The sequence below is a fragment of the Indicator indicator genome, chromosome 1 (assembly GCF_027791375.1).
Source record: "Indicator indicator isolate 239-I01 chromosome 1, UM_Iind_1.1, whole genome shotgun sequence".
Classification (NCBI taxonomy): Eukaryota; Metazoa; Chordata; class Aves; order Piciformes; family Indicatoridae; genus Indicator; species Indicator indicator.
Window position 1 is genome coordinate 23,378,212 of NC_072010.1, and position 72,089 is coordinate 23,450,300.

Below are 72,089 nucleotides of genomic sequence, written 5' to 3' on the forward strand. Positions count from 1 at the left end.
CAGTGTGCACAAGGCTAATAGAAGCAGTGCAACAAACAGCAGCTCCTTCCTCCATCTGTGTGCCAGAGCTGGTCTGTCTGGAGGACACGTCCACATCCTGCGTGGTTTGTTCAGAAGCACTTGGCTGTAAGGCTCTTTTCTGCTCAAATGTCTCCCTACTTACCTGCTGGTCAGGTGTATAACTCACAGCCTGCCTCTGCCAGCGTGCATTAGTGCCACAGAGTCTGCTGGGAAAGAGACTGCAGCCTACCCTACCTCTAGCAAGCAGCACTGAACTCCAGTGCAAAGGAGGCTGATAGCTACTGACAAGCTGTGGGCTGCACTTGTTGGCTGCCCAAACAGTGCCTTTAAGCAGAGGAAGGAGCTGAGCCTTCAGTGTGCTCTGCAGTCTGTGCTGGTGTGACTGGCCTGTTCCCAGTATCCAGATGAGCTTTGCCAGCCTGTCACACCTTAAAAGCCGTGCAAAGGCTGGGGAAGATACGTGCTTTGTTTTTTTCCCTCAGCAAATGCTGCCTGGAAAAAGGATATAGTGGGACTCTGTGTATAACTTTTATGGCCGGTCTTGTGGACTTTCTTGTGCCTGTTAGACCACGAGCTCATGCCACAGCTGGCTCCCCAGTGGGACCATGAATAGGATCTATGTCCTCTACAAGGCAAGCAGCTTTCTGAAAACTTCTGCCAACTTGTGTCTTTTAAAAAATCTTTCCACTCCACTAACTACTGTTTCATGGTTCAAAACTTCAGAGAGTGGGAGAAGAACAGATATATTCTTGGTGAGCTCAGCTCTATTTCTGTAGGAACCCAGGCTAAAAAACTCAAAACATTATTTAATTTTTCTTATATACATACAAAATCAGAAATGCCAGCATCACCCTCTCAGAAACTTTTGATGATGCAGGGTTTGAACAAGCAGTCCATGACTTCTGCTATGGGCTTCATTCTATACCCAGAAAGAGTTGTGGAGAATTTCATATGTGCATCCAAAATCCACACCCAGCTGCTGCTGAACCCTGGAAATATCTGGCAGGGAAGTTAGGTGCCTCTCTGTTTATTTCTATAAAATCCTAAGTTGCCTGTAAATCAGATTAGGTACATGCCCAGAGCTGCCTCAGGCTGATCACATCAGCACCTGGCTCCTGCCCAAGCGTAATGGGGCTGCAGGGCTACAGAAGCCAGGTGTTCCTGCATGCATCCTCCAGGATGGTGAAGTTGCCAGCACATGCCCGAAACATACCTCCATCAGGTCCCACAATCGGCCTGCACTGCCCCATTTCTTTCAAAGCAAATCACCTGGTTAGATGAGAGCAGACTCCTTGATGTTGTGGTGCCCATAGGAGATTTCCAAGCCCCACTTCCCAAAAAGCCACCAGGTTATAGGGGGAAACACCTCCCTGGGTCTGTGCTGGTGAAGTTTCCCATTTAAGGCACTCGGGAATAGAGAGTTCATTAGAACCAAGGAAGAAGAAGTTGGAGAAGGACACATAGCCTCATGAATATTTACAGAGGAGGGAGAAGGCCTTGAAACTGAGCTGCATCCTTCATCAGGACATCAGCTAAAACAAGGAGCGCAGAGAACGCAGACTCCTTTCCCTTTGCATGAAGTAGAAGCTGCTTGGAAAAGCCAGGGATGCAACTGCCCTTTCTCACCCCTTTGCTCTTTCTCTGACACTCCACAAATGCTCTCTTGCTCATGGCACAGCTCTGGTGGCATGCTTGAGAAAAGAAAGTCAGACTTACAGTTGTCCACAGGGTTGGAACTTTGGCATTTAATCCCCATCAGCCAGAAGTAAGCCTAAACCCCAAGGCTATCCCCCTCTGTAGACTGCTCTAGCTGCTGTGCTGCTCTGGAAAAAATGGAGCAGCACTGCAAGAACCTCTGAGTTGTGAAATGCCATCAGACAAAGGTAGCTGCAGCCAGACATTGAAAGTGGGGAGAATGCAGGATTTAAGGAGCCCACATGCACTTCATACTGCTTGTTGGTTATCTGCAGGGGTGCCAATGCTGGGGCAGGCTATGTTGTGTTGATAACTGAAGCCCCTTGTCTTCGTGGTGCAAAAACAGAATCCTGGGTGTGATGGAGAGGTTATTGATTATGAATTATGCAATTTGAAATATGAATTTTTAAAAATTATTAGTAATCAATTAATCACTATTTTATATACTGATTCTAGTCACGATTGTGAGATATATCCCATAACTAGTATCATGTAACAATTTTTGATCCAATTATAATATTTACAGAATTGATGTCGATTAAAGCATGAAGGTGCAATTTCGCCGGTTGTCCACCAGATGGCGACTCGAAAAGACGCTTGGCGGCTGCTTTAACTCTATCCAGAGAGGTGTTCCAGTGCCAGAGGCTTAAGCTAGGAAGTGTCCCGCGGCTGGGCGCGGGAGGCTTTGAACTGAACGTTAGAGGGTGATGCACAGGTGAAGATACACTGTGTCTTTTGTTTGTAGCCAAGCAGGGTGCTAGACTACTGCGAGCTGCTGGCTGCCTGCCAGGGCCTGGCTCCTAGGCTGGTCCGTTCAGGGAAGGGGCTAACCGGGGCAGTGGCTGCTGGCGGGCCAACGGCGGGGTTCCCTCCAGACGGTGATAGTGGAGGCAGCTTTCTCCTCCCGCGGCGGCGTGCGGGATGAACGTAAACTTTTGCCGGTCGACAGGTTCCCTTGCAAAGCTCGGGCAGTCCCACGGTGCGGCCGGGGCTGCCGGGGGCTGGTCCGTGCCGGAGGCTCGGGGCTTGCAGGGCCGGTGCTGGCTCCCTGGGGAGCGGCCCCGGCAGGGTCGGGCCCTTTGGGGTTGGCCCTCACGGAGTCGGCCCGCACGGCGGGGCAGGGCGTCGGTTGCCGGTAGACGGCTTCGGACGTCTCCGATCCTGCGCTGGCAGGCGGGGCCGGGGTCAGCCCTCGCGCGGTGAGCTGGCCGGGGCCGGCCCACGCTGTAGGCGGCCAGGGCTGTGGCCAGGGCTGCGGCCAGGGCTGGCGGGAGCAGCTCCGGGTCGGGGCGTGGCTGTGCGAAGCGGCGGCGGCATACCCTAGCTTGGCTCAAAGGAGCTGGCGGGACTTTCGCGACTCAATCACAGGCACGGACGGTGCTCTGAATTTCCCTAGCACATACAGGGCTGCGGAGCGCCGAGCGGGCAGCTCCCTTTCTCTCCCGCGAACGGGGCGGGGTCACGCAGGGTGCGGCTGCGCGCTGCCCTTGCTTTAGCGCACGCTGCTGTGGCTCATCGTCTGCTGCTCTATGGCTGTGGCAGACATTTGGGCTGACAAAACTCGGGCTAGTCCTCCCCTGTTAATTAGGCAGTCTTACCCTCGGGGGTGCAGTCCTCTTTAAGACACAACCGGCTCTCTTCCGAGCCGGTGGGACTGTCAATACAGCGCTGGCTGGCTGTAGCTTCAGCGACGGACTCTCCCTTGTGGGCCCTCGGGGTTGCTAGCTTCGCTCCGTATAGCAGAGGCTGCTAGTTTGCTTGCGTGTGGAATGAGAAGACCTACTGGCAATAGCCGTGGAGCTCGGTAGCAAAGAGAGACTTATTTACAAGTTGGGGTAATAGTTATTAGTTTCTCGAGGTTGGATTTGGCCAATGGGCAATATTGTAAACACACAGCTTTAGCCTACAGGAAGCACGGAGCTAGAATTATGCCCTCACTTGGCAGGAGCACGAGCATCCCGTAGGGTGGGTGCATGTTGCTGTTTACCCCTTAGAAGGCAAGTTGGGGTTGTTTATGCTGCCTGGCTGGCACCCAGGTGTTTGTCCACCTCAACTCTGGGCTGAGTACCCACTCTGGGAAGGAGGGTGGAAGGGGTAACTGTGTCCACACATGTTGGGACAAGTTTCATGGTATTTTGGGCATAATTCTGGGCATATGATGCCTTCACTACACTGGGCCAAAGGGTCACTTGTGCAAGGAGCACAAGTGCCTGCTGGCCCAGAGCTCTGGGCTCCATCTGGGGGTATGTTTGGCTACACAGAGGTTTGTGGGCACATTCCCAGGCAGAAACTGCTGTGCCAGTAAAGAGGTTGTCCAAACAGAGGCCACAGCCTCATGTTGGACACCTGCTTCCTCTATGTGCTGAGCCAGGGAAGATAATCAGCTTCATTGCATGGTAGCTCTCAGGGGCACAAAACCAACTGAGTCACAAGCAGATACTGATGAGAAAGAACATCTGTACTTACCTACATCCCCAAGCTAAGTACCCAGTGTCCAGATACCAGCAGTCAAGGCTGGGTGTGAGTGTGGGACTGGCATGGAGTTGGTGTGCTCTGCAGTCCTAGTTGCCCACCATGGGGACCAATGGGGCTTACTTCAGCTCCCACCCTGCTCACAAACTGGGGGGAGGCTGAGCATGCACATGCACTTTATCTCAGCCTAAATTTCCAGTTGTCATCTCTACTTTCCCTGTCCAGGAGTGGGGAATCCTGTTCTTGCAGTGCACTTCAGCCTTGCATTTTCCCACTTTCAAATATACAAATAAACAAATAGGCTAAATTTTTCTTTGGAGAATTTCCAGTTTTCACTCTCTTATCTGTACAGGAAAATGACCATTTGTAAAGTGTCTTGTGTGTGGTGAATGCACAAAACCCTTGGCACCTTTGCACGTCCATGATTGGTGCTGAAAGTTGCACAAGGCCATGGAAGAAGGCTGGGGCTCATCCCATCTAAGCTTTGGTAGCTGTGCTGCCTCAGAGAGCTTTACAGCAGAAACACAGGTGCATCTGGAGGCAGTCAGATGCTGGGTACCTGCTGTGTCTTGTGGAGATGCCTTTTTTGCCTGACAGTGACGAGAGCCAGGGAAAGCTGAGCCCCAGCTTGGGCAGCTCAGCTGCAGCCCTAAGGGCAGGAGGATGGGATGGGATGGGATGGGATGGGATGAAGGAGGAGGGGGAGATGCTTGGGATCTTACCTGTCTCTGCCTGTTGTGCAGCACTGGGTGCATTAATGTCACCATCTTCACCCTGGTGTGCCTTACATGTTGTCCTGCTTCCCTCTCCAGGCAATTGTCAAAGGAAAATGCTAACCTTCAAGAATATGTTGAGAAAGAAATGGAGGAGAAGAAGAAGTTGAGCAAGACTAATGAAGAGCTCCTCTGGAAGCTACAGGAGGAAGATGCTACAAGCCCTGTAAAACTCCAGTCCTCACCGTCCACTTCTTTTCATCGGTGCCCGTCAAGAAACTCCTCTCCAGCAAAAGTCAGAACCTTGCAGCACTGACTCGGCACCTGCATGCTGAAGGTCCCCTGCCTTTTATGCATCTCCGGTCTGCTACATGTTAGCATCCAAGGAAGTATTCCCATCAGTAGGCACCCAGGGTTCACAGCTGCAAGCATGTGGCAGCTGCATAGCATTACTCTAGGCAGGGTACTCTTACAGTCCCCAGAGAGGAGCTCTTGGTTCTGACCTGGTGATTAGAGTAGCAAAAAACCTAGCAAGAAGCTAGGAGAGTAGAAAGTTAGGATAGCAAAACATTCTGTTTGATGTGTTAACATTTTAACGATGGTAGGAGCCAAAAGCTGCAAAATACTATATTAATGGTTCATCAGAATGAACTTTTGCTGCAGTTTTTCAGGTTAGTTAAAAGAAAAAACAAAACCACAAAACAAACAAAACAAAAACAGTTGCAGTTGTGAATATTTCTGTATATGTGTCTGTGTTTATATACCTGCACCTACCTTCATACCTATATATAGGCACACACACATATATAGGTAGCTGAAGAGGTTCTGAATTGCATTTTTTTATATTATTGGATACTACTAAGTGCTGATATATTTTCATTACAGTCAGCAGTTTTCTAACTTGTGCCTAAGACTTATATCTAAACAAAATGCATTTCTGTTTAGTCTCCCAGGAATATTTATACCCAACCTATAAAGAAAGTTACACAGACGTAGAAGCGCCTTCCAAATGACCACCAAGTGGTACTCTATGTAACATGAACACCAGCGACTTTGAAATTCTGAGACAGTACTGCCTTTGAAACCACTACCTTTGCATTAAACACCAGATAAGGGACACATACCATTCACTACTTTTTAACTCTTAGCATCAGTATTGTAAGTGGAGCTAGGCTAGAGCTCAGAAACCTGAGGGCTTTAGCAAATTTGATAGAGGTTACTGGTTAACACAGTTCAATTTTAGTGTCTCTGAGTCCTAGTTAGCTCTTACCTTGTTTTACCTTGTCCTGATTTGGATACACTCAAAATCTCTGGTTGTAGGTTCTTGTGTATTTTTATTTATTTCAAATTCCATAAACAAGAAGGAGAAAATAAATTCTTCATCTTTGACCTTTGCTGGCCAAGAGGTTTTCAGTATTAGGATGAGATACTGGATGCCTTAGCACTAGGGCTCTAACCTCTTCCCATCTAAAACACCAAACAGAGCAAGCAGACTACATAGGTACAAATGAGGTCAGAGTTTCTTTCCTTTCACATATACATATATTATTTCACATTGCTAAAGTTTACCCAAAGCTACAGAGCACTTTTAAATTCATGGAAAAGAGTGGCTGAACTACCTTTAACTTCCCTGCCTAGAAGCAAAAAAAATCCCCCAGGTATGGGGTGACTTCCAGCCTAGGGGATGGCAAGACCAAGGAGCAGCTGGGGTGGAAAAAGGCTGCAGAACCTGCTTGTGGCCCACTGCTAGCAAGAAAAAAAAATATATCCTTGAGTATAATTAAAAAAAAACAAACAACAAAACAACAAAGATCTATGGGATGCTTTTTCTATCCAGCTTGGGGCAAAGAACCTACACGCACTGCTGCTCTGAGCACTGAGGTCAAAGCAAGCAGGAGATGTAGGTGCAGCAAACCCCTGCCATGTAAGAGCACTGCAGGGTAAGCAGCTCTCCTGTCCTCTGTCTCTGCATGAGCAGAGGTGGGACTGCACAGCCCTGCCATACTGCTCGGGTGGGAGCTGTGCTACAGCTTTCCTGGGAAGAACTCAGGAGTCACAGACTGCAGCTTAGATACAGCTTCAATCACCATCAAAGCACCTGTGGCCTGTTCCACAGTGTTAAAAAAAAGAAAAAAAGAAAAAAAAAGCTGTTTTTTTTTCTCCTTTTTAGAGAAATTTATTTTTGTAGCAGCTTTTGCATGATACTGTGATACTGAGTACATTGAGCATCTTGTTAGAATAGATCACGCCACACTAACTACTACTGTTGAAATGCATTACTAGATTTTAGTGTGTCCAGCAAGTGCTACCTGAAAGATAGATACCCAGCACACAGATGCACACAAAGCCCCTCTTGCCAACTACAATTTTAACCACCTTCATACTTGCTAAATGTACAGACACCTCCAATACCTACTGCAGTGGCATGTTTCATCCTGATTCATAGCTTAATCTGCATTGGAAAGGACCTTTAAAAGTCATCCAGTCCAAGCCCCCTGCAATGAGCAGGGACACCTTTAATCAGATGAAGTTGCTCAGAGCCCTGACCAAGCAGGCCTTGAATATTTCCAGGGATAAGGCATCCAAAACATCTCTGCATAACCTGTTCCAGGATCTCCACCACCCTCATCCTAATGATGTTTTTCTTTAATCTAAATATACCCTCTTTTAGTTTAAAACCACTGGCCCTTGTCCTGTCCCTCCCTGCTCTGGTAAAAGTCTCTCTCTGTCTTTCTTACAAGCCCCCTTTAAGTATTGAAAAGCCACAATAAGGTCTCCTAGGAGCCAGCTCTTCTCCGGGCCAAAGAACCTTACCTCTCTCAGCTTTTCTTCATAGGAGAGGTACTCCAGCCCTGGAGGTGAACCCTCCCCTGTACCTGCTCCAATAGGTCCCTGTCCTTCCCATGCTGAGAACTCCAGAGGTGAACACAGTACTCCAACTCGGATTTCACCAGAGCAGAGGGGAGAATCAGCTCCCTTGACCTGCTGTCCACATTTCTTTTGATGCAGCCCAAGATGTGGTTGGCTTTCTGGGCTGTGAGTGCACACTGCTGGCTTGTGTTCAGTTTTTCATCCACCAGGACCCTCAAGTTCTTGCCTGCGGGTTTGCTCTCAATCTCTTCATCACGCAGCCTGTATTCGTGCTTGGGATTGCCACGACCTAGGTGCAGGACCTTGCATTTAGCCTTACTGAACCTCGCGAGATTCACAAGTCCACCTTTCCAGCCTATCAAGGTCCCTCTGGATGACTTCCCTTTCCTCGAGCATATTAGCTACACTACTCATCTTGCTGTCACCCACAAACTCGCTGAGGGTGCACCTGATCCCACTGTCCATGTCACTGATGAAGGTACTAAACAGTACCAGTCCCAATATGGACCTTGGAGAGACAGGAGTGATTTACTGATCTCCATTTGGCCACTGAGCTGTTTACTGCAACTCTTTGGATGCAGCCAACTCCATGTCTCATGGCCACCCATCAAACTCCAATCTCCCCACCTTAGTCACAAGGATGATGTGTGGGACTGTGTCAAAGACCTTAGAGAAGCCTGGGTAGATGATAATCAGTTACTCATCTCTCATCCATCCCCCAATGGCGTAACACCACTGCAGAAGGCCATCAAAGTAGTCAGGCTGACTTGTCAGTAGTTTCTAGGGTCCTCTCTTTTTTACCCTTTTTAAAAATGAGTGAGATGATACAACCAGAGTTGTTACCATGATGCTTATCTAAACTCTTCCATGCTAAACACACTAGAGCATATTACTGACCCAGGATGAGCTGGCTGGGCCTGTTCTTCTTTAATTTATTGATTCTTTCCTCTATTGGTGCTTTCCTTATCACTTTGTACAGTTTAAATTCATATGCAAGAGATGCTTCCAGCAGTGAATTGGGAGTGGGGTTTTTATGATGGGAAAACTGGGACTTATCCTGGCTCTACTAGCATTTGATATCATTGCCAATCCCTTTTTCCATCTAATTTTTGCCTCCCAATCCTGCCTCTCACTGGATTCTTCCTTGGCACGGCCTCTGGGGCCTGCCCAGTCACTAGCAAAGCTGCAGGAAGTTTTGCCTCACCAGAAGGGGCACAGGAACTCATCCCTGCAGGATTGTGAAAGGTGGTTCCTTCTGGTGCAAGCCCAGAAACACAGATGTTTTCTCCCCCAGAAGAAGTTATTCCTTTCTCCTTCTCTTCCTCTGCCCTCTCCCTCCTTGCCTTTGTGTGCTGGAGTAATGTGAAGCAAAATCCCAGGTCACTTGGGCCCCAATGGGGCAGCCATGCCTGGGTGCTCAAGATCTCTGAGTGTGTGTGTCAAAGCCCACAGGCAAGGTGAGCTTGACTTTCCCAGCTGCGTGGGGCCAGCATCTGTAGTCCTTGCTCCATGGCCATCCTGGCTCAAAGGCAAGCAAGGGAAAACTTTTGCTTTCAAGGAGCTAGAGGCTTCCTAAACACCATGGCCACTGCAGGGGCTTTGCCATTTGGCGGAGTAAGGTGGCATTTGGCAGGGGAGGGAATGCAGCCAGTGCTAAGCAAAGAGTTTATTGCCCCAATGACTTTAGAAAAGCAATTTGGTTTGGTTAATCTTTATTCAATGCAGAAGGTTGCAGCAGCAATAAAACCAGAGTACAGATGCTCTGAATGGGCTCCAGATACTGGCACCAGGCGCAGTTTACAGTCATGGGATGGCAGAAGAGCCATGCCCCAGGTGAGGTGCTGGGAGAACTGGGAGAAGTGGAGAAAAACTCTGTGTTTCTGCTTGAAAGCACCATTTGGCCCTGTTGGGACAGCATTTCCTGCAGCTGCTGGCACAGAGAGGCCACCTTGGCACAGCAGCAAAGACTTGCAGTGGTGGCAGGTGGAGGGGAAGAAAGGAAAACTATCGAGTGCAAAAATCAGGTATTTTATGTCTCTGCACTGATGGTGGTTGTGTCCCATGGACACGCTGAGGAGCCTCTGGAGTTTCCCACGCAGCAGGAGATCGCTGGTCCCGGTTACCATGTGGCTAATGATTACAGGAAGAGTTTGTATTGTTTCAGTGATGCTGTACAGATAAGTGTAAAATATTCCTGATAATAAACACTTGCGCCAGCGCACGCAGGGGCTGACGCATGCAACCAGCATGTCCTGCCGTGCTCTCTGTCTGTCTGTCTGTCTGTGCACACAGAAACTGGAATAAGTAGAAAACCAAGCAAAAACCCATGGGAGGCTTATACTGTGATGGTAAAGGCAGAAACCTGCCAGCCCCTTAGCCTCCTGGCAGTGGGGTTGGTGGGTTGGTAGGGTTACCAGTCTGTGGTTCTCATGCTATAAATTACATTAAAACTCCATGGATTCTTTTTCTAAGGATGCTTCCCATATAACTGAGGCTTCCAGGAGACTAAGGATCGAGGGCTGCAATGTTTTAAGGTGTTCAAGCAGCACGTGGACCTGGTGCTTATGTTGGCCCTTCAGTGCTCAGTTGAAGGTTGGACTGGATGATCTTTGAGGTCTCTTCCAACCAGATACATTGTGTGATTCAGTGTCATGCTTCAGCACACTGTAAGAACGTTTCTGCTGGTATGGGAGCAGAGAAGCACACTCTGTAACATGCCAGTCACCATTTCAACACCCCCTCCCTTCACCCCATCCTCCCACTGAGAGCGCCAAGTTCCTCTGGCTTTGCCACAAGGATTAAAAAAGGGCTGGGCATGTCCTACCTCAGGAATGTGCCTGGAAACACCCTCGTTAAAGATTTCCCTCCAAGCCCCTGGCTTGCTTAGCACAGGTGAAGCCATGACAACCAGGACTGAGGGAAGGAAAACAGGCCACTGCCTCGTCTATCACAGGACACACAGGCAGGATATAAATGATGCAGGCAGTGGCAGAGAGCAGACAAGAACCCTCCCACCTGGTGATTTCAGTGTTGTCCTGCAGAGCCTAGCCTGGAAAACTAGAAAAAAATTCCTCGTTCATTCCACAGGCAAAGACAACCAAATTTTGCAACACATGCAAAATTTACACCACCTAGGTAAATTTTACTCTAACACTGCAGGTTCCTGAAGTCCCACCGTGTACCTGAACAGGGAGACTCACACAGGATGTTAGGGGATGGAAGGGACCTCTGCAGATCATTGAGTCCAACCCCCCTACCAGAGCAGGACCATAGAATCTAGCAGAGGTCGCACAGGAATGCATCTAGATGGGTCTTCAAAGTCTCCAGAGAAGGACCTTGACTTCATGTCAGCAGCAACAAGCAATTTAGTGCCAAGGACACATCCCAGCCCACAGCACATTCCTCCAATCATGTGTTGTCCCACTTGTCTCAGCAAACCCAGGAGATGGGGCAGAGCTAACATGAGCAGGTCTCAGAGCAGGCGCTCTCCTGCAGAGACTGGAACAGCCAGCAGACCTTGGAACAAGCTGGAAGACAGAGGTGGGCTTGCAAAAAATGAGGGTAAAGAACCGGTACCACTGATCCGGGTATCAAAAAAAATGTTTTAATGCTGTACCACATCATTACAGGTGAATTTCCAAGTTCCCACAGCATCATCCAGGGGAGAAGTATTTATAGTGTTGCCAGGATAAAAAGTAGCTGCACGCCTATGCTGTGTTCTGGGGGCAAGGTTCACATTTTAAAACTCAACACTTTAATCTCTACAGGAACACTAAAAACACCACACCCCCCAAAATAAAACCAAGATAAAAACCAAAACAAACCAAAAAGATAAATATAGATTTGTTTGCAGAACAAGCATTAAAACTATTTATCATGCCCGTAAGAAATTCTGAGAAATCATTAGGAAAATAGACCAACAGATAACAGAAAGTTCTTTACATTTTGCTTAATAATTAAAAAATACAGATATAGACTCTTCCATGGCTTCAGTCAGCAAAAACTCCTTTACTGACATGACCCAAACTCACACTGGGTTTGCTAGCAGATCACCTGGAGGCTGCCAGCCACTCCTCCTGCTCCTTGCAGCTGGCACAGCTGGAAGGCACAACATTCCCTGCAAGGGAACCCTTTTCTTCCCACTGTTGTCCCAACAACATGAGTCACTCCCTCCCCAGCCACCACCCCATTGCAGTGTTGAGGGAGAGGTGCCTCTCACTGACTGGAGCCTGCCAGGTCTCAGATGACCCTCACGTCTCGGAGCATGAGCCAGAAGAAATTACCCTGAGAAAAAAATCGAGGTCTGGCTCTTGCTAGCAGAGACATTCCTGGACCATCTGGTTTCCAACTGGGTGTCAGACACCCCATGGGACCCCTGCTGCAACCATAACATAGAGCATAAGGCAGTCTAGGGGGGGTTATGGTGGAGGCATCACTGCTGGAGTGGGAAATGAAGGATAAACCATGAGGCAGGCGACAGCAGGCAGCAACCAATGGCATCAGTGGGACAGCTTTGTTTTCAGCTCATTTCTGGGATGCCAGCTGCCTGCAGGCTGACAGCCTCACAGGAAGGGAGGTGGCTGTGAGGGCAGCAAGTGTAGGTTCACTGCCCACGTGCAGATTTAGCCTTGAACGAGTGCAATTTTTTGGTAAGGGGAAGTTAAAAGTGGAGCTTGCCCATGAAGTCAGGCCCAGTGGATATCGCGAGGTTATCCAAGGAGTTAGAGAGAGAGATGCTTTTTCTGCCACAGGGAAGAGGCTGCCTTTGAAAGGGGAGGGTGTGGAGATATGTAGGGACTGCAGGGGAGCCTGCTGCCTGAAAACCAGCAGTGCTCTGCTCCTGCTTGTCCTCTTTAAAGCACGCCCCTCCAGGCTGGGAGTTGACCTTCGTTCCCTCAAGCAGATAACAGCTATGCTCACTTGTATGTGGCCTTCTGAGGGCAGGAATTCAAGACATGCCACTGGAATTCATTAGTATATAAAATGCAACACTAAAGGAGCAGATTTTACAAATACAAACAGAATATCCTATCATAATGCTTTCTGATCTATCTCTGAGGCAGCAGGCAGTGACAGGCACCCTCTGTACACTATGAGCAGGAGTTTGCTTTCACCTGGGATGGATAAAGGGTGAGAGTCTCCACAGCAAGCACTGCAAGACGAAACTTTATCCTTCTAAAACTCTGGTAATAAACAGCAATGTGTGGCATCAGTACCAGCAGTGTTTTCACCCTGCAGTGACCAAGCACAAATGTCTTAGAATGGTTCCAAACCAGCAGCACTTCACCTACAGCACATCTCAGCCTCTAAGATGCTGAGAGGGGCTGGTGGGCAGGAGGCAGCACTGCACCCCCCCTTCATGCTGTAGAGCTGCCCAATACTCAGCACAGTTGCTCGCTACCCCAACCAGTGGCAAACTTCACACTAAATCATGGAAAAAGGGCCAAATTAAAGCTTAAATGCAGCCAGAAATGCTTTTAAGTGACCAAAGAATGAAAGTGGTAAGCAAATAAGTAAAAGCTAGTTATTTTTCCACAACACAGTTCATTTTGGGTGGGGGAAGAAAGCTGTTTTGACAGCAGTTTCCCAATAAGGAAGGCTGGCTGGCTATGTATCTGGATTTGCTATGTAACTGCAAACTGCAGCCTGACCGTGCTGGCAGTCAAGCAGGACCCTTAAGACAGCTTCCCTGGAGGGCTCCTCTCAAGCGAGCAAACAGGCAGCAACCAAATACACTGAAACAAAGTCAGCCCTCCAGGCCAGAGCCTGCCCCAAAAGATCAGACAGGCCACTCCTCTTACGTCTCTTGGCTTTGGCAGGTAAGTATCTGTTCTCACGCCAGGCGAAGGCACTGCTTCTCCATTCCCACCTCTTCATACAGCGAAATGCTCTGCATCTGTACAAAAAACCATTCTTGTAGTAACAACTGAACTATTTACAAGGAAAAGCTCAAATGAATGAAAGCGTATTGTCCATAAAAGCAAGGTCTTAGCAGCAGTTGCATGTCTTCAAAGATACTTGGCTTGATCTCTGTTACATGCGGATATCAGCAGGGAAGCAGAGAAAAAAATTAAAAAGTAAAAAAATAAAATTATTAAAAAAACACCTAGTCAACAAAGTCCTTGATGTTGTCCTAGAAAAAGGCAGTCAAATTTTCACTTTCAGCTCACAAAACATAGGAGAATGGGGTGGATGCAGACAGGAAGGGTTTGGGCAGGGGTATGCAACTGTGTCAAACTCATCACCTTCCAACGGGTGCACTCCCTGGGTCATGTCACAGCAAGAGAAGGTCAGGAGGCTCCCAGGTCCAGCTGGACACAGAGGAAACAAGGAACCAGAGAGCTAGGGAGACAGATACACTTCCCTGCCACTGTGCAGGGCTGCAGGCTCCCTCTTTCTATCTGGGGAGTAACCACCAACAGCACAACAGACAGCATCACCCAGCACCACGGAACAGATGGGTTGAAGAAGCCATGAGGGAGGAGGGGGGAGGAGAGCTAAGGCTCCTCACCTCCACTAGCACATTTGCAGCAGTTGGCTCCGGGGCTATTCAAAAACCAATGGCACATTCAGAAACCAAATCTGGTGAAACCAGAAGGTTTTTCTGTGAACCTTCTCAGTGAAAAGAAAACTGAAGAAAAATCACACCACCACCACCCCCCCCCACCCCCTTCAAGACCTTCCCATTCTTCTATATGCTATTATATGCCACAAAAGCTGAAATGAAGTTATGGAATATAAATACCAGAACAGACCCCTAAGCAGACAACAAAAATAAGTTAACATTTATACATATATTAAAAAAAAATTACATACAGCAAGAAATCTGCATATTTTTAAATAATTTTCTTTGGAAATACACTTCCAGTAAGAATTCACCTCCAAATAGTCATTGCTGAATGTCTTAATTGCTCAGAAGCTGGTACCCAAGGTAGGGAAAAACTTCCTTACTTTTTTGGTACAATGGGAAACTGCTTCTCTTTGAGTTTCCATCTTCTCCTACCACCACACCTTCAGTGCTTTTGAGGAGACCATGGAGTGTGTAGAGCTTGCCTGTGTTTGAATACAGCAGACCTCAAGCCCAGTGGCTCATGATTTGCATATGCATGAGGAGGAAAGGCTTGGCAGACGGTCAAGACCTAGTGAATGGAGCAGACCCTGACTTAATTTTGTGGGGGGAACTGCACTCAAAATTCACCCTGAAATGCACCCAGGAGGCAATGCACACATTACTCCTGTACTTGTCATTACTCCCTCCAATTCTAACCCTGGCAAGAAGGGCCTCCCAGTGTACTAGGAGGCCAAGACTGATACTCTTCCGTGGGCAGAAAAGCTATAAAGTCTCTCTTAGAAACTTGTGAGAGATGCTCCAGGGTCCAACCATGTAATGTGGGAGGTGATGCTCTGGTTCCCCGTTCTGCTGCACCAGATGTCGGGTGAGGCCCTGATCAAGTCATGCAGGGATCTGCTCTTCAATTTTCCATCTGAATGAGGGGGCCAAGAGCCCATCCGTTTGCTAGCAAGAACCATGCTGACAAACAGATTAAAGATTGTCCAGTGTTCAGAGGCAGTACTGTGGAGGACACCTAGGACAGTGTCCACTCAGGTTGGAAGAAGGTATTTCTGCAATATCTTTTTGGGATGCTTCATCCTTTGAAGTGTTGAAGGCCAGGTTGGATGGGGCTTTGAGAGAAAGATGTCCCTGCCCATGGCAGGGAGGCTGGACTTTTCAAAGGTCCCTTCCAACCCAAACCACTGTGATTCTATGACTGTTTTTCAATACAGGCTGGAGCATGAATTTAAATCAGTGGTATTACATGGGCACAGCCCACCTTCAGAATGCTTTAACAAGCCTTTCTTAGGGGACTGAATTTGGCTGAGGAAAGCTATTACAGAGAATTTTTCAAAAAATTCACCTTAAAGCAAAACCAAAGCATTGCCAACCAAACACAGACCCTGGTCTCAATTCTAAATTTTCCACCTTTCACAACAGCCAGGCTTTGGAGGTGATCTCCACCCCAAAAGGGGAAGTTTCTGTTCTCACGAATTTGGACTCTAGAGCTTAGCAGTGTTTTCTGGGCTGCCCTCTCCACTCAGACTAGTGAGCCCCTACACACTCTCACAGCCCTCCCCTGGGCAGGGGTCAGATGCCAGACACTGTTGCTCTTAGTTCAAGACCCTAAGGATCCTCCTGTGTGTCCCCTTCTCAGGGCAGAAATGTGCTCCATGTGTCCATGCCAAACCAAATTCTCAGGGCCAAATTCTTTGCTAATGCCATGTATCTGGCACAAAAACCAGATGTGGGGAGGGGAAAATAGGGCCTCACTTGATGTCAGAGCTGAGCTCACTTCTGTTAGCCACCCCACCACTGCAGCCACACTGCTGGTGATTTCCAAGGCAAAGAGGTAGGATGGCTCTTTGGAGACACCTGTTCTTTTCAAGCCATTCAAGTACTTGCACCAAACAGTTTTATGGCTAAACCTGGCAACCCCTCTGCTGAGCGTGCAGTCAGCAGAAGCATCTGCTGGCAATAGCTGTGTGCTGGCAAATGACCACTCACCCAACAGGCACTCACCCCAAACTCTCCCAATGTTTCACAGCAGCTGTGTGCTTCGAAGTACATGAGTGTGCACTTAAAAAGATTAAACACAACAGAAACTATGAGGGCTGACACTTTAAAGAGCACAAGTTTTGCAGGTGATTCTGCAACCAGGTGAAAGCTGGTGTTCAGCGAGAGCCTTTCTTTGTGTGCGTACACGTGGGGCACAGCTCACCTCGGGTGAAGGACGGACCTGGGCTAAGCCTGACAGTAGCACTACAAATTCTGCTCCGTATATAACCAGGTAGAGTATCTGTGGGGAGGTAATTCCTGGGGCTACTGAAAGACAGACCTCTCTGAGGCCTGGTTTCATAGCAGCATTTAAGGTTAACTGGCACACAGAAGCAGTTTTCTTTCTACACACTGGAAACAAACAAACAAACAAAAAAACAGGAGGAGTAGGAAGGAAAGCACATAGCCCCAGAGTAGCTGACAGTGTTGCCGAGAGTATGCCAGGAGGTTTGGCTTTTTTCCTTGTGATCCCTTTTAACTGGGTAAACTGCAAGCTGCAGCAGCGGGCCGAGGAGTCCCACATTACACTTCCTGTTCCTGCGTTACTGATTGACCAGATGTAGCCCAGCTCGGGATCCCACCAGAAAGCTTTCTTCACTGCAGCCACTCCTCAGTTGCCCATAAGCCAAGCAGGCTGTCATTTACAGCTGTCCGCACCAGCGTCCGTGTTTCTCTCCGCCTCTCCTGAGGCCGCATAGGTGGCTTCCACGCTGTGCCATATCCCATAGGTGAAGTAGATGACAAAGCCTGTGGAAGACAAGGGGAGAGGGCACTGTAAGGAAATGGAAACCATTACTAACACCCACTGACACAGGTCACACCAAGGGGAAGTGCAGCCATCCTGATAGCTAGCTTCTGACAGCCATGGCCTTCCTTAGAGAAGACCTGCTAACACGGTCACCAGTCTCTAAGAGCCAACCCATCCAGGCCCTGGTTAGAAAATGAACTTCTCATGCTTTTCAGTGAGTTTATTGCAGCCCATTCTGCAGGGAGCTTTCTCTCTCCATTTGTGTGCCCACAGCCTCCGGACTATATATCTGCAACTAATGCCAATCTTACTTGTTTTCATTGTAACAAATTCCCTGGACATTTCAGGCAATTCAGCCTTCTCCACATGGCTACTGGCAGCACCTTGAGAAGCAGCTCAGCTCCAGAAGCATAAGTCCTGCCACCTGGGTGGTCAGCCAATAAGAAACACTGCATAGTTTCTTGCTGGCAACAAGACCTGCAATATGGTCCATGGGTTGTTGCTTTGTCCTCACAAAGGCTTCATGGTTCTTGAGTTTAAAACAGGGCTTGAGATGCACTCCCTAAATGGCTTAAGTCACCAAGGTTGCCCAAGGATGATCAAAGTGCAGAATCCCTTCCTGGAGTGCTACAACACTTTTATGGTTAGCAAATTGTAGTAACTTTGAACAAGTTTCTACTCTCTGAAACTCACCTATGAGCATCCAGACTGCAAACCGTATCCATGTGCCTAGGTCTAGCTGCATCATGAGGTAAACATTCACAAAAATACTCACAACAGGAAGAAGGGGCAAAAGAGGTACCTGAAAAAGAAAGAGGGGTACATTACATCCCCGGGAATGATTAATGGACAGGCAAGAATATCATAGCCCTTGTTAACAGGAAATGATGTCTGTTAGCAACTCGTCAGCTGTCAGATCTGAGAAAAGGCAAGGTCAGACCAAAATGGAAGACATCAATCCACTGTGGGAGAAGGAAGCAAACAATGTTGTTCAACTGTTTTGAGAATGGTTATCCTTGTCTTGTGGTCTGGAAGGAAGCAAGAGGCAAATTTTAGCACTAATAGTAAATACCTGTGGGATGAAAGAGAGAAAAGGCAAACCAAGGACTGCATCAGGATAGGCACCTACTGAAGACCAGGTAAGGGAATGTCAGAGGAACTTCATCCAGCAGGTACCAAGGTAATTGAGAATTATAGAGCAAATTATCCCACAGCAGAAGAAAACCAGGAAATAATGTAAGAGGAGAGTGTAGCTATACCAAGAATGCCTCAGTGACCTAAGATACGAAGAAGAAGAAGACAGTGAAGCCAAAACGCAGAAAAGCAGAATATAAAGAAATAGCACAGGTATGTAAAGACAAAATCAGAAAGGACAAATTGTTACAACAGAAAGGTTTGTGAATATGGTGAAATCAAGAGGAAAATGAACTTGACTCCTAAGGCTAAAGGAGGGTTGCGAAATGAACGAGGCTCAAATACTGTAGGCCTTTCTTGATTTAAGCTTCACCAAAAAAAAAAACAACATTTGTGGTGAGCAGCTGTTCACACCATTAGAGAAAGGGCAGAACACGGAAGAAGAACATTTTTCTAAACTGGGCTTTGTGAACTCACTAGGGACAAATGAAATTTCCCTAGGTGGGTGAGTTCCATACCTAGAGATTGCAGAAGTGATCTCTGAACCATTAATGCAAACCTCTGAGAGCTCTCGGTAGACCAGTAAGGACTGTAAAGACTGGGGAAGGCAGAAAAATTACCTCTTAAAAAGAGAAGCAGAAAAAAACTGGGGAACAAACCAGTCAGCCTAGAATTCCCAGAAACTTTGGAGAAAAATCACTAGGCAGTCAGCTTGTAAACATCTAAAGGGCAGAAGGGAGATAAGAAACAGCCATTATGGATTTAGCAGTGACTGGTCTAAGTTTTTTTTCCTCAGGCAGGCTAATGGTTGAGGGGGAAAAAAGGAAGTAAAATACTCTTGAGTGTAAGGGAAAGATCTCAGAACCAAATTCAGAAATTACAGTCTAGACAACAGTTCCCAAGTTTTCTGCTCCCAGACATTTTTATTTCCACTTTTGGGACTATAACCCCAAGATGAGTTGCAAATGCTATTGTGGGCATCTCTGGTTGGATTAAATTATTAAAACCAGAGCATTTACTGAAAAACTGTAATTGAAATCAAAATGAGAGCAGGTTAGAGTATGGAACTAGAATCCAAAACTACTAAAATAAACTGGGGAAACAGTCTGAAATCATTATGATAAAACATGACTCCCAGGACTATTTGTTGGGGTAAAACCCTATCTCCGTGTTTGTTTAATGTAGGAGGACAGCGTGCTTGGGCAGAGCAGGCAAATGACAGAGTTCTTCATACCTGAAGCTGCTAAGGACAGAATGGTCATCCCATGAATATGCACTTTCTCAGAGCCTTTTAGTGAATACCCCTTTCATCCTCACACACAAGCTTGCTAGTTGGGTTCTCTCTCTCCTTCTGTACCCATGATCTGACTTGGCCCTTCAAAATTCCCTTTTCCTCTGGTCTCTCTTCTATATCCTATAACCATCAGCGTTCAAAAGCATTGTCCTGCCCTTCCCTTCTGGCCACACCTCTGCACCAGGTTCTGCCCTCGCAGCTTCTGGACTTGAGCAGCATTTACATTTCTTTTGAAGTCCTCTGCTGTCCCCTGTGATCTGACCATGTGGCTTCCCCTCCTGATTCCCTCCTCCAACCTCTCAGCTAACCCCTTCAGCCCCTCTTTCTGTGCCAAATCTGTTTCTACTCATGGGGCAGTGCTGGGCAGCAGGCTTACCACAACACTGCTTCTGCTGTTCTGCAACTTGCAGCAGAGCAACTACACTGACACTTGAGTTTAAACTCTAAGAGGAAACCATGCTCAGAGGCTGAGCTCAGCTCTGGTAGGACAGCCCTTTATGCAAAGAGTGCAGACTACAAGAGGTTACAGCCACACTAGCTGGAGAGCTCAGAGCATCAGCTCCTTTCATGGCAGCCTTTCATGGAAAAGTTCGCATCATGCCTGTATTCCCTGCATGTCTGTATGGCCAAGCCCTGCCTTCTGATAAAGGCCATGAACCTCCTTGCCCAACCACCTCCCAGACAACTCTTTTTTAACTTGCAGGACCTTGCAGGTCACTCACCTTAAAGGAGAGCTTGGTTTTGCTTTCAGGCTGTTTCCATATAATGAAGCTGACAACAAGAACAAGGATGGTAGCAATAATCCATACAGCCTTTATCAGAATGCTTGGCTCAAGGGCAGTGAGGATACAACTACCCACAATTAGAAAACCTGTGAAGGGACACCAAAAACTTATTGATTATTTTAAGAACAAGAAGAAAAAAACCCAAACAAACAACAGAAAAAAACCCCAAACCACCAAAACCACAAGCGGACAAAACAGGATCTGAAAGTTTGGCAAAGAAAACAGCAACACACAAAAAAATTCTGTCGGAGACACGCCCTTCCCTCTACACAGCCCCCCACCTGTGGATTCCATTTCAAGCAATAGATGTAATCTGTAGATCTTCAGTTATTTTAGCCATAACAAGAGCTCATCAAAATTAGAGACAGGAGATGGGCTTTCCCACAGCGGTGAGTCCAAGGACCTACCAGCTGGCTCACTGTCTCTGAGCTGCACTGCCCAGTGCTTACCAATCATGAAGGTCGAGAGATTCACCACTGAGCCAGAGAATTTGGAAGGGTCTGAATTTGGGGGACACAGTATGGCTTTGAGGGAACACTTCTCCTCCTCTGGCAGAAATCCAGCCTGTGACTCACTGGTGCTCACAGACTCATTGTTATCTGTCTCCTCTGTCGTCCTAGCCATCTGGTATGCCAAATTAGGCTGCTCTGGCTGATACCTAGCAAAAGGGAAACAAAATAAAGACCACAGTGGTTTGGTTCAGGGTTTGTTTAAAAGCCACACAGACAGCCATCGCTGCACCCCAGATCACTGCAGCACCAGGACAGGCACACACAACATCTACACCCTTCTGTGTTTGGGGGAAATCTGAGAAATAACATTGTCATAACATGAGCAAATATGGTCAGCTATTATCACCTACAGCTTGGCTGTAACATCCGTGTCTTAAACTGGACGGTGCATTTTCATAAGCCCTATCATCTGTGTCACCAAACATAATCAAGTGACAGCAGTCAGGGAGACAGACAGACAGTCAGAAGCAGGCCTCTGGCTTACGTGTGGCAGTTCTGCTCTTGCATTTTGGCAGGGAGGTGGCCTTGCTCAGCAGATATCACACCCTGGCAGCTCCCCATCGTACTCCACAGTGACACCTCTGCCCCATCCTCCTCCACCCCTGACCTTTCTGCCAGTTTGTCTGCTGCAACACAGTGAAGGGAGGGGTGAACAAAGAGCAGTATTTCTTTGTTGTTGCCCATATGGATGGCACTTCACTCACCAGGGCCTTGATGCACAACTATGTGTGTCTGTAAAATAAAAACATTTTCAGCCTCAGCTCCCTTTTACAGGAGGTTTTGCCTAGGCCAGAAGCCTGATTGAGGGAAGGAACCATTTAGAAAGACACCTTAAAATTGCTCCTGTGGGGATGTGTTTGCAATATGGGCATTTATGAAACACAGCAAACAGAGAAATGTTGTGAAATTCCTGGCTCCAAGCTTTGGAAGCAATTCAGCTGCAAATTCATTGGGAAGTCAGTGGGGCAGCCCAAACACTGCCCAGGCTGCTACAAGACAGGCTGTCAACTCTGCAAATCTGTGATGGGGAAAACAGCAAACAGTGGGTACAGCTGCTTGCAAAAATAAATTAAACAGCCATTTAGAGCTGTATGGAGAAGATGGGACTAGGAAATCAAAGGAAAAGTAAGAAGGGCCAAGAAAATCATCAAGGATTTTCAAGGGGCAGGGTGGACAGCACAGGCACTGGCAACAGTATCACACATTGGCTTCAGTGCATTTGCTGTGGGCTTATAAAAGGTCTCCACCTGACTCTGAATATGTCACTGAATACATAAAGGTATTTTTCAGGTTTAGTCCTGTTGTCTGTGAGGTGCCAAGCACTGAAGATGCTCAATTTTCAGCTTAGGTTAGGGAAGCTAAGGAAGCTCAGCACTTTTACAAGACATGCACCAAGGCATGGATCCTGCAAACACATGCCAGCTACATTTTATCATGAATCCTCTTTCAAAAGTAAAAAGACCTGAAACTGTATCCCCAGTGGGAACAAGAGTGATGACAACACAGGCAGCCAGGATCATGCATCTCTCATCCCTACCCGTTGGCATATCTCCCGGGGCATTCGGGATTGACTGCAGGACCACGGGCTAATCAAGTTTAGAGGACACCTGTGCAGATCCAACCAGCATGATCTCCCGTGAGCTTAAAGAAACAAGTTCTTCAAATGCTTATAGCTGGAGATAGTCACAGAGTTCTTGGGTCCATGGAAACTGTAAGGGCATCTGATCACTGTGTGGATTTCTGTCTGTGTGGTACCAAGATAGGCTCTTTCTACATCCATACCTCAGTACCAACACGCAGGCTGCCACCAAGGAGTAAGCCAGGAGAGTTCCAATGGACATGAGATCCACAAGATCTTTCAAGTCGAAGAGAAAGGCCATAACAGCTGTAGGAGGAGAGATAGGTGAGAGAGGGAAGAAAAATCAGCAACAAGGCAGAACAGGTCAATCTCAGGAGTACTAGCAACAACACAGCACATGTGTGACTGCTGCTCAGGAGTTGGTTGGGGAGCTCGAGCTGTCCTGAGACCGGCAGAGGCAGGACTAGGCACATGAATGCTCCAAGCCTCACTGGCTGTGCAAGCACAGCCTCACTAGCTGGAACCAGAGGAACCATTTACTGCAGTAAACACCAGCTTATTTGGCTCGTATGTGCACTCAGATACCAGCAATGAGCAGGTGTTTAAGCCATAGCCTCATTGCTGGAGTCCCCACTAAGACCACAGTTATCTCCTAGAGGTAGCTAGAAGGCATGGAGGACAGGCAGCACCCTCACATTGGTCTCTCGTTTCAGATGGAGCAAAAGCAGGCTTCTGTACACAATGAGTCCAAGCATCAAGGAGAGTATCTTGAGCTAGTGTGCCTCATCATGGGTGTCTCCAGAAAAAGGTACAGGCTACCATATCCTAGCACATACCCTCACCAGGCAAATCCTGGTTGACCAGACTTTGTATACAAAGACTCTCAGAAAGAGAAGCAAGTAAGCAGAGGACAGAGCATAATCAGACATTCAGGTGATGCTACCAGCCGTATGAGAACACAGGGATGTCAGAGCTGAGCCCAGCCCCACCTGTCCTCAAGGCACCACCAGGAGCCCAACAACCAATCCAACCTTCAAGCTCAGCTGGCAAGTGCTGCCCCTGCAGCAACTAGGCACTACAGACTACTCTGAGAAGACCTGGAGGGAAGGCAAAGCATGTTTTTTTTTTTTTTTACTTTATCTGGACTCTTTTTTACCCTGGTCTGGACCTAAGGAAGCCTGAAGAGGAAGATGTGAGAGAAGAGGCTGTGAGCAGGTTCTGCAGGTTCCAGCAGCAGTAGCTGAGCCCTTTAACAGGAGCTCCAAGCCCACGGTGGCAGTCCAGCAGCACCTCTCCACCAAAGGTGGCACGTGCTGACAGCTCATCTTGCATTTCCAGCAGAAGGTGAAGAGGAAGCAGGAAGGCTCTCCTCTTTGCGGGGCATTGCAAGGAAAAGGGGATGCCTTCAAGAAGAGGGTATGCCTGGTCCTTGCCATCTGGGAGGTTTCATCTCTCTTCCTGGGGGTTAGGAGAGGGATGGGGAGAACAGGACAGCTGCCAGCTGTGACTAACTGATTCACAAATGCCAGTGACACAGGGACCATCTGCCCATCTCCTGCCGCTCTGGTGCCTTCTGCCAAGCTACCACCCACAGGTGGTGCAGCATCTTCAGCCAAGCCAGGCCAATAGCCACAAGAATGCTGAGGCACTGCTGGCTGCCACCCTGCAGGGGGTGCTAATTATTTTTAAGGCCAGCAGAACACCCTGGGAGCAGATAAAGGCAATTCTTGGCATGAGACAGGATGGCAGGAAGGAGCTCTGAGAAAGAGGGATGAGCACACAGCTCAATCACCCCTCCAGGGCATGCCCAGGAAAGCCAAGGCATGCTCAGGGATGTCACACTGTGCAAAATATCAGATTAATCAGTAAGCTAGAGACAGGTGGACTTATCTGCCCTAGCATGAGCTCCTTTTTCCACGCATTGGTACAAGTCTTTGGATCTTACCTGCAACAGCCCCTGATGTCACTGTTGCAATTATTGGAGTTTTTCTCTTCTCGTTGACTTTAGCCAAAAATTTAAAGAGAAGTCCATCTTCTGCCATAGCATAAATTATTCGAGGCATCGGAAACATGGAGCCAAGGAGACTAAGGACATAAAAGGGGGAAATAATCTACTTATATCGTCTCCTGCTGAGCACAGGCACACAAACAAAAGATTATGGCAGTACAAACACAGAACAGGTGGCTTTTCTTTCACTCCAGCTTCCTCTCCAAGGGGTCCCTCTGAACGCCTCTGTTACTGATAGCTGAGAACTGAGGTGCAGCTCTAAGATTCTGGGTATCCATGCTAAGCCACGGGGCATGAAAAAACCCTGAGTTTCTGATAGCAGAAAGGTTGTAACTTCTATGAGCATCTATGAGTTGCTCGCTTAATTGATATGTCTAAGTTGACCTGAAACAACAGACTTCAGGAGTGCAGGAGGAGATAATATATTCTGCCTCCTTCCTGTCCTGCCTCCCATCCAGATGGCTGTCCTGCAGGTAACAGATATCCCTGGATATGGTTAAGTCCCATATGCTCCAGAACATGCATCCTGCACTACCTGATAGTAGTCAAGTCTGCGCTTCACTCAGCAGGATGACTTGTGGGCAAACCACACTTGCACTGTAGAGTTGCCTTCATAATTTAATCACTCAATTCAGATTCATATTACTGAGATGGACCTGCTGAATCTCCTGCTTAGATGAGACTTTCTGAAGTGATACTGGTCATGTACATCTCTGGGATCCAACAGAAACAAGCAGTTTTGAAATCAGTGGCTCTGAATTTCATCCCTGGTCTTGGCTCACTTGTCCCAGAGGAACGCAGAGTCACATAGAAGCACGCAGAATATATATGGTTGGAAGATACCTCAAAGATCATCCAGTCCAACCTTTGATCCAGGATCCAGTACCGAAGGGTCAACACTAGATGATATCCCTAAGTGCCAGGTTCACACACCACTTGAACTCCTCCAGGGATGGTGATTCCACCACCACCCTGGGCAGACCATTCCAAAGTTTGATAACCCTTTCAGTGAAGTATTTCCTAATACCCAGACTAAACCTCCCCTGGTGATTTCCTCTAACCCTGTCACTTGTCACCAAGAAGAGGCTGGACCCCTCCTTGCTCAGGGAGTCGTAGAGAGCGATGAGGTCTCCCCTCTATAGGGAAAGCCCTGACATGCACCACTTTTGAGAGGAGCTGGAGACACATGTTTGCCTTGAGAGATGCACAAAGGAAAAGCAGTGATTCACCTTGTAGAAAGCGCACACAAGGAACCAACAGCTACAGCGTAATTGGCTCCATCCCAGCCCACGTATTTAAAGGCATTGGGTAAAGGGCTGTTGGTGTCCAGCTGGTAGTAAGGCATCATGAGTGTCAGGGCAGCTGACACACCAAAATAAGCCACAAAGCAGATGAGCAGAGATGCCACGATGCCAATAGGAATGGCCTTCTGAGGGTTTTTCACCTCCTCACCTAGAAGAAATAGAAGTTCCAGATAAACAACAAGCAAGAACTTTATCCCCACCTAGGGTGGGCAGGTTGGGGCTTTCAAGGGCCTTGGGAGCAGTGAGGTGCTGTTTGATCATGACATTGCTGATGGCCTGCCCCATCCACTTAGCATACCCCGGGGCCTGTTGGCTCCCACTTCCACTCTCGTCACTCCCTCTGACAACTGTGGAGCTCTCATGAACTCATACACAGAAACAACCTGGATTAAAAACAGTCCTTTTCCCAAAACAGTTTCTTTTAACCTCCGATTACTCCAGCTATCCCACTGATAGTGCAGCCCCACAAAGACTTTAATGATCACAAATAATGGCACAAGAAATTATTTTGCAGTTGTAGGGCAAATCTTTGGGTGACCATTTCAGTTACCATCTCCACCAGTGAACACAGCACCATAGGTACCCAGTTCCAGGGAATGTCAGACCTTGCACAGCACCTGGAAATCATACAGATCTTTGAAAATCCTTCTTAAAACAAAGGACTCCCTCTAGTTTTTAATGCAAAAATTTTGACAACAAAGCCGGGATGAATGCGTCAAAAAACTCCAACCAACCAACAAAACCAAACTCAAAATCCATGAACAGATTAAGAAACAGCTTCAAGCTTTCCCCTGTCCTACAAAGCTGTTCTTCACTGAAAGCAAGAGCTCCTCACATTTGGCACTTTAGGAGGATGAAATGATAAGCACCTGTAAGTTAAGGGCAGATGAATGTGTTTCTCCTCCAAAGAGAGACCTTAGGGGTGGCTGGAGGAATGGAGCCAGCACTTCTCAGACCCCTTGGAACAAGGGGCAGTAATGCTTTATCTCATTGTGATGATCTGCTCATTCCTCTGCTCCAGCTTGGAAGCAATTAAGTTGCCAAATGTGCAGTTGAGCATAATCCTTCCTTTCTCCAGGGAACTGAGAATCTTCTTAACCAGGAGCAATATGACAATGCTGGTAGTTTCTGTCTCAGAAGGAGATCTCTGAACCTTTGGAGATAAAAACACCCCCTGATTCTGAGGCACAGCTTTAGGCTGCAGATGACTTCTCAGAGGCTCCCTCTTTCTTTGGCTCTTCAACTACTCCAACCCAATGAAGCTTCTTCAGCTGAAGGCATGGAAGAACCCTACTCCAGAATAACCTGATTAAACATCATCTGGCGTTAGAGGTTCAAACTTCACCAGCCTACAAGGCATCTGAACCTGGGATGTCCACATTTGCTTAACTGGTAAAGATGGACATGTTTCCTGTGAAGTCTGCCCTGGTTAGCAACACCAGTGACCATCATGAGATTGAGTGCTGCAGGCAAAGAAGAATGGAGAAATCTTGCTTTTGTGGGTTATACAGTCTAGCTGCCTACTACAGCAGCCAGAAGTCAACACTCAGGCACCTAAAGACTTGGACATTCTCAGCACTTGGATTACTGGAAGCAGCTGTGCCAGAGGTATATTCTGGGCTGAGCTTCAGAGGGATGATGAAGGCAGTGCCCTGAACTGAATTACTCATTATCTGTACTACGCAACATTACTGAAAGCAAATCCAACAACAAGCAGGTTCATAACCAGAATGAAGAAATCTTCCCTCTTACCTGTTGTAGCAATACAGTCAAATCCCACGAAAGCATAAAAACACGTGGCTGCCCCTGAGAGGACTCCTTTCCAGCCGTAGGGCATAAACCCTCCAACACCCTTGTATTCCTGTGTTTGACTAAAAGGCATGGCACTGGGTTAGATCTTATCCCGCACAGGTGGGAAGTAACAAAACTATTCATATAGCTCATAATGAAACCCAAAGCTGGAGTCTGAAGAGACACACTCTCCTTTTCACACACGCTGGCATAGCGATGCCAAGCAAAATGCTAAGGTCTACCCACTGCTGAGCTTTGGACTGGCCTGCAACAGCCTGGGGAATGCGTGGAATAAAAATGGTTCATGGTTTGTTCCCACCACGTGTTTTTGAGGGTGGATAAAAATGTCTTGGCTAAGACCCTGATAAAATAGCACGAGTATTAAAATTCCCCTCATAATATTATTGCATGTGTGTAGATAAGACATATTCATTTCAACATAAGCTTCTGGAAAAGCACAACATGTAATTTTGAAAGCTGAAGACTGAGAAACATGTAAACCATCCAATTCTCACCTAAGATGGCCTCATATAAAGCGTAGGTGAGTAGAAATCAAAGAGCAATGGAGGGTATCAAGACCATTTAAAATCTGCCCATTCCTCCCTTCTCATCTTTGAAATTCCCTGTGCCAAGTTCATAACCAAACTGTGCTTGCAACGCTGAGGGAGGAGATGAGCCTGCATCCCTGATGCATCAAATGCTTTGTTGAGGCTTACTGGATGTAAGTTCATTGAAGTCAGCAGAGACACACATACTGATCCCAGTGCAGTCTGGATCAGGACCCCTGATCCCCGTGCCTGTGTTGAGTCACACAGAACACATCCTTCAGTTCAAGTGCCTTAAGTCACTTTTTCAGGGAAAAGCCTTTGTAAAGATGAATTAAGGGAACTAAAGTAAACCCCAAATCTGCGAGTCTTACCAGGTGTAAGCATCTGAACTCTATCATAGAAGCTCTGTTGAAACTTAGATGAAAACTGCCCTGTTATGTGCAGAAATAGCACAACCCAAATGTGTATTACCCTGGAATTAATGATAAAGTAAACCCCAGATAGATTTTATAAAAATAGTAAGTTCTACAGGTCAAAGAGCTCCAGTTATACTTTGAAGCTACTGCACTAATTGCTCCTTGCATGGGAGTACCAGTAAGGAAAGGGAAGGATCTTTCTTCCTATAGAAACATTTTTTTTTAGTAGCAGGCTCAATTTTGCAGAGGCTCAACAAGTCCTGTGCAAAACTGAATAGCCTTCTATCACTGGCAACCTTTGTAAGCTTATTAACTTTGATCTTGTATAGGTAGACAGGATTTTGGCCAGATAGCAAAATGTCAATAGAAATGCATTTGTGATGTTTGCTACAATACATTCAATAATCTGCAACTTGCCTTCATTTCACTGGGGCATTCGGGACAACATCTCCAAAAGGTACAACGGTGCCCAAAGGATATTGGATATTGCCCATGTGTCCAAAGAAGCTACAGATCTATATTGGTCATGGCTTCATAAAGGCACCAAAGCCAGCCTGGTATAGCCTTGAGTAGAAGATTGCCTAAAAATCTCTTTTCTCTCAAATCTGGATGCCACGTTGGTCATGATGTTGGAAATGGTTGGTTCTGCAGAAAGGTCCACACTGTACCAGCCTACCTCCTATCAGTTTTAGCCCATCAGCAAAGCCTGCTTTCAGCAAAAGCCCACTGAAACCAGCTTTGCCTCCAAGGCATTTGGCAAAGAAGGGAGCCACCTCATTCACTGTTTTTCTAAAGCACTCCACAAACCCCACTCTGAAGTTGCCATTGAAAATGCATCTATTTCAGAGCTGAGAAGAAAAGTTCCAACCTACTTGACTCCATTAATGATGTGGCTGGTGTTGTAAAGGTCCTGTTCAGTCAGCTGCCAGTTTTTAACAGACCCTTTCACGAAGCCAGAGACCATGACGAAGCCGAGGACAAGGACGTTGATGCAGGTGAACACTTTGTTCACTAGGGCAGATTCCTTCACACCAAAAATTAAAAGCCCTGGGGAAAGCATGGCAGACAGGTAGTCAGGTATTTCACCACCAGCAGCAGGCGCTGGAGAATTGCAGATGTAGCTCAGCTCTGTTCATGCTATGCTTTGTCCAATTTATCACACCTCATTTCTCCACAAAGCCAAGTAGCAAGTTAGGATTAACTCACCCAGAGGGAGGATGAGGACTCCAGCCCAGACATTAGCACTGCAGGATGGGACACACCTTGCCACCCAGAATGCCCATCTGGCACATGCCACGACAAAGTGCTTGCTAAAACAGCTAAGCAGCTACCACTGCTTACACCACCAGCTCTGGTCACCTCATGGCACTATCCTGTGCCACCCAGACAGAGCATCAAACTCCACCCAGAGACCTGGAGAAAGCATCCCATGTATTTTTTAATGAAGGAATATTGTCTTAGAGATCTTAGCCACATGCAGAATTTACAAACAACATTCAACTTTCATTAAAAGCACTGGGAAATATACACAAGGATCGAGTCCAGGCAGACAGCTATTTCCAGTACTGAAGACACAGAAGAAGGTGGCACCTTAGGAATGCTACTCCCATTTACATCAGTAGGAGCTTTGCCAATGACTTCAGCAAGAACAGGATTTCAGCCTGTGGTCTTAAGAGCATCTGAAGAAGAGCACATTTACAGGCTTTGGCAACCAGCATCTCAATGAGACATAGCTTGGCTTCTCAGAACAGCAAGCTCCAGTGACCTGCATTTGCTCTTTAGGTGCCTCAAAATCTTTAACCCAAATCTAAGAAGGCAGTTGAGGGATAAAGTAAAAAGCTTCACAGGGGCCTGAGGGAGAACAAAAGCTCAACAGGATGTCCTTAGTGCCACTCCAAGGCACTTCAGGGAGAGGGGAGCATTGTGTGCACTCACCTTTCCTCCTTTTAAAACAGGAAGTAAGCTGAGGCAGCCACATCAAGGAAGCATTTGATAAAACTGCATACCTGCCCAGGAAAACTTGTAAGGTAACTTGCAGAAGCCTGAAGCTCAAGTTGGTGCCAATATTTGTGACTAAAGTTGTTAATTCAGCAACTTTTTGTGGAAAAGATGGTTTACATTTTTTATTAAAATTCAGGGAATTTGCTCCATGCAGAGGGAATGAAGCCACCTGTAGAATTCTACAACTCTGCAGTGTTGAAGTGAGGAGTCCCACATTTTTTTAATTGTATCTGAGGTGAAAGAAGATTCTAAATTGGAACTACAGCAACTCCTATTATACAGAAATTAACAAAGAGGAAAATCTCTCTCATTCAGATGTAATCATGAAAACAGAGGGCTGCTCTTGATTTCACCAGTCCTTGATATAGTGCCAGATCCAAATGCAAATCTAGCTGTCAACCTTGCTTATGTAGCCTGTGCCCATGACCAAAGCTGATGATGCAAGACAGCCATCCTGATCAGAGTTGGAAATATCAGGATAGCCTTGCTTGGGTAACACTGCACCTTCTGCATTCTGGAAGCCACAGAAGTGTACATGAGAAATGTAGATTTTTTTTAACTGGAGTCTTGCATTCACTACTGCAAACTGAAGCCCATATATTTTGGGGAAAAAAAAAAACACCAACCAAACAACAAAACAGCAGTACATGAGGTTGTTACCAAGTTCCTTTTTTTGTTTTCCTCACTTTCCTGGCTCAAGCCACTGACAATTGGCAGATTATCAAATAGGGAATAAGGTTGATAGAGCAACAAGAATGAAATTCTTGTATAATAGGATTTGTAGAGTGAAGGATTAAACTTCCATACCTGATTGAGGATAACAAGTCATCTTTTATTTTCTTCCTTATATAATGTTTGATTGAAGGCTTTAGAAGTAGCTCAAGAATGCTCCCCTCTAATTGAAAACCTTGTAAACAGACTATGCCCCATGCTAACTCCACATCAGCTATATGGGTCAATCCAACTCTTGTAGCAAAGAGACTTTATATATGTTGTCCAAAATAAATAAGGACTTTGTGCCTATTCCAAAAGCAAACAGTTAAATTACAGAAGAAGGAAGTACAAGACTCACAAACTCTTCCAAGGCTTTACCTGTTAGGATGATGATTATCAGCACAGCAAAGATGTCTGGGTATTTTGCTAGCACCCCAGGAGCATCCATCGACATGTATTTTTCACAAAAGGTTGCAATGTGCTGACCTATGATTTCATCAAAAGTTGCACTCCAGGCTCTGGCCACACTTGAGGTTCCTGCCGGAAGACAGAAAGGACACAGATTACCCTTCGTGGCTGGCACGTGTTTTGAACAGGAGGCATCTTGCATGGCTTTTTAACATGGAGGACTTCAAAGCAACCCTGTATGCACTCCCTGGGTGCTGGGAGCAGCCTTTCCTCTGCAGATCCTGCCTGCAGCCTGGCATCTGCTTTGATGGTGATACACACAGGTGGTGGGTCTCAGACTCCTACACAGCTGACAAAATTAAAAAATCCTTATAGTGACTTGGCTCCTTAGTAGATCTTGACTTTGCCTTAAGACACAGCCTAGACATGTTTTCCTTATGTCCCCAGCCCTCTGAACTTTCCCCAAACCTGGTAATTTCTGTTACTAGAGAAGCCTGAGTCTCTTCTCATAACAGAAGAAACCCCTGGCAGCCCCAGCTGGGTGACTACAGCCTAGTCAGAGGGACCTTATGGAAACCAGCCAGCCTCCAGCAGTGTGATGCTGGAATATCAAAGCCTGGACCACAACACTCACCCAGCCCTGTCAGCTCTGCACTGCAGCAACACACAGGTCTGCTCTGACCTCTGATGCTAAAGCACCTGAGTGGGATAGAGACTCAGAAATCATTCACAGGTTATTAGAGCATAAGTCAGCCTATTAACCACAAACAGTCGGGATACTGGTGCAAGCAGCACGACTTCTGCCTGCAACAAGAGCTTAGACTTCCCCCTCTGGGGCCATTGTTTTGCTGTGTTTACTGAGAGCACCAAACATTGCAGTTTGCCAGGGCAAGGACTGAACCTGGGGTCTCAGGATGACCAAGTCTAGGGCATTGTCTGCACCAGAAGAGCAGTTTCAGAGAACTGAAATAGTAACAATGAAGAGCTACCACCAGACAGCAACAGCACTGTGTAAAATAAGTAGGTCTGGCTAAAAGCCAACTTCTCCCTCTCCTGTGCTAGAGTGGCTGTCATTATACTCCTGATGTCTTATACAAAATGCTAAATATAACAGCATCTAATTGCATGATATAATTACTGCTATACATAATTTCCTAGTTAAAAAAAGAGGTTGGTTTGGTTTTGGTTTGCAGAGCAGTTCCTCAGAGGATGCCATCAGGGGCCCCTTCTACCTAGAACAGCTTGTCCTGACACACTCACCTGTGGGTGGATGTTCAGGTCCCAACTGCAGCACCTGCAATCATGTCAAACAACGTCCGTGTTCACCTGCAGCTAAATGCTCTGCAGCAGCAGTGTGAACACAGAGAATGCTTTTAAAGAAGTGAGACATCAGAGCCATCAATTTAATCTTGAAAAAATCCAGTAAGTTACTGCATACCGTGCTACAATTTTTCAGCTTAACTTTGTCACAATTTGAGGGAAGAGATTACTTCTTTAATGCTATTGTTTTTGCCCTGGTTCTAATATTTCATGTTCTAGCACAGGAACAACCAGATCCTGTATGTGTTATGTTAGATGCCAAATGCTTGGATATCAATTCCATGTGATTATCATCCAACCTTTATGTAACCAACAGCCTTGGGGGTGCAGGGAGAGTCTGACATACTTCCAATATTGCAGACACCTGGTTAATAGCTTTACTGTTGCTAGAGCACACAGTGCAAAGACATTCAGATGGTACCCAGGAAGATTTACTAGTTCTGGGTCAGCACAACCTCATCAAATCGAGTTGGCTCCTGCCTGAAGCACACAGCTCCCAAGAGAGCTGCTAAGCTCAGGTGCAGGGTTCACTGCAGAAACAGGCACAGGTTTGAGGTCACTGCATGCTGCAGGAAACTCCAGCAACAGCTACTCACCAAGGATGCTGTTACTCATTGTATTAGCAGCTCCCATCTGCTTCCAGGGCCTGAAATGCTTCTCACAATCCAGCACTGCTCCCAATTTCTGCACCCTCCCAGAATAAAGTTCACATCAGATCCTGGTCCTGGACACCTTCTTCCTTCTGTCTAGACCACAACTACAACTGATCAGTTGCGTGCCCATTTTTGCTTATCACCTATCTCCAATATCCCTCACTGATCTTCCCCCAAGCTACTGGCCACTCATCCTGGAACCCTAGGATTTCTTTTTCTAACCCCACAACGCTTCCTGAACAATGTTTGAGAATCTCAGCATGAAAACACCAAGTTGGCCAAACCCCTTACAGTGCAAGCTTCCACCATACTGCTTGATTTTGGTGGCACTGCACTTTCTGCAGTATGACTGAAAAAAATTTGCTTTTTGCCCCTCTCAGCCCACAGTTGTGAACTGCAGTGTGTACCTCTCAATGTCTTTTTTCTTGACACTGCTGAAACTGCTGGGAATTGTCCTTGCTCACAAGAGGAGCAATTAGCACAAGGAGAAAAGCTGAGTAAGATAAAGAGACTTGCTATAGCTTATATCTTCCCCTAGTTGTTTTTTGTGCTTAGCCACCCTTCCTCCTAAATTCTGAGGAAGCCAGTTGCAAACTTTGATCAGACGATTGAATTAAAAGTAGCAAATCTACTTATTTTTCACTGAATTTTCTGCATTGTGATAATACACTGAGCAGGCAACTCTGAAATAAAAACTGAGGCAGTGGTTTGCAAGTAATTTTGGAAGGACAACAAATATTTAAAAAAAAAAACATCACAGCCCAGATCCTGGGAGTGTAATGTTCAGTATGCAAATCTTTTCATTGTGCATTTGCAGAATCAGGCTTTGGGACAGCATCCCAAGCTATGTCAGCTATTGTGGTGGTCCAGTGTCATAGTGGGAAAGGATGCACAACTAACTGTGGGGACCATGGAGAAGACAATTTATCATTATCTTTCTGTAAGAGAAAATAAATCTCCAAGAAGCCTGTTCAATTTTAATACATGTAGCCCAAGCTGAGTCTATTACAGAATTCTGGAGGAAATTATATATTTACTTTAAAAAAAAAAAAAAAACTATTTTTAATCCCCTTCTTGCAGTGTACCTAATTCACGAAAGAACCACAGGGCTTAGATTTCCTAAGGAGATGAGTTTAATTGGCTTTTCATCCTCTCATTTATTAAAAAAAAAAAGGGGGGGAGGGGTAGGAGGAAGAAGAGGTTTCAGGTAGCACAGAGAGAGCAGAGCCAGCAGAATCTCAGACAAGCAGCTGCCACGTCACTGTATCGTTCTTGATATGATCTTCCCTTCCCCAGCACCATGGGAACTAATCTCCAAGGTAATGCACACCCTGTAAAATGCATTTTTTTAAAAAGCTCCCTTTAATAATTTAGCATAACATCATTTTTCATTTTAACTAGTAAATCTTCACTCTCAACTATCAACCTTAATTACAGGCACGATGACAAGCAGCGTGCCCAGAATGTGCTTGAAAAGACTCAAATTCTTAATTGGCAACATGTGGTTAGTTTTAATGTATCAGCTGAGCTGCACGCTGCATGCTCTGAGCCTGACCCAAGGCCACACTCGTAGAGGGAGTCAAGAGCTTAGAAGGGATTTGATTTGCATGTTTCAGCAACTGTGAACCTGCAGATCATCCTAAACTTAATCTTAAACTAATTCTGATCTCTAGGTACTTTAAACAGGTCTCAAAGAGACCGGGCATTAATGCTCCATCAGTTGGGACGATGGATGTTGCTGTGTAAAAGCATCCTTCCGTATGCAGCTTTTTTCTCATCAGAGGGGACATGATTTCACTCCCTGGCAAGTATGCAGCAGCCAGGGGATGCCAAAGGGATGAGGTGGAGGTTCTGAAGAAGCCCCAGAAGCAATAATCCAGCTGTAGGACAAGTCCTCAACCCACAGCACAGAACTCACCTTGCTGGCTGACTGGCACCAACAATGCACCCTGCAGGCAAATCCTGACATCTTTGGTGAGTGCAAGAGTGCAGCATCTATTTTGTAAAAGTGATGCAGGTGCCCACCCAAGGCTGATCTTGCAAACTAGGCTGCCATCCTAGACTAAATCTAGGGTCTCACAATGCACCCACCAAACTTACCAATGACATAGGAGAGGATTAAATTCCACCCTGTGATGAAGGCCCACAGCTCACCCACAGTCACATAGCTGTAGAGATAAGCTGATCCTGTCTTAGGAACTCGGGCACCGAATTCTCCGTAACAGAGGCCGGCCAGCACTGAAGCCAAAGCAGCAATCAAGAAGGAGATTACGATGGCAGGTCCTGCGTTTTCCCGTGCCACAGCTCCAGCCAGTACATAGACACCTGCACCCAAAGTGCTGCCCACACCCAGAGCCACTAAGTCAAACGTGTTGAGGCATCGCGAGAGCCGACTGTCTTCTCGAGTGCAGTCCACATTTTTCCGGCGAAGAAGCTGGTTTCCAAAATTGACAATTTTCTGACACTCCATCTTTGTACTTGAGCCTGCAAGAAAGATGCTGCCATCAGTACTTGGACCAGGATACCCCCCAAAACAGCATCGCTGCACAGGTACACTGCTACAGCCCTGTTAAGATTTCAACAAAGTAATCTTCCTGCCTTTCACCTTTTCACATGGCAAAGTGTCTCCTTCAGCATCTTACTTAGGCATAGAATTCAAGAAATTAATCTGTCCACGTTTCATCTTTTTACATGGCAAAACATCTCCTTCAGCATTTTACTTAGGTATAAAATTCAACAAATGAATCTTTCCACGTTTCATCTTTTCACATGGCAAAATGTCTCCTTCAGCATCTTACTTAGGCTTAGAACAGGGAATTAAAACAGATACAACCAAAGCATTTTCTGCTTCCCACTCCAGCCACACTGTAAACTCTGCATGATCCCTGTACAGACACTGCACTATATTTCAGTTCCCACTCCATTCCACAACCACCCAGTCCACAAACAAGTAGGCAAACCAAAAACACAAAGCCTGTCTTTCACATTTCAGAATTTTCCTGGGCTGGGAATTAGAAAAAAAAAAATTAAGAGAGAAAGAGAGAGATATTTATACATATATATATTTCAGTCTCAGGGTGAACAGGAAGTGAACATTACATTCCAAAATAAGGCACTACACATGCTACTATCCCTAGAGCATGAAACACCACATGCTGCAGTCAGTGACATCACGTGCAGGCAGGCTGGGACATTTCCCCTCTCTAAGCTCCAGCTCCAGCCACAGGCAGTAGCACAGGCTGCTGCTGCCTACAACTGCTCAGGCTGAAACAGGTATCATTTAGGAAAAAGGACACGCAGAACCGAATTTTATTTAATTTGATTTTGCTGAGGCAAAGGCTCAAGCCATTCTGAATTTGCAAGGACATCCATGGAACCAGTGCCAATAGGGACTCTGTCCCTTCAAGATTAATCCTTTGACAACAGGAGCAACTAGAACATTTCAAGAGAAACCACTAACAACTTCAGTGGTATCAACTCTACCAGTGCCTCTTTCGCTCTCCTAGTCCCTGACTTCTAATTAAAAAGTCCCTTTTGTACCGTTTCAGTTTCCTACTATTCCTCATCTTCTTAAACAACTTCCTGTGTGGCACATCAAATGCTTTACTTTTGACGTGGTAGATAAAGGACAGCTATCACTCTTCCCTTTAACCTTAAAAGGTTAAAAAGCTAACAGCCTCCCACCTTCCCTGGGCCTCTTATCAAATAAAACTGTCAGGTGAATCTGCCAGTCTCTCAGATATAAACACAGTTTATCTCTTCACGCTTCCCCACTCAAAAGGCACCACCTCCTACTTCAACAGAGATTTCACTTTGCTAGTTCAGTACTGCTTTCATGCCTTGGGTCTTTCTGATTACCTGTTCCTGACCCACCTCTTCTAAGTGTCACTCTCACTAACTGTAACCATTTTCCTCAGCCCACACTCTGTCATCACACCCTCATCTCAGCATCATCATCCTTATTCAGAATTTGGCAGCTGGATAATATGATGCTTCCACAGCTAGGATTTTTTTGTAGGACCTGCTGGATTACTTGTAATTCAGACACATAGACAAACACATAAAGCAATGTTCAGGAAGCTGTAACAAAGCACATTCATCTTGAATGGGCCTTCAGTGAAGAAGATCGTGCTTGTGAGAAACACTAAGAAGCTTTGAACATCTGTACAGAGCCACATTCCAACCAAAGACAACAGGCAACCTAAGCCAGAGTAACAGAGCTGGCACTGAGAACAACCCATTATGCTTTTACAGGTGCTCCAGGCTCCAAAATCACTACTATAAGACCTGTATTCAACTATTTAACGCCCAGAAGCATTTCTGTTGTGAGCATAAGAGTACGTTAAGAATGTCCCAGTTACTCCATTTATCTCACTGATTCACACTGCAGACAGCTTGTGGAGTGCACAAACCTGATACAACTGGGATGAACATAAAGCTGAGGAGCTGCATCCCATCACCTGATGGGAGATCAGTCTGCAGAAGCAGGTACTCCAAGATAATCTCCCTTCCAAGATGTGATGTGCAGACATGAGGCTCTCAGCAGCAACTACTTTTCTTTGCAAATCTATGGGCTGCTTTACTTGCTTATTTATGTTGACACAACCTACAAGGATGAACATCTCCCACCATTTCAGACTAAAGCCTGTATCTCCAAGAAGCCCCAGGCTGATACCCACACTGCACAATTAAGCCTGGCTTCAGCAGCAGTTTTATCATTAATTATGGAAAAGAAGAAAGGTTCTTTTGTTTAGATGCAATACTGGACTGAGGCATTCACTTCCCTATGAATAGTACACCAGTATGGGAAGAACAGGACACACTGCACACTAACAGCACTCGTGGGCTGAGAATAATGTGAAGGCAAGAAAATTACTGAATGCAGTTTACAGTATGGTCAAGTGAGATCAGTATTTCATCAGCTCTAACTAAACCCAGTATAAAAGGTGGGAAAACACATGATAAGAAACTTAACTGAGCCAACTATTAAATCCTAGGCTTCAATTTCGTCCCTGTTGTAGGTTAAGAACTAACTGCCCTACCATAGAAATAAATTCCTCCAGAGACCCAGAGAGCCCAAGGGGGCCGACAGTCCATCCCAGAGGGTGTACATAGCATATCATAATCTGTTTTTCCACCCCATAATCCTGCATCTCCCTATATAAGGAGACCCCCCAACCAGTTCTTCCTCTTGCTCTCACCTCTGTGTTTTGGGCACATGGCGGCTGCTCTCTCTTTGTGGGTGTGCAGCCTTGCTGGCAGGCTTGGGGGAGCATTGAGGCCTGTCCTGGTAGGGGGGCAGTGAGGCCTAGTGGGGCAGGGGAGGTTTAGATGGCTGGGAGGGTATTTTGGATGCATCACTGAGGCCTAGTGAGGGTTGTGGCCTGGTTTGGGGCTTAGATGGGGGGGGGCAGGCTAATCCAGGGCCAGTTCTGAGTATGTACATATATCCTTTTGCCTTGGTACCCTTTGTATTTGATTTGCTTTTGTAAAGAGTATTTCTGTTTAGCCTCCGATTCTGTGTGTTTTTATTTACTCCTCTGGGGTAAAATACTTTCTGTGCAGAGCTACTTCCAGCTCAAACCATGACACTAACCACAGCATTAGCTACATAATCAGAAATCCTCTTCCCTTTTCTAAGACACCAGCCATAAGCCCTGGCTTAAAGCCCCTTTCTCTTGGCCTTCCACTAACTCCCCTGCTATGAGAAAGTGATTACAATGGAAGGATCAAGGCTGAAGACAGAAATCCAACTGGGGCAGCAATTATCTCCTCCACCAATAGCTCTCAAACACGCTCCCGAGAGATGTGGATTTAGACTAATGGAGAAAGGCAAATTTCAGGCCAATCTTACAAAAAAACTCATTTGTTAAAGCATGTGGATTCCCAACATACACAGAGAGGAAAAGCTGTCTTCCTCCTCCAGAAGGCAGGCAGACCCCTTTACCTAAGTGCATTCACGTGTCACCTCCCTCAAGCAATCTCCTTCCCACTTGAACCTTAACCACACCTGTGTCAGCCAGGATTGTTTTCAGCTGCCCACCCACCCAAAGCAGTGACAGAGCAGCCCTCAACTTTGAACTGGGGTAAGGTGACAAGAAGAGCACTGCACTGAGGCATCCTGCACGATGCTGTTGCCAATTTCTAGGACAACACAAGTCCTAGGCTTTGCTTAACTCCGACCAGAGTGATGCAGAAATCCCACTGATGTCTGCAGCATATGAAGACCACAGTGGTGGAGGTAACTCATCCATCCTGCCCAGTACTGGTACTAGTTTATATTTGGCCTGGAGCTCCAGGAAATGGGGAGGATTTCAGTGCTGTGCATCAAGGAAAAAGATGCTATAGAGGAAAGAAAAAAAGATCTCCAAAACTAAACACAAATTCCTGCCATAAACTGTAGCCAACTATGAGCAAGATGCCCACAGGATTTCTTTTCCAAAAGCTGGTGTCAAAGTCAAGACCAGATTGACTCAGAACCAAACTCTGGATTTCAGGACAAACACAGGTTTATTCTGTGGCACACAAACATCAGGAAATGCCAAAGGACTGGTGAAAAATAGTTTACTTCGTGCTAAGTCAATATTTAGAGCAAAGTAAATGGCCTGAATAGAGGAGTTAGAAGCTGCACCGAAAAATGCAGGAGAAGTCCCACCTAAGGATATTAATAAAATATGGAAAATGGAAATAAAGTAGAGAGATGGCCCAGCTCAGAGAAAAGCTGTCAGGCAGCTGGACAGGGCTTGCCTGCCCTTTGCACAGAGTCCCTGGCCAGGCCCAGATGGACCTCTGAGGCTGTGCTGGACCAACCATAAAGGAAAACCAGAGAAGCTTAGAGGATATCTTCCTGAGACATTTCACTTTGGATGAGGCTACAGGTCCAGACCTCTCTAAATCCCTGCGACTTACACATTTTTTGGTGTTACTCAGGGTTTCCACCTTTGAGTTGACATCAATTTTGCTGAGCATACTGGGTTTCGTCTTACAAGGTGTTGAATATTTCTTACATTGAAAACCAAGGTGGGTAAGGAGAATATCTTCTGGGGTTGAACCACATAACATGCAGAAGTAAAAGGTTTGTGAGGTGCACTTACTCATCAACACGAGTTTCCATGATGCCTACACAACAGGAATGGGGCTAACCCAAAGAGCTAAGTGGCACTAATTTTAGACTTCCCCACAGTGTGTAAATGACCTACTGTCCCTCTGCACTCCACAAAGCTCCAAGGATGTGCTCTGTTGTGAACCTGACATTATCTTTGTCTAGGAAGTGCCTTCAGGTGGCCGTGAACCAAGTTTCCTCACAGGTGAAAGCCACTCTCCTTCCATACCCAAGGAGCTGTGGATGCTAAGTCCCTTTCAGAATTTTGCTCGTGGTCTCTGCTACAAAAATGTACTAACAATAATTCAGTAACATACTAACAATAATTAATTTCCTACCTAGCCATCTAACTTACATTTAACTAAATCTGGTGTCTTGCAAAACAAACATGACCCAATAGTCCCAAACCAATGACAGTTTTATTTCTGCACTGAAAATGAAGGCAGATCTGATACCAAATCCCCTTCCTTGCAACACACACATCACAACAAATCACTTCTTCAACAAGAACAGGGCTGGGGGGAGGCAAGGTCCCCAGGACAGAAACAGACCCTCTTTGCAGGGCAAGAGTATCAGGGCATAGACTTGGCAAAGTTTTTGGGAGTGGGGGGAGGTAGGATTTATTAATTGAAAAGATAATAATAATCTAGTGGATTATTTCAAGCTTAGACATCACTCAAGTGTATCCCACAAGAAACATATTTCAAAATTATTTCCTGCTGCAGCTCCCTCAGGCCTACTTACATGTGTTTGCAGATGTACTACAGCTATCAAGAATAAAGCAGAACTGATTTTTATGGATAATGTGTTCAGAAGAGTGGCTGATTAATTATGATAGACCTGGAAATTAAGGCTAACATCCTGCAATTGGCTTAATACCAACAGTTATCACTCATCTGGCTGATCTCAAGATCAAGATATCAGCTTTGTCCTGCCCAAAAAGCACCAGAAAGTCTGAACATCTGTTTTGTGAATAAAATATCTCCTATGACCCCCAGACATTGGACAGGGAGCTGCGTGCAGGACATGGTATTCATGCTGCAGCTGTGTTATGCTTCCCTTGAACAAAGTGCTGCTCTTCAACACACAGAAGACTAATCACCATCTTCTTACATGTTTTTGCTGCCTTTGAAAGAGCAGGTATCAAATCAACCTTTCACTTTCAATTATATATGTCCTGGAGCATGTCCAGAGAAGGGCAATAACACTGGTGAAGGGTCTGGAGAACAAGCCTTATGAGGAGTGGCTGAGGGAACCGGGGTTGTTCAGCCTGGAAAAAAAGGAAGCTGAGGAGAGACCTCCTCGCTCTCTACAACTCCCTGAAAGGAGGTTGTATTGAGGTGAGTCAGTCTCTTCTCCCTAGTACAAGTGACAGGATGAGAGGAAATGGCCTCAAGTTGTGCCAGAGGAGGTTTAGATTGGTTACTAGGAGAACCTTCTTCACTCAAAGTGTTATTAAGCACTCGAATAGGCTCCCCCAACAGGTGGTTGAATCCCCATCCCTGAAGGTGTTTAGAGACCCATACATGTAGTGCTAAGGGACATGGCTTAACACCAGACTAGGTAGCTAAGACAATGGTTGGACTCAATGATCTTAAAGGAAAAATGATTCCATGATTCTATATTCATAGTGATTCCATGATTCTATATTCCATGATTCTATATTCCATGATTCCATGATTCTATATTCCATGATTCTATATATATAGTTTGGCAAAGAGACCTTCAATAAAGACACGGAGGATTTTTTTTCAGGAGAACAATCTTGGTTTAGCAGGATGCAGTACAGAGACTGTTACACCTCTGCCCAAAACCTTTTCTCTGACAAAATTTATTATCTTCGTAATTGTATCAAAGGGTGATTTAGACTGAGATCACGACTTTTTCATCCTCAGAAGCTGGATTCATCTGTGATCTTGTTTTCTGAAACAGCCATTCTTGCCTTTGAAGTGAGGAAACGTGTTCCTCTTGCTCCCGCTCCCAGCCACACTTGAAACGATGAGCCTTTTTTCGAATGTACACTCAGTATTCCTGTGGCATAATGCAGTCCTAATCACATAAAACAATATAAATTATTTCAGAAATCTTACTGGATGACAAATAACCACCTTCAAGTTGAGGAAACTTGATCTGAATGAACACTGATTGGTTTTACCTATCTCTCACCCCTGCTTTAGTTCTTTTTCTCCAGTGAGAAGCACCAAGCTCTAAGCGCCAGCCACTCAAAACATGGGTAGGAAATGGCTTCACCTCAAGGCTCTGGGCACCTTCATGTTTCAGCAGGAGCCAAGGGCTTTGAGAGGAGTGGGTCGGGAAGCAATGACGTACCTAGATAACCTAACAGGGTGGACCCTGGGGCAGGGGCCACATCCTCGGGTGAAATCCTGTCCCACTGAAGTTGATGGCAAAGCTCCCACCAACTTCAATAGGGGCCAAATTCCACCCACTGTTGCAGGTCCTTGTCTTTTATTTACAGTGCATTTTATGTTTATTACTTTTGTGCCCTGTCCAAATTTTTGTTCCTTGACTGTATTGTGTTTTCAAATAACATAAAATATTCTTCCTCCTCTTATCTAATGGTTAACATACCTATTATATCAGGTTGGTAGATTTCCTTCCTGTTAACAACATTTTAAAAAGGGACACTCTTCAAAACAATCTCATAAGAAAATAAGCAGTCTTACATCTGGCTAACAGTAAAAGTAAACTATAACAGACATCTGTTCAGCTAAACTTGAAACACCATGTGTAAAAATAAGCTGACATGGCACCATTTTACATAAGCCGTACTATCACTTCTTAAACAGTTACAATTTGTTTCAGCTTCTGAAACACCACTCCTTATCTATTCCAAGGCTTTGCTGCTCTTGAGATTTGGAAAAGAGCATAAAATTAAAGCCGATCGTGCGGAACAGGGAGTTTTCCATCCAGAAAAGAAGAAAACCCAAGCCTGACCCTGATGCACATTCTGCAAAGTCCTCAGGCACCTTTTCAGAGGAAACATGAGCACAAATCTCCACTCAACATCGTCCCACATACACTTAAATCCATTTTGAAACGTGGAAACCTCTACTGCCATCAGCACCCTTCTCTAACAGCAACGTGATAGAATGTGAACAATCTTATTTTTCCCCAGAATCCTTTCAGTCTTCAAGGAATACATCCCCTGGACAGCTGTACCATCACTTCTAGTAGTCTGCAGAACACTAAGCTTGTGCTTATGCCATGTTGGTACATTTGGCAAACAATGTGGAATGGGTTTGGCCCTCTATTTTTAGTTCAAACACGGGTCAGCTCTCTGAACAAGCATGTAATGATGACACCAACTTTTTGATCAATAAACATATAACAAACCCATTTGGGAGCCCTTTCCAAAAGGCTGATTTTAATACTTTCATCCTCAAGGCAGCATCATTCACCGGGAAGTGCTACATAGAAAAAGAAGAGGTGGAGAGCCTCAACAACTACTACTGCCATTAGCATTACCAATACTTTTGGGATTCCCAGATGCAAAGAGGCTATGTAGAAAAGGGACCAAACCTGAACCACTGAATGTTTTTTGAAGCACCATTCAGAAACACAATGAGGAGAACGAAGCCCCCAGTGTGGTCTATGACAGTAAAAAGCAGGAATTACCCTGCAACAAGTGATAGAGCAAAGACAAGATGGCTACAGCAGATGCTGAACTTTCTCCATTTGGCATAGGTGTCAAAGATCCATCTCAAGACTTTCAGAAATAGAAGCAGAGGACATGCCATCAGACCTTATGGTCAGGCTTTGTCTCCAAAACTGTGCTGAAGAAGGCAGGCAATTTAGAGTGGACATGCTAGGGACAAGTGCTGAGCACTGACTCAGAGGCTGTGAAGCTGGAAGATATCTCACCAAAACATCAGAAATGACAAGGAGTTCAAGCCAAAAGCCACCAAGGGAACTGTAATTCTTTACAATGGTTTAAGGGATGGTGTCCTGCTTAAGTATTTTAACAAGGCAAGGAATGCCTTGTCCACATGCTGTTTAATTGTTCTCCCCTTGACTGTCACAATTTTTTTTCCACATGTACGCCTGTATCCCAATATGCACTGAAGAAATGCAATTACATCAGTTTTTACATATGGATACCAAAGGTTATATTCTTTGCCAATTCTGTCATTGAAAACAAAGATCAGCCACCAGCAAGGCATTTGCTACTGCAAAGAAGGAAGCTATCCAGTTAAATATAAACTACACATGAAACACAGATAAGAGTGCACATGCACATGGGTGTGCAGTGTATACAGAGCACAATCTCAATCACCTTCTTAAAGACACACTGCCCATAAGAATGGGACCACATTACTCTCCTCTGTTGAGTACAGCTGCTTTAACAGCACGAGGGAGGTGGTGCTGGGGGACCAGCCCTCTGTCACCAATGGATGGGAATGGTGCAGGTTTCTGTTCTTCAAGCTCCTGAGTATTATGAACACTTCCAAGGCAGCATCTTCCACTCTTCTCCACGTATCTCATATCATAGCCCTGGAGAATTTCTTCCAGTGGAAAAGGAGCAATGAGGTGCTCTCTCTAATCCCTATGCCACTCACTTACCAGCAATCAGTAACTGAAAGAGGAACACTGAAACTCACTGGACATGAAAGAGGCTCCAGGCTTCCAAGGCAACTGCACATCAATCCCATGGCTGTACCAGAATAACTACCTGGGAAATCGTGCTGCAAACAGCGTCACTGAAATAAACCAAATGCAATACCTACAACCAAACAAATGGCAAGCCACCACAGCCAGGAGCTGAGGCAGAGGAAAGGGATGGAACACTTTCCCACCCAAGAAGTACCAACCAGGGAAAGGCACCCTCAGTGCTCTCAGCCCAGGTAGGCTGTATCTCAGACTTCAGCCAGTGAGAAGTCCTCCAGCAGCTCCATACAACACCCAGCTGTTTGGAGGAGGAGGAGAGCACCATATTTACCATTCACAGATCCTCAGGGATCAAAAAGTTAAGGAGATGTCTTCCTGCCTAGCCAAGAAAGGATGTCACACCTGTCTCATCACATGAATCACTATTTTCTGATAAAAAAACATCTAATGAAAAGTCTCCCACCAGCTCTAGTGCGGTCTCCTCAAATAGTTCCTCAGCATGGCTTCAAATTAAACTTTGCAAGAAAATTGCTTGATTGAACTCACTCAATTTGTCATAAAACCCAAGGGGATCTCCACCAATAATTAGATTTCCCAAATGAAAGCCTGAGACAGATGGCTAGGGATCTACTTGAAGTGATGTATTGCTTGTAATCTTCCAGGGACTCAGCCTTGATACTGAGCAGAACAAAGTGTATGCTCTGGGAAACAGCATTAGATAAGTGAACTTCTGTCTTCTCAAACCCAGATAAAATGAAGACAAAGTTTTGCTTAGCCAAAACTCCTGGACATGCCATTTAGTATACTCTAGCTATAGTCCTTGGAAGGAGGTGGGAAATGTTCCTTAGGAGATAAGGAAGGAAGTCAGATGGAGAAAGAATTTGGTTTGTTATTAAAACAGTAGTGGGGAAACAAACAAGTAAACAATGAAGAGCCCCAACCTTCATGTAAAACAACAAACACCATCTTGCACAGTCGTGGGACGCATCCGATGAGCCAGACAGAAGGAAGGGGAAGACCTGCCCAAATACTACCACTTCACCAGGAGGAAGGGCACAGCTGAGTAGGGATTTCCATGTCTGGACAAAGGGCAGATCAAAGTGGGTATAAATCAGTGGGTTTTGCTAAGTCTCTGAGCAGCAGGGAGCAGTTGGAGCTTAGCAGGTAGCCTGTGGTAGGCAGTGGCAGCTGCAGCTGGAGGCAAGGCTGCCTTCTCTTAATCCAGGAGTAGTTCTGCCGATTTGGAGGCCATTCTCACAGGCTTGCCCCACGTGGACCTCCAAGTCAGTCCCGCTAGTCCTGTACCCTGATGTGGCTGTGACTTGGTACAGTGTAAGAATTAGGAAAAAATTCCCTTTTCTGAAGAAACGCAGGTTAATTTCTAAATAAGCAAGCCAATTGCATTCAGAAATATATTACAACCTTCTGAAGGCACTTGCACAACTACAGGCCTAATACTAAGCTTTCTGCAACTACGATTTATGCCATGCCACAGAGAAGCCTAGAGTGAAAGGAGCTGTTTGCCTTTTGACCCAGTATTCCCACATTCCAGCCGTAATTCAAGGGCTGGGAAGGGATCAGCTCCTTCCAGGCCCCACGTGCTCATCATTGCAGGCACCATCAAGCACTTCACACCCCCCTCAGTTGATGTGTGCAGCCACATACTCTTGCACCTGCGAGGAAACTGTGTGTCTGCAGTTTCAGGGGTGGGTCTAATAGATAAGTAATTCCCATGGGAGAGAATTCTTCAGGATGACCTTCCCCAAGAGACAATGTCCGAACTCACACTGGATTCAAACCAAAGACTGAATGCTACCATCTGATCAAATTACTATTACCCATTCACCACACACCCCAGTGACTAGAGTCACTCAGTACTCAAAGGAGCCAACAGGGCATGACTCTGAGGGGCCAACCAATGCCCTAGCTGCCTGGGAACAGCACAAGAAGTGAAGCATCTCCCAGGAGGAAGCCCTACCTGAAATAGTCCAGGCAGCCCAAACCAAGGCAGAGAGAGATGCTAAGCACCAATGGTGCAGCCACACTTCTAGTGTAACTGAGATACAGTGATGTCCCAACTCCCTGACCGTTAATGACTGCTTCCTCCCCTCCAGTCCATGACACATGCCTCACCAGAGACTGCTGTTTTGGCATGGGAATTGGGCTGGGCAGGGCAGACATGGAGTCTGGCTGCCAGGACCACAGGATGTGTCCTCATCAGTGTAGTCTAGACAAACACCCACAGCAAAACGGGAGCTGAGGATAGTGCCAAGAGGTGCAGCAGTATAGGTAAAGCATGGAACTGTGTGAAGAAGAAAGAGAGGGAAGTGATAAAAGCCACCTGACAAGCTACATTTGAGGCAGGGAGTAACTTCCCCCTGGGACTGCAGCTAGCACATCCAGAGATGATGGATACCACACTCGTATCCCCACCTGCAAGGAAGCGTCTGCTCCTTCACCCATCTGTCACCGTGGCTGGGCAGTGGGCATGCCCAAGGCCAAGTCATCCCAGCCACGACTGCCCGTTCTGGCACTCCCAGCATAGCTAGCATTACTACTGCGTGCTGCTTCTAGGCCTTCATTGCATCATCTTCCCACCTTCCTCTCCCTTGCCAGGCAACTGCCCTCTGCAATATTCCTGGCCACCACAAGCAGAAAGGGCAGCGAAAAACAGACTTGTATTTAGGAATAGCAGTGATGCTGAGTTGGGTCTTTCTTGCAAACACTACAAGCAGTTTCCATGGCAGCCTCACCCATGCACTTGCCTGCTTACTGTTAAAACTTCAGGCTGCACAAGTCTGCTCTCATTTCAGTGTTTGACTTAATCCGGCCCAGCTTTGCAGTTTGTCAGTCACGAACACCACCAGAGCTACTAAAATACCCTTTTTCTGAAGGGCAGGAGCACCCAATTAATAATTAAAAAGGCATATTTAAATGGGATTAGTGGTCTGACTGTGGGAAAAAAACTTCAGTCTCAGAAGTGTTTTGCAAATAATCCCACAAGCCATTACTGAAAAGACTTTGCAGCTCCTAAGTGCTGATGGATTTACAACAAAATGCCTGTGAAAACAGCATCCATTTCAGGCATTTAAATCTGAAGTAAGTACAGAGGATGGCAAACAATACATGGGTAATATTTGACCAGTCTGATTGCAGGGTAACCAATGGTCACATTTTCACACAGAGCTATCAGAGACCAGGAATGATATATTCTTTCTAAATAAACCTTATCAGAAAGGAGGTGCAACACTGATGTTGAACTATATTTCACAGTAAGGTAGGTGTGGAGTGTGTTTGTTTTGGATAAATGCTCTTTTTTCAGACATGAGCTCACCATTCAGCATTCCTCTGCTTGTCAATGGCTGCACTGCAGGAAAAAAGAGGCAAAGTCAATTCGCAGGCTGAGCTCTCAGGTTTGAGATGGGACCAACAGAGCGTCCAGGGCCCCCATAATTTGCTGCAGTGTACAGGGGCATTGTGAAGGTTACAATGTCAGAAACACAGGTAGTTGGTTGTGCTTGGTGTTGTCAGTGCAGCCAAAGAGACTGCTGTCTAAAAGCAGATTTATCTCCATCTAACCCAAGTGTTCAGGACTGTATGACTATTGATGGGGAAGGGCTGTATTAAAGGGATGTCCAAACACAGTCTGAGAGAAATATGACACTGACTTTCTTATAGTATGACAAAAGGCTTCCCACCCCTGTCTGGGATTGAATCAAGGCTTGCTGAAGGTTTATTTTCACTGTGGTGGTGTTGTTGTTGGGGTTTTTTTCCCCTCAAAAAAGTAAAATCAGAGATGATACCCACAAGATGAACTAGGAGCAAGACCATAAGCTGCACATTTCAGGTCCCACTGCTGATGGTGCCACACAGAGGGAATGTACTTGCCTTCAAGAGAGGGGCTCCATGCTGGCAAGCCCAAAGAAGGATTTGCACAGAAAGCTTGCAACTACCACTAATGCATGTCCTAGCTGGGGGAGCAGCAAGGAGGAAGGTCAACACAGAAGCACTAGTAGTTAAGAAATGCAACAGGTTGGTAGGTTTCACCAAACCTCAGCTGTGAGGCCACTACAAAACACAGCGTGGACACAGGCCCCTTTGCACAAGAAGAGGCATATACGACCTTACAGCCAGCCTTACAGTTTGGCTTGCTGTATGTGCAGCAAAAAAAAAGTCTGCTCTCAACTCACACATCTCCATGAAGGGAGCTTGTTCTGGCTTGCTTGGAAGCGCAAGAAGAGATCAACACTCATGAGCAAAAAGGTTGTCATTCAACACCATCAGCCTACTAATTGTCCAATGTGTAGGCTAAAATCTTATTCAGATTTCTCATTTTATTGACATTGTCATCTGCACCCCCTTGTTCCTCACACAGAAGCCTGTTCTGCAGCTGAGGGAGCTGGGATTGTTTAGCCTGGAGAAGAGGAGGCTCAGGGGAGACCTTATTGCTGTCTACAACTACCTGAAGGGGGGTTGTAGCCAGGTGGGGGTTGGTCTCTTCTCCCAGAAAACCAGCGACAGAACGAGAGGACACAGTCTCAAGCTGCACCAGGGGAGGTTTAGGCTGGATGTTAGGAAGAAATTCTTCACAGAAAGAGTGATTGGCCATTGGAATGGGCTGCCCAGGGAGGTGGTGGAGTCACCGTCCCTGGAAGTGTTTAAAATAAGACTGGATATGGCACTTAGTGCCATGGTTTAGTTGATTAGATGGTGTTGGGTGATAGGCTGGACTTGATGATCTCTGAGGTCTTTTCCAACCTGGTTAATTCTGTGATTCTGTGAAAATCTGCACCTGGACCCCACTGACAGCAGTAAGTAAAGCCACCCAGGACACATTTCTGTTAAGGGATCTTATACAGCTATCCTGAAAAAATAATTGTGTCTCTATCAGCAAAAGTATTGTGTTTGGGGTAAGAATGCACTTCAGCAAGCATCCACTCTGACAATGCACGATAAAAACTTTACTGTATTTTTCAACATCATCATTTGGCATCAAAGGAAATCACTCTTCATTATATTTACAGGGCTGGGGGGTGTATGCAGAGAGACCTAAATATGACAGTCTCTGAGAGGTGTTGCATTATACATTTCAACTTACCTCTCTTGAGCACATACAGTGCCATCTCTCCCCATGTCACTTATCTGGAACAAGAAACTTTGAAGTATAATAAGCCCTGATGTTGCTAGGCTCTTGGAGTGACAGCAGGAAGAAAACAAGCTACTGGTTCTAGATATTCTCCTTAGTTCTACTGTACTGGGACTTGGGGGAGGGGGTTTAAACAAAAAAAAAAAAAAAAAAAGAAAAAAAAAAAAAGGTTATTTTAAAGCAAAGCAACTATGGAACAAATGATAATTCTCCCCCAAGGGTCTGAACAGCAGCATGAAAAGCAAAGAGCTGCTGTTGTGTTTTTGGTGGTGCTCTGCACCACACTGTTCTGATCTCCAGGTACTTCCTTCGAAGGAAAAAGCAGGTTCAAAAGAACTCTAACATCTCTGATAGTTTAACTGGAGCAGCCAAAGCATAACTGTGGCTTCATTGCTTATAGAAGCTTCCTTGAAGGATATCTTTGTATTTTTCCACATGCCAACCAGGTTATGAGGGGTAGAATTCCTCTCAAATAGCTTTAGCCAACCTCACACCAGATGTTTGGGCTTCATGTATCATCTCACCCCTCTCCATAGCAAAAAGGTAGACACAAGCACCTCCAAGTACAAATTAATCCCTTCAGAAGAGAGATGGGAAGAATGACACACCCCCCCCCAGAGTAACACCTACCTTTCCTAACTACTGGTTAGGACTCTAGCAGACATCTATGAAAACTCCCCCAGGAACTTGGACTACTCCTCAAGATAGAAAATAGTTATGAGCATAGAGCCAGCAGAAGCAAAACTACCTTGGCAATGTTTGACCTATCTTTCTGTAGGCAGTTGATATAAAAGTCTCTGAACAATCTTTGGGGCTTTAGTCACTCAGAAGTCCACTCCCCTCACAAGAACAGTTGCCCCTCCTAACACTTGTGTCCCTCAAAAATCAGAGGGTTTTCTGAACAAAGCTTTGGATTTCAGGACTGCCTGAGCCTTCTCAGTGCCTTCAGAGCAGAGCACATATGTTTTGCTTCTGCTCTTCTCTAGCTGTTTTACTGCTATGCTCTTCATTCTATTGCTTGTGTTGGTACCTTTCCTGAACTGAAAAGATGCTAGAGGCCAAGTTCCCACTCTAATTTCATGTAAGTTCTCATTTCCAAAATCTCAACAAACACCCATTGTTCTTCTACTTCAAGATGTGGCACCTCCACCCTAATCCATCATTCAGCTGATGAATTCTGGGTGTTGCACTTTCTTCTTGTTCAGGGTGCCAGAACATTTTGCTCCTTTCTTTCAGCAGACTGCACAGCCTAAAAAGCTCCTGCCTCATGCTCCTGTAGTCAGCACGGGTGGGTATACAATGGTGCAGCACCTCTGAACTTCGAACCTGTATCAGCAAGGTTTAGGTAGTGATTATAAAACAAGACTTTTAAAAACCTGTTTTGATCACTTTCTATACAACATTCAATGTGTCTATTTAGTGGGTTGCTGAAACAGTGGTGGACAAGATAGTCAGGTCCTATGACAGGTACATGACAGTTTTTTCTGCAGTGACAATTAGCTTATATATCCATTGCCAATATCTCTGAACGGCCATATCATTCTTTTTGCAAATAACTTGTAAAAAAAAAAAAACTCCTTCTATTGCAGCTGTAGGTGTAGGTAAAGCAAAAAAATGGACAGGCTGATTTTGCTGTATTTTTCCTAACGGCCTGCTCTCAGCTTTTGGAAGCTACAAGCACACAAACCAGTCTGATGCACAGCTTGTCACTGCAAAGCCAGACGAAGAATAAAAACCTTCACAACGCATGTTATAGGTCACTCTGGGTTGTGAAACATTTTGACAGAAAAAAATAAATAGCACAGCATGCAGCATCAGCCTTTGCTTGGGAATTCTCTCACATGGGTCATCAAACAGCTGTTAGGCAGCGTGCAACCCTGAGTGAAGTTTAATCAGCAATCTAAGGATGAAAGACTACCCTCTGGTTACCTGAGTGGACTAACCCCCTCTGGGATATTCTCTGAAGATACACTACATTATTTACTTTGCTATCTGAACGTGCTTTATAGAAGGGTCACTTTAACAAAATAACCTAGTTCTACAAACTCAACAACACTGGTTTTCCAACAAGTTTAAGAAGAGTTGAAGAGCTTTGACTCAGCTTAAAGAAAATGTTCATTAATCAAATCACAGTAATTTCTTGCACAGTAAGACTATCTAGGTGAATCTGCTTTAGATGATCCCCAAAGGTCCCTTCCAATTAGAAATTAGTAGGATTTTTTTTTCCATAGCAGTTCCTGCAACTCCTAGACATACAAAAAACTTCTGCAAAAATAAAGTTTTCTGAACTGTTTTTCACTTCAGAAAAAAACTAACAAAACAAAACAAAACAAAAACACAAACAGAAACTCAGAAACATACTTGAAACAAAAAAATCTCACACTAAATCTCACACTATTTTCTTTTGGCAACTCTGAAATAAGGCACTTCTGTATCAGATACCGTTCATAGGATTTATGACTCACCACTTTGGTGGTCTCCAGCAGAGTTAGGGACCCTGGCAAAAGCAGCAGCTGCTGATTCACCATCAAGGCAAGGTTGGTCAGGCCAGTGCTGCCAGGTCAAGCAGGGTCCCAAGGCTTCTACAAACCACAGTGGGAAGGTGCAGGGGCTCCTGATCTAAACTGCCCAGAAACCATAGGCAGTTTTCAAGAATTCTGTAGCTGGGGCATAATCACAGGGTAGGTGTTAGCCTCTGTTTTACCAACAGCTATGCTTTCCTCTTCTGTAGGTTTAAGTTGATATTGCAGCAACAGCACTGTGAAGGGAGTGCTCAAATGATAGAATAAACCCACCCATAGTACAAACAGCTACAACTCTTCCTAAAGTCACTGAGGAATCCAAGAACCTCACAAGTTCATTGAGATAGACATTTATAGTGCAGACTTTACATGAGCTAATCCCCCAATGCCTCCTTTTATAGTCAGGGGAAAGCAGCTTTCAAGTCTCAACTCATCTGCTTCTGCAAATTGGGCTGAGATGAATCACACCCCAAGAACGTTCACCCCTCCCCTGGCTGACCATTAATGGGAGTCAGAGCTGACTACCTTCGACACAGATGACTCCATTTCACCAGATGAATGCTACTTTAAACACCATTCAGCAAATTACACATTTGCAAGGATTTTGGCCCTAGGATGAAAAACGATGAGGATATAGCAGAAAATGCAGAAAATGGCAAACACCCCAGGCAAATGCAGTGGCATAGACTGCAGAAAAGATCTACCCCAGGTTACTAACTCTGGGTCAGCAGTTGACCCCTATCAACTCTGCCCAGGACTGCTGAACTAGTTCTCCACACTGCCCAGCCTCCTGGTTCTGCTGTCTACACATACTTGGTTAAGCCAGAGAGACTTCTTAGCTTATTTTTCGGGAGAGGCAAAAGGGCTCTGTCTGCCACATTCCCATCTGCCCCTTGACACCACAGTGTCTCAGCCAATAAACTCTGCAAGGATCAAGCCAGCATGCACCAGACACGCTTGCAGGCAAAATAAATAACCTTCTCTTCCTCCTGCTCCTCACTCCATGCATGCAGTTATCTTTTGAAATGATAGATGTCAAAAATAAGAGAAGACAATTAAAGTCACCACTTTGTTTTTTGCTCTCTGAAAGATGGGTTACAACTGGAAATGACATTTCTGAGGAACCACTGCAGTCTCATTAACCTGTCAGGGTAGATCAAGGTCAGACTAGATGACCTTTGGATGTCCCTTCTGGCCTGGACCATTCTATAAGTCTATGATCAAGGGTGACCAGAAGGTCAGTAGTTGCAACAAGATCCCTGTCCTCCTTAACCCAAGCAGTATTTCTCACTCTCCTCTTTACCATCTGAGACTAAACAACTACCACTACAACTTCTTGTCCTCCCTCTCACACTGACCATGAATTGCACTCAACGACAGCTGGACTGGCACACACCACTCGTGCTGTCACACAGCTTTAAGCAGAGATACAGAGCCCAGGTACAACACTGCATCAGGATGAGCCCTACCTGAAATCTAGCAGTGGAGTACCCAGGAAAAAAGACTTTAAAAAATAAAAAAAGAGGGAGTAGCAAAGGTTTTAACAAAAACTGGAGCTGGTTACTCCAACAACTAAAGAGTTACAGGTTCTTTTTTATCTAAGCTAGCTCCTTCTGTATAAGAAATCCTTCCCTCTCCCCATGGAGTCAAGAGAATATTTCATCCCACGTCTCACCCACACTCACAACTGAACTGCTTGAGTAAGAAGCCTCGCTGGCCTCAGGTTTCCCACCCAAAGCAACAAGTGCCTTCTGAACACATCTCCTCACTGATAAGCACAAGCCTACAAGCAGCGAGGCTCATAACCACACATCCCAGCAAGCCAGCATAAATTGGGTACTAAACACCCAGTCGTTTTCCTGCTCAGGAAATGGGTTTATTTTGAAGCCAGTTTGAGCAACTAAAGCATACATGCTGTGGGGCATAGTCAGTCTTCCTGCTCCAGATCACTTAAAATACAAGACACTCAAAGTACTTTAAAGTAAAACCACTCCTTAGGGTTGTTGAGATCAATAGGCTTGCTCCTTCTTTGTCAACATCTGCAGCTATGCAGTCTAGACAATTACACTTTTTTGCATTATATGGAAATCTTGTCTAAAAGGCATTTTGGCTGACTGCTGAAGGCAACAGAAGTCCACAAAGTACTTGATCAGAAAGGTAAGTTTCTGCCTCTTCTCTTCACGTGTTCATTGTATTTGCCTCTGACATGGAGACAGAGGCTGACAAGTGTCACTGAGTCAGCTGTCCCACTGCAGAGGGTCCTGCACAGCACCTGCATGTGTGACTGTCTTCCCCACTTGTCCCCATAGCTTACTGTAGACCACAGAAGTAGAGAGGGAGGCAGGACACCCACTGGTTGTCCTGATCTTGGACATCACCACTCGATTGTTGGTCAGGTGTAAAGTTAACAGTTGCAAATGATCATATGTTCAACATGCAGGTGTCAAAACCACTTGAGTAAAAGCTAACTCAAAGCTGCAGCACCATGATCTCCTCAGGTCTTCTGCAGCCTGTGAAATTTTTAGTGCTGCAACTGCCTTTTTGTCCAGAGTCCATACAGTCCGAATACCCTGCTCCAAAATTAAGGCTTCTAGCAGCCAACAACACAACTAACTAGCGTTTCTGTACATAGTCTCAATCTCCCTGTCAAGCCTTAGCCACATTTATAAAACCCCTTGAGGTTTTTTTAATGGGTTTCATGCCCTACCTTGTCTGCCACAAACATTCACATGAGCATGTGTAAAAGAAGAAATCCATCTGTTGGTCAGGTCAGCTGCCTGTAAAACGCTGACAAAAAAAAAATGGAAACAAGCCCCTGTCCCACTCACAAGCACAGGTTCAGGAACTGCAGGCAGCCATCACTCGCAGGGCATGGGGCTGACTCTGGCACTGCGAACGACACTCACGTTTTCTGTAAATTCTCTGCCTCTTTCACAATTTGAAAGAGGAAGCTAAACATAGCACAGCGGTCATTCAGGAGCTATCCTGGACATGGGAAGAACATCAGAGAAACGGCCCAGGATTTCTCCTTGACAAGAGGGCCTTCGCGTCATGGCAAAGCATGCTCTGTGGCGCTGCATGAAAACGGGTTTAGCTGGGAAGCAGGCATGCACTTACATAAGTTTCCCAACTCTGTCCTGGATTGCGGCTTGCTCTGAAAGAGAGAAAGCGTGGCTGGAGGCGGCAATGTCCACCTCCGTTGGCGCAGGGGCACACACGCCGGGAGCCGATCATGGCAGATCCCATCCCCGCACCAAGCAAAAGCCCTTCCCGACGGGCGTTTTGGAGGATCGCATCCTTAGCAGAGGGGCTGGGACATCGTTCTGCTAGCAGGGGGCCAGGGAGAGGCAGGGGGAGGCGAGGGATCGTTCCCAGCGGCGCTCAGGCAGGGACTTGCCGGGGTCCGCGGCCGTAAGGAAGCCACGGAGAGAAAACGGAGGGACGACTGTTTTGGCGGGAGGGGAACCCTCCGCGCCACCCTGCTTACATCACGCAAAATGGACGCCCCGGCGTGGCCGGGGCCGCTACCGCCACCCGCGGCCCCAGCCCGCTCCGCCCGCCGTAGGGCAGCTTCGCGCCCCGCACTCACTCACCCGTGCCGATGGGCAGCCCGGCACCGGCGGGCTTAGTCGGCAGGCGAGGCAGCGCGGCGGGCAACAGCAGCCCCACGCTTGCTTTACAACTCGCTTCCGCTGCTCGATGAATGGGAGGCGGGTGGTGGGCGAGGCCGCCGCGGTCCTTCCGGCGGCAAGGCAGCGCGGGACAGCTGTCGGAACAGTGGTGGAGGCCGGGCCCGGTAAGAGCGGCAGCCCCCCGAGGAAGAATGCGTATCACCAGCGGGGGTGTGGGGAGAGAGCTCGGAAACATCCAGGTTTAAGGACTTACCCGGACAACCACGTGGATGCGGTGTGGCCAAGGAACAGGGAGGTCACCTCCGCGGAGCAAGAAGGAGCTTGTTCCTCAAAGGCAGGTTATAGGCAAACAGTTCGTACCATTAGTTCAGTTTCGACTGAAAACTATTACACACACACCCGCCCCAGGCTCTATGGGAATGAGAACTGAGGGGCTGGGTTGGCCTGAACCCTTTGTTCAGTCGTGGTGCGCCCCGTCTGCTGACAGCTGATTAACTCCTGCAGAACATGGCTGACCGAGTGATGCAGGGATTACATGAATGCAGCAGATAAAGGTGGACAGCGGTGGATTTGGATTAGGTTTTTGACGTTGCCTCCCATAAACCACCATGCCCTTAAACAAGGAATTACACTGCTGATGAAATTGGCCGTGACTGCCCCCGAGACTGCCAAAAAGAGCTGTGGATGTTGGAAAGGGAACAGCATGATGTGTGTTGGGCTTGGTTAAATCTCATTTCCATTTGTAAAGTCCGTGGTGAGGCCAGCTATGGGAAAACTTTTCACGTGTGCCTCAGGATGAGACAGCACATCAACACAGATCTTAAGGAAACTGTCCAAAATAAAGTGGCATTCTAGAAGGGAGGAGAATGATAGTTTATGAAAGAAAACCAAATAAGCAGTGGGGAACAGCTGGCTGAGAAGCCAATTAGAAAAAGAATTTGTGTGTGATTACTGCATGGCACTAATGCAAAAAAAAAAAAAAACAACCAAGCAATAAAAATCAAACTACCCAAGAACCAAACAACTGTGTCTTTCTTGTGAAGCATCTTAATGGAAATGTATGTAGGATGTAGACAGTAATTATGAAGCTGTGATCAATACTGCTGAAACCGCAGCTGGAGTACTCTGCTTGTTTTGACATTTGAGTATAAAGAAATACACCTACTTGGGAGGAAAAAGGCTGATAAGAAACACATTCATTAATGAAAAGCTGAAGGAATTGTTTTTCTTTTCCAGAACAAAGGTGGAACAGTAGAACAGTGCTTCAGTGAATAAGCAGGCAAAGGCATAAACAATAAAAAAATTGTTTAATGTCAATAATAACTGCACCACATGCATTAATGATTGCCCACTGAAAAGGCTGGAGAAGGCTGGGGTACATTTTGGGTTTTGCATTCACAACATTTCCTCGTTCATTTAATTTCTGGGACCCGGGAATGGCATTATTCCCCGTGGTCTCTGCTTTCCTGGACTTAACTGCTGTGATCATCCAGATGAGTAAACGTACAGGCAAGGGACAGTCTGCAGACGTGGTATAGACTGGTCATGTCTGATGGTCAGGCTGTATGTGTCTTTGCTCTGAATGAGGTGGTCCCTCCCTGTTCCCACAGCATTTAAATCTTCCTGGAAGCTGGCAGATGCTCTTTCACAAATGCTCTTCTGGGTATGCTCTGGCAGGAGTCCTCCTCGGTGCCACTCAGTTGTTATTTGCCACCTGTGACAGAAGCTTCTGTACCGAAGGTTCCAAAATGCTGGTTGCACAGAAGCTACACTGCAGCAGAGAGTCCATGGGCCCACCCTTGGACCTCCCAGTCCTGTCTGGGGATGTATGCTCTGTTCAAGAAAAATGATGCTCAACCCGGACATTATAGTCACCTTTGTGTTTGTAACTAACAGTATGTTTACTGATGTGTCCTGGTAACAGGTAGTTTTAAAATGCACCTTATAAAGAATAAATCAAATGAACCCCGATGAGCTGTTTATCTGTCCCTTTTCCTTCTCTTGCTTGGTTGTGGGAGTAACTTGCTCATTTCCCAGTTACTCTGCTTTACAATAAAAAATGCAGGCAAATAAAATTATTGAAGGATAGTTATGAACAAGTATTTCCATTTCAGTGGAAGGATCTTCTTTCCTGCTTTGGTCAGAGTGATATTCTCATGTTTCATCCTTCCTGGTTTATTCCTTTTTTTTTTTTTTTTGGTCTGCTTGTGCTTTGATGAATTCAGTACTGGTCTGGGGACCTGGGAATCAAAGGAGATGCAGCAATCAAAACTGATGCAACAAAAGCTGGGCCGAAAAGTCACCTTTAAATCAGATAGTGGTGGATTTCAAAATCCCTTCAGACAAATTTTATTCTTGCAGTACTGGGAACAAGGAGAGGTGGGACTGCCAAGAATGGAGTGGCTCCAGATTTACAACAGTGAAATGGCAAGGAGAAGTGAGCTCTATGTATTTTCATAATGTTATTGTAAATCTAAAGAGACACCTTGGAATGCTCTTGGCCAAAGCTGAAGGAGGTGGTGCTGTAACACAAGGGTTTTTGTACTCATTTACAGCTGATTTTTATCTGAAGCCACTGCCCTCAATCCCACCCTTTTCTCTGTAATCTTCTCTTAAAATCAGGAGCTAATATCCTGTCCCCGCTTCGGGTTAGTCTCAAAAGTTCTTCTTTCACCTGCTAATACGCTTGGGCTAGTTTGTCATTCATCTTGTCTCCCTTTTTTTTAATCTTTTTTCCCATTAGGATTTAATGGGTGTAGCAAACTTCCTTCAGAGTCTTGTGTTTATTTGGGGGGAAGCAGGCTATGATTTTGTTGGAAATTGTTAGCATAGTTCCTGTGGTTTTTGCTCTCTGAAACTGCAAGAGATAAAAAAGACTTTTGTACTTTTTGCTCTTGAAAAATCATTGTTTCTGGCAAAGTCATCTATCATTTTCCAAGCTGTGAAGTGGTATCACTCACAGGCAAAGCATGGAAAGACTACATCCAAGCATGCCAGAGGATACTGAGAAATGCTAAGACAATTTTCTAGGGAAAACCACAGTGTCTGCAACATATGTTGTCCTTTTTGCTTTGTACATTTATTTAAATGTTGAGGAATAGGTTGGATACAAATGGGCTTTCCATGTGTTGCTAAACAGGTGGTTTAATCTTCATTTTCAGGGAATTTTGCTGAGGTTTTTAGTGAAATTTGAAGAATATTTAAGAATTTGAAGAATATATTTTTAAAATATTTAAATATTAAAAAAAAAATCCTCAGAAAAAAAGTATTCAACACCTGGAAACCATAGAGCTGTAGAGCTGTATCATAGTTGACTACAGTCCTACTGTTGACATCCTATAAGCTACGTTACACTTAGCAGATTCATCACATCTCATAGACACATCAAGAAACTTTAGCTGATCACCTCCTGCACCCCATTCTTGTGTAGCTGAGCCTGTATGTAGCTCACTCATTGGCAGGACAGGACCAGACTTTTTTCCCCTTGCACCAAGTACAGCTGGTTCCTGACAAGCCATGCCCCATGGAAGAAGGAGCCTCGTCCCAGAAGGACCCTGATCACAATCTCTTGTGGGACTCACTCTTCTTATAGGTGCTGAAGACAAAGATATCTGAGAAGGTCCATGTTACCTCTCCTGAGAATATATCAAGAGTCTTGATTTATGGGTAAATGAGAGACACATCTGACTCAGCTGACTCAATGTAAAGCACCCACTGAGTGGTTTTCAACCTGAATTTCCAGCTCCAATTATATGTTGGGATCCATTCCACTTGACCAAGCCTTTGTCCTGTTCCTTGTTAGTGGAAATCATCTTACTCCAGGGTTGGGGAAGAATTAAATCCTATAATATCTATTTCTGAGCAAAAAGAAGAGCAAATATGATTCCTATGATTTATTTAAAGTTAGGATTCAAGTGTAGCCAAAAGCTGTCCGGTTTTGTTTCCCCTTGTAAATAACAGTAGAGCCAGGCAAGAAGCATCCAAAAGTTCATCCTCAGAGATAAAGCATTTTGTCAGTGATAGTCAGCCCTAAGATTCAAAATATTGGTTCAAGTCACCCTCACATAGATCTATGGATCTTCTATATCCCAAAAAACCCCAAACAAACCCAAACATTAATGAATGAATTACAAGTGAAAGACTGTAAACATTTTGTTTGTTTGTTTCTGCATATCTCAAAACCCAAATCAATTTCAGCCCAGGATTATGCACGGGAAGAATTTTAGGTTGGCCAAAACTGTGTTTTAGGATGAACTAAATTATTCCAATCACCAAAAGTTATTCCAGGTCCAGTTTGTCTTCTCATCTACAATGGTACCCTGACAATTCCCTTGCTGTCTGCTCACAGGCTACATCCAAGTGCTTTGGTTTTCCCACTCCCTCTCCACACGTACAACTATGAGCTGGATACTAGAAGTAGATGGAAAGGTTGCTTTGTGGTTTACAGGTATGCACCAGTATTTGCAGTGTGTGTGTGAAGGTGGAAGGTGTTGACTGGGTGCTCTTTGCATTCCTGGAGCAAATGGTGACTGAGGGACTGAGGAAATTTTTTCTCCTGATGGAAGGGACTGAAGCCATTGACAAGTCATTTCTACATTTTTGGTTTCCTCTCTTGTTCCTTGATTGTTGTAACACCTTCTTCTTGTGACTTGACAAACTCTGGCATACCCTGCTCTTACCCAACCAAAATGCTGAAAAAATATCCTTAGTATTCCATGCATTGATCTCATGATACTCTCTTTGCAGCCTTTCACTATCTCTCTTTGTACCAAACAGCATCTGCTGGTCTGCACTGCACAAGACTTTGCAGATCCTCATATTCCCTTTACTTAGGGATTGATTTCCACACCCAGTCCACCACAATGCCACACAACTGTGGCTAAGTCTGTTGGCGCTATGGCAATAAAAATAACAAGAAGTGTTGCAACCAGTAAGTCAAATCACAGAAGTCAAATCACACAGAATAAGTCAACTGAAAGATCTCAGTCAAATCCATTAAAAGAAATACCAAAATAAAACTGAGCCCAAGATGGACCCTGAAGGCACTCCATTAGTAACTTTTCTCTGTGTTGGCAGTCCCCTTTTGATACAATGTCATCTTCCTCCTCATTATTCTTATTTCCTTTCACCTCCCTGGCTACTTAGTTTGTACACTAACCCTTTCTTGAGCCCAGTCAGTTTCCAAGATAGCACAGTATCATTTACTTGACTGCAGTTGAGCTATGGTATATATGCTGTGTTTCTCTTGTCTAGAAAGCTACCTTAATCAAACAAGCCCGATGGCCTCCTTTTGAGAACTCTATTTGCCTTCGTGGTCCATTTTTCATTTAAATCCGTACCTTTGTATAGTTTTACTTCAAAATCTGTCTTCATATCTTCTGCACTACTAAAATCAGAGTCCTATGGCTCCAATTCATACAATTGTGTGGTACCACCTCTAATTCTGAGGGGAAAAAAAAAAATCTGCTTTTCAGCTAGTGTACATTAAGATCTGTGGTTTCTTTTCTCTACTCCAAACAGAATCCCAGTTTGCCCTTCTCAATATCCTTGCTGGAAACTTTGGCCACTTAGGACAAATCAAAAAAGGACTTGGCAGACTAGCATGCAACTTCAGTTGAGTAAAGGCCTCTGCATTCAAAGCAGTGGTGCTAATCTTCTTCCAGACTTATGGAGGCTCATTAGCTCAGATGAGGAGATGACCTTTAAAGGTCCCTTCAAGCCCAAACCATTCTATGATTCTATAATTCCATTTTAGTAACATCTCTGTCATTTAGATCATCCCAATCTCAGAGGCTAGACTTAGGTTAATAAATGGGATGGGTTGTGTCCCGTTCTCTGTCCTTGAGGACAAGCTGCACAGAGATTGGAAGGGACCTCCAGAGATCATTGGGTCCAACCCCCCTGGCAGAGCAGGACCACTTAGGGTAGTCCGCACAGGAATGCATCCAGGAGGGTCTTGAAAGTCTCCAGAGAAGGAGACTCCACAACCCCCCTGGGCAGCCTGTTCCAGGGCTCTGTCACCCTCACTGTAAAGAAGTTTCTCCTCATGTTGAGGTGAAACCTTCCATGTTCAAGTTTGAACCCATTGTTCCTTGTCTTATTACTGTGCACCACCAGAAAGAACCTGGCCCACTCCACTTGACACTTGCCCCTCAGATATTTATACACATTGATCAGATCCCCTCTCAGTCTTCTCAAGACTAAACAGGTCCAGGTCTCTCGGTCTCTTTTCATAGGGGAGATGCTCAAGTCCCCTAATCATCCTCATGGCTCTCTGTTGTACTCTCTCCAGCAGATCCTTGTCTCTCGTGAACTGGGGAGCCCAAAACTAGACACAGTATTCCAGCTGTGGTCTCAGCAGAGCAGAGTAGAGAGGGAGAAGAACCTCCCTAGATCTGCTGGACACACTTTTTTTGATGCACCTCAGGACACCATTGGCCTTCTGGCCACAAGGGTACATTGCTGTCCCATAGAGAACTTGCTGTCCCCCAGGACTCCAATAATAAAATCCACATAAAAAACCCCTTCTTATTCTCCAAAACAAGCCCAAAGCAAGGTGGCCACCTCCAAACTGCCCACTGGGAAGAGCAATCCCATGGTGTTCCATGAACGGTACCCAGGCATTGTCTGGGAGGGGGCTGTCTTGCACAGACTGTACTTGTAGCAGGAACTATTAAACAGCACAGGCAAGCACAGACTGGTACACAATCCTGCACCCTCACCATGATTTATTTACTAACATAGATGTAGCCAGAGAGGATGAAGCTTTGTTGCACACCCAGAACAAGATAAGACAGAGTTTTGAGCAGGTGTCTTTGGCATTTCCTCACGAGCAGCTCAGACATCACACCAGTCATGGTAGATTTAGTCCTGGGAATGTAAATTTATCTCCTTTACTATACAAAGGAGTAAGACATCTTCCTCAGCACTGTGAATTTTGTTCCCAGAGACAAATTAACTTCCTGGCATTACAGTCCTGCACACCCTCTTGGGTCTGGCCCTTGATCTAAGTATGATCCAAATACTGTGTTTGATCTCAACCTCCTACTCTGTACACAGCAGCCCTACTTCCTCCTTTTTAAATCTTGTTTCTATTTATACAGTTACCAAACCTTTCAGCACTTATCTTCAGAGGTCTTTGCAAGGTCTAACTCAGCTTGACTTTTAGCACTTGGCACCGAATTCTTACATTTTTCTGACCCTCAAAACATAGCTGCCTAGACCAATTGACCTCTTTATCCGTTCCCATATATTGTTTACACCTTGCATCCTTCCTTGGGCAGACATTTATCCAGGTAACTGTGGAGAACTTCCTCATTTGTTTTTCCCTTGTTTAGCATGCAAATTTCACAAAAAAATTTCTACTTCTGATGTAAACTCTTGCATTCCTTCATATGCAACCCCTGAGCTTGTCAAACTGGTTAACTCCACTCTCTGCTTTTCTTAAATTTCTTGACATTTTCCCTATGCAAAACCAAACCAAACCCAACCAAAAAACCCCACCAAATACCAGAAAAAAAAACCCAAAACAACAAAACAAACACAAACCAAACCTAAGATATTTTTAATCCCACTTTAACCCATTCCATTTGAATGCTATCAACACTCTGATCCAAAATTATTTACTGTAAACTAGTTCTTCTATAATCTGTTCACTACCAAAACTACGTCTAAAATATATTCAATTTTGCTTGTGGGGATAAACAAGTGTGACATCACATCCCTGTATTCTTGAATTTGCAGCTTGGAACATTAAACTCTTGCATATTGGCAATATGCAGTATATATATTTTTTTAATATTAAAGAGACATTAAAGATCTAGGATTTTATAAGACAGGTTTCTAACACCATCCTGATTTTACCCCTTCACCACTCCTTCCCAAAGAATTTTAACTCATCCTCTTTTCTTCCTGCTTTATCTCAGTTTTCTTTGTTATCTGTCACTGTGTCATCATTTAGTAATGATCAAGAAGACAAATCTAACATAAGAATCATTAGTAGAGGAAGAGAGAACAGTACAGAAAGCATTGCTATAGCTCTGGATTGCTCATAACTTGAGAAATGTGCCCACATCTCATAAAGAAGATACCAGTACCTGAAATGTTCAGAGAAGGGCAGGATGAACATTAAAGATATGGAATGATTTATATGTAAGGAGTAGCTGAGTAGGCTTGAATTTTTCTGCTTCAGAAGTAGAGATGACTGACAGGCTAACAGAGCTGTGATATGATGGGTGAGAAAGGTGGATTCCATGAGTCAATAGAGAGGGTGTTCAGTTCTCTTCCAGAACAAGAACCAGGAGCTATCAAATGCAAACGGTGCTTGAGGTGCAACACACATGCGGGGACGCTGGACAAGTGCTCTGCAGAGCCACCCATCAGAGCTACAGATAAACTACAGGAGGCTTGGGAAATCCCCTGAGCTGAAAAGATGGAGATTCTGAGAGCACTCCCAGGAGACCACAGTGGATGTTTGTATATTATATATATATGTGTATTTGCGCTGCTCTTACCTTCTACTGTGTACCTCCTTGTAGCTGCTGCTGGAAGCGGGATACTTGGGAAGACAAATCCTCAGTCTGAGCCAGAACAGATAGAATGGAATGGAATAGAATGGAATGAAACAGAATATTTTCAGTTGGAAGGGACCTGGAATGATCATCTAGTACAACTGCCTGACAACTTCGGGGCTGACCAAAAATGAATGCATCTTATTAAGGGCATTGTGCAAATGCCTCTTAAATGCTGATAGGCTTGGAGCATTGACCACATCTCCAGGATGCCTGTTCCAGTGTTTGATCACCCTCTTGGTAAAACAATGCTTCCTAATGTCCAACCTCAACCTCCCCTGGCACAACTCTCAACCATTCCCACATGACCTATCACTGGATACCAAGAAGAAGAGATCAGCCTCTCCCTCTCTGCTCCCTCTCCTAAGCTGTAGAAAGCAAAAGGGCATGCCCACAGCCTCTTTTTCTCCAAACTAGACAAATCCACAGTCCTCAGACACTCCTCATAGGACATTCCTTCCAGCCCTTTTACCAGCATTGTTGCCCTCCTCTGGATGCATTTGAGTGTGGGGCCCAGAATGGCATACAATACTCAAGGTGAGGCCATACCAGCACTGAACACGGTGGGATAATTACTTCTTTTGACTGACTGGTTACGCTGTGTTTGATGCATCCAAGGATGTGATTTGCCCTCTTGGTTGCCAGGGCACACTGCTGACTTGTATTAAGCCTGCTGCCAGCCAGCACACCCAGATCCTTTGTGCAGGGCTGCTCTTCAGCCACTCCTCTTCCACTTTATACTTGTGCCTTACATTACTCCATCCCAAATGCAAAATCCAGCATTTGGATTTATTAAATTTAACTCCATTAATCCTTGCCCAGTGCTCCAATCTAGATCATCCCACTGCAAGGCATCCTGCCCCTCAAGACTCAACAGCACTTCCCAGTTTGGTATCATCAGCAACCTTGATAATTCTTCATTTAACTCCCGAATACATTGAACAGAACTGGCCCTAAAACTCAACCCTGAGGAACACCACTGGTGACCAGTTGTCAGCCAGATGTAGCCCCATTCATTACAACTCTTCGAGATACAGCTTCATCCTGTTCTCCATGCCCCCTCCACCCCCACCCTAGGGGGGGACTTTTTTTTTTGGTTGGTTGGTAGTTTGTTGTTGTTGTTGTGATGCTTTTTTTTCCTCCCCAGCTCAATCCTTGCAGTAATACATCGATTTTGTTCTGTCTGTCCTCCTACCTGAATTAGATAAGAGTGTCTCCTTCAGCAGGACCACGCTGTGATGGTAGGGCTCCCCATGCATGGAAGGAACTAGTGGCTTGCTCTATTTTCCCATCACAGCTGACAGCCCAGGCAGCCTGTGATGAGACATTCTTACTGTCCCTTTGCAACTGCTTTATACAATAGTTTCTGGGTATGTGACCGAGGTCTGTGAAAAAAAAGCCAGGCCACAGCACAAGCAAGGAAACCATGCCTGTGACCGCCACTGCTGTGCTATGGCAAATTATTAGAAACCCGTTAATTTGGTCCCGACCGGATCATGAGCAATCAAGGACACATTTCCACCATCAGCCCCCTGGTGTTTGTTAGACCGGAGCCGGCAGGTTCTCCCGACAGGGCCAGCCTGGACGCGGCCAACCTCCCGCTTGCAGCGCCGGGCCACCTACCGCACTCAGCCTGCATGGCCGGGTCCGCTCCCGCGCACTGGCGCCGTCCTGCGGCTCCCCCGTGCGGTCTGCCGGGGCCCTGCCGCCTGCGCTCTGCGGGGCCCTACCGGAGGCGCAAGACAGTCGACTTGCTGGCCAGGGGCGAGGGTGAGACGCCTGCAGTCCCCACGCTGATGCCGGAAAGGGTGGCTGCTCCGCGGGGTCCAGAGCTTGGTGTCCTCAGACAACCCCCCGGGCTAGACCTCTGGTGTGCGTTTTTGAGATCCCCAGGGGTTATAGACGGCTCCTGTAACAGGAGTCACTGCAGCTGTAAAGTAGGACAACCCTTTGGCTCCCTAGCTTGACCTTCTGCCCCTAAACATTCCCAAGGAGGAAGCAACCCACAAAGACATTTAGGGACCTAATCCCATGATTTCGGTGGGATAAATGTCTCTGCAGTTATTAATTTTTTTCCCACAATCTGCAGCTAAGGTAGAATTTCTCACTGGGCTGATAGAGAAAATCTCCAACAACCCCCCTGCAAACTCTCTTTTAGTGATACAGAAATAAAGCAAAGATAAAACACCAGCTGCCCCATAGCTATTGAGTACTTGCATTCTCTAGAGGTGGTGGTTGTATTTCTCAACAAGAAGTTATGTCACACTCATGACACAATGCAGTAAACATGTAAGGAGAAAACCACTCCCACCCAAAGCCTGAACTCTGGTGACTAGATGTTTGGTTGGCTTAAAGAAGATGCAAACAAATTGAAAGGTAGAGCTGGTAGGGCTGATGCAGCTCCCAAATCTTGTCCAGGTTAGATCCTGTGCAGAGACCAATGAGTCCTCCTAACACATCCAGTATGGACAACACAGTGGGGGACCTGATGAAATCAAACTGTCCTGAGGCTGGTTCTTGGTGTCATGAGAGCAGCCAGCTCAGATGTATCCTTGAAGAATGCTTCTGAGGGAAGAGCATCATCCTCCATATTGAAAGGTTCCCAAATATAGCATATTGTCTGAAAAAGGAGCCATTATGGCAGCTTTTTACTTAAGCATGCTTAATTATACCAGAGTGCACATGGACTTTGGAATTTGAGGTATGTCTGCCCTCTCCCTCATAAAAATGATGCACCATCTAGAAGTATCCTTTTGTTCTTCATGTCGCTCCATGAGGAGTGGGGTTAGTGCCCTCCACAGCTTGGATTCTTGCTCCTTGCAGCTGCACTTCACCTACATAAGTCATATTTGGCTTACCAATTTGCAGTCTTTTCTCGGTTCTCAGGCTTTGTTCCTCTGAGCTAACTGCTCTTTCTTTGCCTGTATTCCCCTGCCTAGATCCTGCTGTCCTTTAGAAAACTGTTTCAGTTTCCTGAAAAAATAGATTCTTCCAGGGCCATGATCTGGCCTTGCTCTTCTGCAGCCTCAGCCTTCCCAGTCTCTTCCTGGTTATCCTAAATGATATCTGGGCAAAGCCACCTTGGATACATCTTTGCAGTGTCCACCACTGAAAGAGCATCACTCCTCCTTCCTCTTCTCTGGTGGTCTGTGCTCCCCAGCATTCTACATCTTTTATTTCTTCTGTAGCCATACCACAGGGAGTTTCCCTGTTTTGGTTAACTATCCACAATTCCAGGAGTCAAGAATTGGGGATCTTTGCTGCTAGCTGTTGCACAAGGTCCCACATTTGCCTGGGTACAGCCACCAGCAGTGAGTGGGAGTGCTCTCAGCATTGCTGGAGGTGGCCCAGCAAGGACCCTGCTCCTGTTTCTTCTTAAATTTTTGAAGACAAGCTCAAAAGCTTCAGATCAGATCCTCTGGTTTAGGTAGCTTGTTTAGCCTTTTCCAGCCTTTCAGACCCTGTCTTCCTTATGTATTCAATAACCCTGCTGTGATGAGACAGTTCAGACCTGTACCTCCTCCTCTGCTTTAGAGTTTCACAGCCCTTCTGGTGGAGGGTAAACTGGCATAGTCCAGCTGTGGCTTGAAACCAGTCTCTCCCAAGCTAGCATCTTTGGGATTGCTTCCTTTTTTTCCCTTCAAGCTGCACCATACCAAAGAACTGAGAAGCAGATACGACCATCTGTCCCAGGCAGGGGTATGTTTCCTGTATCTCTGCTCACTGCCCTTCCTGCAAAAATCTATGCTTTTCTACTTGATCAAGGCTTTCCCACACCACCTCTCCTTTGTCAGCTCTGCTGTTCCAAGATGGCTACCTTCAACCAAGAAATCAAGAAGGAACATTTTCCGCAGTCTTCAGGGAGAAAGTGCTACCCTTTCAGGAAACTTGAGGCTGACAATGAAAATATAGCATGGATTTCTGTGCACATGGTGATTCTTTTTTTATACTTTCTTAGTGTCACCTATTCCTCTGTAGTGTTAGGAGACTCTGGACATTCTTAGTCATTTACTTCCCACTTCTAAGTGGCTTTACTTTATCTTGGATGCAGTCCTCTGAGACATCATGGCGGTTGGCTATTGTTTATGGATTTTTTCCCAGAGGAGTTACTATGTTCTTTCCCTGTTGCAGTGCCACCTAGAAATCCCCCAGTGTTCCCCTCCCATTGATGGTGTTTAATACCTTTCTCCAGAGCACAATACTTAGTAAACAACATTTGTCCTTATGACAGCAGGGCTGCTCTGATCTTTGCTTTGTCCTCTTGGACCGTCACTGTCTCTGAAATGTAGCAGCTTGATGTTCAGTGTCTCAAACTTCCCCCACTGCATTCTGCAAGGTTAAATTCAGTCAGAAAATACCTAATCACCTTATGCAATATTTTCACCCCAAACAAGTCTGTTTACCCTGCTCTTTGTAAGTCAAAGAAGTGTTATGTGAAAACATGTCACTAGGAAAGCCCATGTCCTGTGGGGGTCCACAACTTGGCCCACAGCATTGACCTTGAGCTGGGTTCACTGTGCCTGACAAGACCATCACTGTCCCTCAGCAAGTGCTGGCTCTGTGGAGACACACGTTCCTGCTCCATAACACAGTGGCTGTGGATGCCCTGGAACTGCAGGAGCTCATGACAGAGTTCAGAGCAGTGCACTTTAGTGGCCATCCATAGCATGGATAGGAGTAGCACCAGACTCTGATCCTTCCCCACGGTCACTTGGTGTGGGGCACCAGAGAATTGTTTGTAGAAGTTAAGAGTGGGTCAGAGTGCCTGAGCAGGGGACAGACATCCACTGTGACACCTTTTTCTCAGAGGTAATGAATTGATTCCTAAGTTCAGTTTTATCAGAAATTGTAGCAATTTTCTTCCAAAACAAAGAGAAGAGTTTTGTTCTTGGTCTGTCCCTGAGGAAGGGGGTATGCTGCCCTGACAGAGGGAGCATGGTGGGTAGGCATGTCCAAGAGAGCCAGCTGGGAGGCCAGCAGCATCAGCACTGCTCTGGAGTGCCACGTCATGAAACCCAGAACAAGTCTGCAGCATTTTAGGAGCGTTAATAGTCACAGAGAGCTGCCTTTTGCCCTTCAAGGGAGAGAGCCTGGCCAGGAGCACTGGAGCTATTAATTGAGTCACAGAGCAGTCATTTGTACATTTAAATGGTAGAAAGCTAAATATGTTCTGCAATCAGCCCTAGCAAAGGACATGGACGGGGACATGCTCTTTTCAAAGCCTGACATCCAGCCGCTCTGGGCTGCCTGACACATCTCTGCAGGCACAGCCTTTTCTGCCCAGCTCTTGCCATGCTCCCTTAAAGAGGCAGCTCCTCATGCCTAGCTTTTTCCCCAAGCCAAATATAATAGCAAGTAACAATTGAGATGATCATAATATGTAGCATCCAGCATAAATAAACCTCACAGATTTAGAATGTCCTCTTAATTTCTGAGGTGTATGTGTTGGCATTTGTGCTGGAATGTCTGCACCCTGGACAAACCTGTCCTCTGGCTCTTCCTACATCTATCTCAGCCAGCCTGCTGTTGCCCTTACAGCAGGACTTCAAGTGATTCCTTCAGTTTCTCCACCTGAATAAGATTTGCATCCTAAATTTTCAGTCTCTGTGTTGTGTAGCTGACAGGCATTGCTTGAGGAAGATGAGACACACATTTTTCCATAAATCTTTCTATCTGGTAGGAGAAACGTATTGTAACTGTCTTCCATTACCATCTCTTTGCTTTAGCTGGTGTCAGAGCAGCTTGGTGAGTTGGCACGATTTTTTTCTATTGTGTTTTCCCAGGTCTTAGTATAGTAAAAAACGCAGAATGGAAGGGCCTTGTGTCAGGTTCTTGGCCCAAAAGCAGCATCAGCTTTACCAGTGCTACACCAGATAGCTGTTTGCTTGATGCACTCTTTAAAAGACCTGTGATGGGAGTCTCCATCCCTTCCTGCAGTAAGGAAAAGAAAAGACGGTTGCTTGGCCTGATGAAACATCTGGGCTGCCGAATGCAAATTCGGTGGTGGTTGGAGAAAGTAGCATCTCCCAAACAGAATGCTGAATGTCAACAAATGTGCTGGGTTTTTTATGGCCCTGCCAGAGACCTGCTAATGCTGGAGAGGCAAGTATAGGAAAGTATCTGGCATCAAATATACCCTTAAGAAAACATTCCCTTTGCATGCAGTGAAATCTCTCACATCCAACACATTTACAGGAATCCTTTGAAATCTGTCCATCAGCAGAGGGTTTTATATGTTCCTCAGTTCTGGTCTCTTACTTCTTTCAATCTCCTCTCCCATCAGTGCCCATATTTTCTATTGAAATCCATCATGTAAGATTTCCCAAATAATAAAGAGACTGCACATACATATTCCTGAACTGAACAAATTTACTTTCACTTTGGTTCTTACTTGAGCTTACCTTTCACACCCTTCCTTGGTCAATATTACTTCACATAGGTCCTTAGGGTTTACTGCATGTCTTGTGTTATCTATAGTGGCTTTTCTGGTGTTAATAAAGAGGGTTTTGTCACCATGCTGGTTCAGTAATCTGTATCCAATTTAAAATAAACAAATATCCAGTTTGGTTTGGGGCTGATCACCCATGTGTGCTCTAGAGCTCTTGGCAACCTGTGTTGATGTTGCAAACAGCTCCATCATTTTGTGCTGTGTCTTTCCCTTGCATGACTTCCCCTTTGAATGGTTTTCCTTTCACTGGGTGTCTTTTCCATTTTATTTCACATGTGGTACCATGTGGTGCTCAGTAACCACAAAGAGCTAAGGCAGCTGACAGAGACCACTCCCTTCAGCGTTAGCTTTTTAGCACTGTGTAGCAGGAGCCTCTGCACAGCACCACAGCATGTCCTGAGCAGCTCTGGTAAGAGCCTCTAAAACACTGTTACTGCTGAGGAAT

The 72,089-nt window shown here is 45.7% G+C and overlaps 2 protein-coding genes across 2 annotated transcripts in view; one reads left to right on the top strand and one right to left on the bottom strand.

Annotated features, from left to right (window-relative positions):
* MTUS2 (microtubule associated scaffold protein 2) overlaps positions 1-5,217 on the top strand; it is a 216,315-nt gene extending 211,098 nt beyond the window's left edge. Inside the window, exon 14 of the mRNA XM_054385862.1 lies at positions 5,001-5,217. Within this exon, the coding sequence (XP_054241837.1) occupies positions 5,001-5,217 (217 nt within the window). The remainder of the gene's footprint in view (positions 1-5,000) is intronic.
* An 11,803-nt stretch (positions 5,218-17,020) lies between these two features.
* On the bottom strand, positions 17,021-36,068 carry SLC7A1 (solute carrier family 7 member 1). Its single transcript, XM_054380919.1, has 11 exons — positions 35,699-36,068; positions 31,596-31,754; positions 29,375-29,549; positions 27,500-27,618; positions 25,673-25,895; positions 24,381-24,520; positions 22,639-22,741; positions 20,794-21,002; positions 20,282-20,430; positions 17,825-17,933; positions 17,021-17,130 (listed from the first exon to the last, which is right to left on the bottom strand). Exons 1-11 carry the CDS (start codon positions 36,066-36,068, stop codon positions 17,021-17,023), a joined length of 1,866 nt encoding a protein of 621 aa, XP_054236894.1.
* Between the last annotated feature and the right edge of the window lie 36,021 nt (positions 36,069-72,089).

Bases quoted from the DNA above. Each gene is read 5' to 3' on its own strand.
- SLC7A1 (XM_054380919.1), bottom strand. From the start codon at position 36,068: ATGGAGTGTCAGAAAATTGTCAATTTTGGAAACCAGCTTCTTCGCCGG. The intron at 24,521-25,672 runs GTGAATCACTGC...TTATGTCCTTAG, and splicing joins TTGTGTGCGCTTTCTACAAG to TCTCCTTGGCTCCATGTTTC. The intron at 21,003-22,638 runs GTATGGATGTAG...CCCTTTTGCTAG, and splicing joins GCCTGCGTGTTGGTACTGAG to GTATCAGCCAGAGCAGCCTA.